Source organism: Gordionus sp. m RMFG-2023, chromosome 2 (assembly GCF_954871325.1).
Source record: "Gordionus sp. m RMFG-2023 chromosome 2, tfGorSpeb1-WG-v2, whole genome shotgun sequence".
Lineage (NCBI taxonomy): Eukaryota > Metazoa > Nematomorpha > Gordioida > Chordodea > Parachordodidae > Gordionus > Gordionus sp. m RMFG-2023.
The window spans coordinates 6,760,932-6,833,020 of record NC_088776.1 but is presented as its reverse complement, the minus strand read 5'-3'; the positions used below and the strand labels follow the sequence as shown (position 1 = coordinate 6,833,020).

Sequence of the window (72,089 nt, the reverse complement as noted above, 5' to 3'; positions counted from 1 at the left end):
TATATGAGAATATGCAAAATTATATTTTCAATTTTGACTACATATTTTTAAACAGACCCTATTTTTTTTCTCTTACAATTCCATGAGAATTATAACTAAAAATAATGCATTCGAAAGGTTGTAAAATTCATGAAAATATTTTCACGGAGTCTATCCATGGTATAAAGAGGAAAATATTTCTGCTTTAATTCCAGAAGCAAAATTGCAATTCATGAAAAGGACAAGCATTGCAATGCTTAAAATAAATCATCTCATCTTGCAATTTCAGGTTTTGTTGAAACGTAGGAAATTTTGAACTAAAAATATAGTTGAATCGTAAATAATTATAAGAAAATATATCACGATATAATTTATAAAATGTTCACTGTATGGACTAAAAGGTTAAAAGAAGGCTTGGCCACCCAATGAAATCAACTGCATTCTACTCGCTAATCGCAAAATAAAACAAATTTAAAGATAAAATTTCCGCTCTCGGGTAACACCAATAAGAGGACGTAAAGGAATTTTGCATAGAGAATATAAAAATACATATTCTATATTAAATTTGACTTAACTGCAGTTTTATCTCCCCCAAATTGATTAGACATATTAGGAAAGAACTGTTATTTATATAAATATCAGAGACCTACAGGCCCGGCCTTATTTTAAAACCAAATTTTGAAATCGCCATTAGCTATAAAAAATTAAAAATAAATATAGAATACTTTGAAAAAATCTGGGCGGGGCATGAATTTTTTTTTAGAATAAAGCCGTGCTGGGCCGTAAAAAATTTTTGAAAAAAAAATCTTAACCGGGTAGTGCAAATGGTACCTCTGCAGGTCTCTGATAAATATAATATATAAAAATTAGAGTTTAAAATACACTGCCATATACAAAAATTTGCAATTCCTTTCATCTATGACGGGCTAGCTAGCTAGTAGTTAAATAATCAACTAAATAAAATGTATTATTATCAATTTTGTAAATGCCCAAAATCAAAAAAAATAACCATCTATTATATCAATCTTATATTCGTCTTCGATGCTTTTCGATGATCGACTTTGAGTCTTATCTAGATGACACAATGAGCAATCACAACTAAAATGTAAATTGCCTTTGAAGAAAATTTGTCTATCAAAGGTTGAAGTTATCGGATACATGTAAGAAGTATGTACCTTATTAACATTTATATTTTTTTAAATATAAAATTTCGATTAAAAAGTAATAATCTAATTAACTTACTCTCCGTCCCACCTTATTTTTTTTAGCGTATTAGTGGTAGTGTTGTTAATTTAAAAACGGTTAACTCAATATTTCATCCAGAATAGTATTACGCAACCTGAAGATTTAGTTTGTAGAAAGAACAAAGGTTTGGACATCTATTAACGAAATCTCGAGACTTAGGCAATATTTTTCTTGTTAAAAGAGTTAGCCGTTTTTAAAAATCGGCTCAAAACGAGCCGTAACAACACTAATTAGTGGGTGGAGTTATCCAAGAATAAAAATTGGAAGGCATTTCCTTTGCCTATTGCTAGAAGCATAATTAATTGTGATGTAAAATGGAGCATTCCACTTGAGTTATATGCAATGTATTTGGTCATTTATTACATATTTTTTTTCTTTTACTCATAAAAAATATATAATTAGATAAACATAACTCATATGTTAAAAAGGAATCACAATATTATTTTATCGATGTTAAATGTTATTTTTATTCATATTTCTATTACATATTTTTCTATGTCATTTGCATCGGGCAAGTAAAGGTCTTCAATCAAAACTAAGTGTTGGGTCCGCCCGTTAGATATAAAAACTCCGTTTGGGACACAGGAATGATCAAATTTTGAATAACTAAATAAATATTTTTAGAAATATATGTTTTATGCAAGTTAAACAAATCTCATGAGGTAGCAAAGTTTTATGCGAAAGCTTAGATGAGTTAATGAATAATTGAATCGATTTATATTATAGATTACTTACATATAAATTAAAAATAATCAAATAGCTACTTCCTTGAAAGTCGCTATTATTAAAATTTAAATATTCAATATCAAATATTTTTTAATAAATTGCATATTTATGATAGAGTAGCCCGTAAGAATGAAATGTAGTTTCCCTTTTTATTTAATGACAGGTGAATCCGAAATTTGCATTTATTTTGAAATATTATCTATGATCAAGCTTATTCTGCAAGAAAACAGAGATTTAATATAGGGAAAAATTCTTAAATGTATCGGAAATCTCGTCGCTCTATTAATGTTATTTTCCTACTGAGTTATTATTTATTAATTAACGCTTCAGTAACATTTTATTTAAACTTAAAAATTCATTTAGGAACTAAAATGGCGTGTCACTAATTTATATGTATATAAACTTTTCAAAACGCATTTTAATGATTAAGCCTAGATAAATAATATGTCATTGCCTCGGTCGGAGCGTTTTAAATATTATTCGGTTCATAATTCAGTCATTCTTTTGAAGAATTAAAATTCTAAGTTCTAGTTCAAAGGGGAAATATTTCTTTCAGAACTCACATCATTTCATAATTACATTGTCAAATAAATATAATTATATACGAAATTGGAATATATACTTGATAAAAATTCCATGGCCTATTTCTATAAGGTGTTCGTTCTTTATACGTATCAAAATCTAAGTATTAAATAAATTCATTTATATAAGACAGCGGTATAAAAATGGTCTCAAAAAAATAATACTTGGATTAAAAATAAGAGGCTTAAAAATTAAAAATTTAGCTAGTCCAATTATTAAATTTATATTATTATTATTGACCGGTTGAAAGGCATCATTTTAATGGATGCACATTATTTAGTAAATAAACATTTTAAAATAGAGTCAAGCCATTTATAGTTTTTAAAAAAATTGACCGAGATGGGAAGTAATTTTTTTAAAACCCTATCAGGACCCATAAATGGGTAGTAGTATTTCAGTCAGGTTTTCTATAGCCCTAGCGAATATTTTAGCCTTTTAAATGGAGCTTCTCCCACAATACGATAATTTTGATAAATCGATAATGAAGGCCGGCAAATGAACAAAATATAATATATAGCTGGGTGCATGGGCCTGGCACTAATTTTTTTAAAAATGTCAAAGTAATTTTATAATGCAAAAAAAATTCCTAGGCCAGATTTTGAGAGCGCTGATCCATACTCTGATACCTATTTTCAATGATAATAACAATAATGCACAAAGAGGACATAAAAATTAAGCTACCAGATGGCAGAGTATATTAATTAGGCTCAAACGCATATCTGGAGCTAATAAAAATCTAATAAATAATGCTTTGAAAGGAATTAGAAAGGGTTATCTCACAGTTTAAAGCTATGAATAGGATATCGTAGAGGAACTAATAATTTTTCTTTTATTATTTGGCAAGGTTAGCAAATAAATAATTATTATCTTCCACTTTAAGTGACTTCAAACAAGAACGCCAAGTTCTTCTCAGAAAATGTCATTCATCGAATGTAAATATTTTAATTCTTGCATCGACAGAATCTTTCCACGCTAGCAAAAAAATTATGTGTTCCAACAAACAAATAGCACCCCTAATGAAAAGGTTATCTCTATGGCTAGTCATAGTCACATTATCCTTATGCCTAGGCAAAATAAAATTATTTGTGTACATGGACGACTATAAAATTAAATTAGGTTTGAATTAGTAATTAGTTTTTTTTTTATAATAGGGATCCAAAATATGCCAATATATTTATAGTGACTATTTTATTTTTATTTAAGTTAGATTTTTAAAATAAAGAAAATTTATTTATTTACAAAAATATATAGGGTATTCGGTAGCGGAGCCAACCGAAGGGTCTTAATTATTTGGCATGCGTTGATCTCCAGTTTTGTTGGCGATTGAAATAAAAATAATATTGTGTGGGTTCTACCAGGGATGCCAACCAGGCAAAATTTTTGCCTGGTTCGGTTTAAGGCTAAAAAAAATAGGTGAATTCGGTTCTGGGAAATATTTTTGAACCCGGGTTTGGTTTCGGGTTCAGCTCGGGTTTAAGAATTTTTGAATTAATAAAAAAAAATATTCTATATTTAAATCATAATTAAAAATCTTGAATAAATTTGGTATAAAAATTTTTTTTTAATTTTATTTATAGGCAAAATATAGTTAAAGCATAGTCATGTATAGATTTAATAAAAAAAATTTATTTAGATGCATTTCTTTAAATTAACAATATCCAATATTGTAATTTTTACTTTGTTGTTCACTTTCATTTTCCTCTAATTAATAATATTTGAGAATATGTTAAAAATTAAAAATAAATGGCGTAAATGAATTTAATTGTTTACAATTTATTAACATTCCAATAGGAATCTTTAAGAATAAATTTTAAAAAATTTAAAAATAGAGTAAATGAATTAAGTTGTTTAAAAAAAATTAACACTTCACTTAATTGGAAATTTGAAGATATTATAAAATGTCAAGTAAATTATTAATATTTGTATTTACAATTATACAAATATCTTATATTCGGGGTTTTGAAAATTTTATAAACGGGGTTCAGGTTCAGTTCGGGTTCAGATTATTTTCCTGAAAACCTGGGTTTTCATCTTCGGGTTCGGGTTTGAACCCCTGGATCCTACCTTCAAGATTATGATTATGCGGTATAAAATTGTGGTACTATTTTTCATGAAATTGGTTGACCATTTTATTATTTTAGATTCTTAGAAAATTTAAAGCTTATATTAAAAAAATTTACTAGTTTATTTAATCCTATTAATAACTACCTTAAATGTTTTCTTATAAAAAAATATTAATATTTAATTTAATCCTATTAATAACTACCTTAAATGTTTTCTTATAAAAAAATATTAATATTTAATTGAACCTACTTTTTTGCATATATGGGGTAATATTTGTTCATATTTATCCCATATTTTCTCAGGCAATAATTTTTTCAATCTATTAACTCTTTTCTCGCGAAGTAAATTTTTGATAAAATCAAAATGACATTTTAATCCAAACACATCTTCAAATGAATGTTCCTTAATATCCAAGAATTTGTATTTCGCCAATTTAATTTTTTCATTGCAATAAGATATCAAATTTTCGGGGTTATAATTCTTAGTTGATTGACGCTTTAAATTAATACATTTTTTTAAAAAAAATACATACTTTAATATATTTTTAAAAAGTATAAATATTATTGCCTATCTCTTAGTCTTTCCTCTATTTACTCATTGTATTTACACCAGTAACTAATTTACCTGAAAAAAATATAAAACTTAATTTGATGATCGAAAAAATGATAACAGTTATTTATAAAAATAAGCTTCCTCATTTAACAAATGGGGGACTCTGCTTTTCAGTGATAAAAGTATATTAATCAATTATTAAAATATATATCGTCTAAAAACATAAAATCTAATACAAATACATATTATACTTAAGTAATGTTTGCATAATGCTTGATTTAAGATTCTATTGGTAAAATTAAAATTTAGTAGTGAGGTAAAAAAAAAAATTTATTGAGCTGTTATCACGTCATATGCAAAATATTTAATTATATAATTAAATTATTATAAATAATTGAGGCACCTCCGTTTATCTGTAATTTTTAGACAAATAAACTCTTTCTTCAGGGGCACATGACGGTAAGAAAGGTTTATTTGTTATTATGAATAACGACTTTTTATTGCTATAGTCATTAAATCTTTTTTTTAGAGTAAAATTTTTAAACAACTTGGTATTGGTCAAGGTGATGGTTTTTGGGTGAAAGAACAGTATTGTAAAGCTAGTTTGTTAAACAACGGTCAAATTGTTATAAATGTAATAAAACCCTTTTCAAAATATTTAGATGCGGAATCACGTGGTCGCCTCCTATATATATTCCTCCTGGGATTAGAGGTCTGCATTGTGCCGGTTTTTAGCTTGTCCGCCCATACTTTGGATGGGCATGGTCGGGTTTTCTAAAATAAACATTGGGCAGGTGGCGGGTAGGTTAAAAAATATATGGGCGGGCATGAGCGGATAAATTTTTAATATTTTTTAGATAAAATGGACACAACAGACTTAAATTTATTACAAATAATAGCCCTATTACATAATATTGCATATTATATATGTTTAGTTAAAAATATATGAAAATAAATAAATAAAGGGCCAAGCCAGCCTTAAAATAATTGTTAAACATTAGGTAGGAGGGAGGGTTAAGTAAAATTTATAGATAAATAGGCGGACGGGAGGGTAAATATTTTAAAAAATTTCCAAACAGGGGACTTTTTGGATACCGGCCTGCCTTAGCAGACTTTTAGGTGGAGTTTTATATTATAAATAAAAATACTAGAATGCAAAATTTATATTATTTTATTTGAGCATATAATTTAAATATACATATAACATCTATATAATAAAAAATATTAAGACTACTATAATAAAAAATTAAAAATATTAAAACTATAAAAATATATATATATTCATTAAATATTATGTCAGAGTTTTTCAATAAACCAGACAAATTTTGATATTACAATGCAACTCAAGGAATCTGTCATTTTTATTTTCTATGGAATTAGTTAATTTAATTTTATTATACTAATTTTAAAAATTTATTTTAGATTAACATTAATAGTGATGAAGAGGAAGAGGAAGAAGTAATAATTATCAACAAGTTCAGACATTGTTTTCATGACCAATGAGCATATTTTAAAATAATATCTCAAAATAAAGAAAACAAATCTCTGATAGTAAAATGTTTGCCATATCTACAAAAAAATACGAAAATTTTAGTTGTAAAACATTTAAGGGTATTGATATGATAGGATACTAGATAAATGTTTACAATTGTAATTTTATATTTTAAGAGGAAAAATCACACTGTTAATGAAAAAAACATTTAATACAAAGATTAGTTGATGAATTATCAAGTCAACTAATTGCAAACAAATAACCTGCGAAAAAAAAACAATTAATTTAGTATCCTATTTTTTTCAGTACCCCACAGCAGCAGATATGATTGTTAATAATGATTTAAATTTTTATACTCAACAAATTTTAAATAATTTTTTCGAAAATGAATGTCTAGATTTTAGTATATTTATAGAATATCCTGATATAAAATTGTTATTAATAAAATATAACAACACAATCCCTTCAAGCCGGTAGAGAGGCTTTTGTAGCTAAAAATGTCTTTACGGATTAACGAAGATGCCGTAATGATCAAAATTTTGAAAATATTTTATTACTAAAATCGAATAATTAATTATAATCATTTAATCATATATTATATTGTTATATTGAAATCTAAAAATGATTATTTTGGTTATATTTTCAAATGTGATATCTAGTCAATAAGGTTTTAGCTCATTTCATATATTTTCACAATAGAATCCTAATTTCGGTTTATGCAAAGCTTATATAAGAGTATTAAAAAATTGTATCGGTATCTAGATACATTTATGTATCTGTCTCTGGATCTAGATCTAGATAACTTTTAAGACGATGTATCTGTATCTTAATCCATTTAAAAGTATCTCTTATAAACTCTGCTAGTATTGAAAAACCATTAGGAACATTTCAAATTAATAGTGATAATTTTTTTATTCACCTAGGAAAATGAATATTTTTTTTATTATGGATGGGATAGAAAGTTTTGGATAGTAAATGAGTAGTACAAACCTTTTGGGAGTCGTTTGAAAGGCTGAAAGACGCGCCCATGGGTCGTAAATAATTTTGAGCACAACAGAGTAACAAATAATATTTAAATGGTCCTAATTTGTACAAAAATATTTTACATTCCGGGCAACTTTGCAATGCTTTAACGGTCGGGCAAAAATATTTACGACTGGACTGTCTCCTAAAATTCTTTGCAACTCAGTTCGGGATTTGCTACAGTCGTGCTCTCCTGTACTGGCCACTACTTTTAAAACTCGGAAGAGTTATTTAATTGTAATAGAACTGAATAAAATCAATAATATACACGAACAACGAAATTATAAATAATCAAAGTTCGATCTCGTTAAGAGACAAAAATTGGAAGCCATTTTGAAATCGAAATCTTTTTTTAAAAAAAAATATGTGTTTTTATAGTAAAATTGAGCATATGAAAAATAACTGTCTCTTTTAAAAGTATCCAAAAATACGAATTTAGAAAAAACCATTACCAACATCAATCCTTGGCCCATATTAATTCCCAGTAACTACTTGGTCTAAATATAAATTTCTTTTGTTAAAGCCAAAAATATAGATCCCTCTGGTACGAATATTTGCTTACACCAGTTGTACGTTATTCCTGAGGCTGAATTCAATTCGATTCACGGTAAAAAAAAAAACTTTATCAAAAAAAAAAATTTACAAATCGAAAAAAATCTATCTTAATCTCCCTCTAATATTTTACCATCAATTTTAATATATCTTGCGTAATTACTAGTATTGTTAAAAAGCCCGCTAAAATAATATTCTGTTAGCATTGAGATTTGGCAGATAGAAGTCCAAGCATTTCTGCCAGCTATGAGCCAAAACTTTAGACCAACATATTGTTATTTTGGTTATAATCTTATCGGGCTTTTTAGCACTATTAGTTACAAAATAATCATTGGACTCAATTCAATACAATATATTGTTTACCCACAATTTTTACTTTTGATTTTTATTTATAGAAATGATTATAATACTTACTTCAAGTTTGAAAATTATACGTAATAAGAAATGGAGTTGGTCATCAATTAGGATCCGTTCTATCAAGGATAAACTTTTATAAATCTTACATTCTTCTTTATGATTTAACCAATCTTTGACCTATAAAACAGTAATAAAATTAGTAAATATAAATTTAAATTAAATATCGATATTGCTTTCATTTAGTAGGGGCTAGGTATAATAAATTGTAATAATTAATTTAACATGAATAAAAAAAATGTCTTGAATAAGTTAAGCCATCGAAGAAGGGGAATTAAGATATTTAACTCTCCAGAAAAAAATAATGCATAGTCGCTAATAAGATTTTTAAACTTTGTGCCATCTACATCTAAAATGAATTATTCATTATTCGAATTTTACGAATTCTAATAACAAAATTATTCGGAATACGAATGGGATCTATTATTTGTCGAATAATTTTTTGTTTATTCGATAGAATTATTTGTATGATTTAAAATAAACATTCTAAACTATTTAAATCTTATTCTTTAATACAAACTTATTTTTCATTTAACCTTTTGAAACTCAAATTAGTGTTGTTTTGAACCGATTTTTAAAAACGGAAAAATATTCCCCAAGCCTGAAGATTTTGCTCATAGAAGGAACAAAGGTCTATAAATATATTATAGAAGGCTTAGGCAATATTTTTCTGGCTAAAATATGGAGTTAGTCGTTTTTAAAAGTCAACTCAAATTCCAAATAGGTTGAGTAAAAAATCTTTAATTTAATTAAATCTTTTATAATTTACATACATTAAAAATTTTTCAAGATGAAATCATACATTACAAAAAAATAATATTTAAAGATATTTTCTAGATTTTTTCCTATTCCGAATAATGTTTTTATTATTCGATTCGTACTAATACTACAAATTTAATTCCAAAATACCAATCTAATACGAATAATGCAAATACTCGATTCGCATTGTATTTTTATAGGTATAGTGCCATCTTTAAGCAAAGGCTTACGTAATGTTTTCCCGGATAAAATATTAAGTTTGTTATTAGTAAAAACCGGCTTAGATAGAGGCATTTAGTAGCAATACTCAAAATAGGCTTTTACAGATTAAATAAGTTCTGTAACAGTGATGTTAAAGGTTCTATCTTGTCGAGCAAGCTTGCAGTTTCTTTCTTCTTGTACTACAAAGTTTCAGAAATATTCTCAGTAAAATAGGTATTTTTAGGTATCTTAACATTTCATTCTAGAAATTTTATTTAGTCAATCATTAGTGGAGATAAATTAACTAGAATTTTTTAGGGGATAAAATTTGTTATATCCATCAGTGTTTCTTTAAAAAAAATATATAGGAAAATACACTTTTCGAGGCTTAAGATAGTACACAAGGGAGAAAGATATAATATTTTGCAATTCACAGTAAAAATCTTTTATATTTTTTTTCAATAAATTTTGTTAGCACTCACCCCCCCCCTCCTCTCAGCTGGTTAAGCCTGGAGGACAGAAAATTTGACGAACAAATACTTCGGTTTTCTCTTATAATTAGAAGCCAAGGACAGGAAAAATTATAATTTTTAATGAACCCAAATTCTTTTTAAAGTTTAGGATTTAAGATTTGTTGTTATTTTCTATTTATTTTTCATTAAATCATTTTTAATTATATATTATGTAAAAATTCAAATTTAGTTTTTTTTTCACTATCATTTTGTAATATTTAATTTTTATATTCAAGCGCATAATCAAGGAATAGGAGGTAGGGTGAGAGGTAGTTTTCAAATTTGCCTGTTTTAGTAAATACCGTTTTAAGTTAATAGAATGTTTATAGCACTATAAAAGAAGAATTTGAAAGAAAAATTAGTAAGAGTTAATAACTTTTTAAAAATAACAAAAAATAAATTTAAAAAAAAATTGTAAGTTGAAAACCCAAAACTATTTTTATTAAAATATAATTTAACCATTAAGGCATAGAATATGCGGATCTATAGGAGATAAATCTATGATTTGTATTAACCTTTATTCGATTTTTACGAATCACGAAAAAACACAATTAACTATAAAAAAATAGGATATAAAATATTCGTGAATAATAGCCATTTATTATTTGAAATTATTCTTAATTCTTAAGCATTTGAAATTATCAATATTGAACATATTCATTGCTGAACTTTTAATTTTTTTTTTACTTAACCCTTTATTGCTACATTTCAATATTAAAAAAAAATCCTCTATTGCTCACCTATAAAAACTTAAATAAAATAATCATTGAGATGGTTTAAATTGTTATTTTTTGATATTTATTGAAATTTTATAATATAAAATACAAAAATTACAAAATAATTTATAACTGGGGGAGGGACATATATTTCCCACTGTGTACCATTTACATTATTTTTTGTTATGAAAAGAAACAATTTCCTTTAGCGTTAATACATAGCGAAACTTTACAAATAGAACATTCCCAGGATGTCCTAATATATTTCCCTAAGGGATTCCGAATCAGTAGCAAGAATTTTTATAGAAATATGATCCGATCTCTTTTTCCTTGTATCATCATTGAAGAAGTCGATATTGGATTGCTTTGCAAGGATGATGATACACCCAAGTCAAGAATCTATTGATAATTTTTAATCGAAATAGAGACCTCTTATATAATCTAATCACCAAAGCCGTAATCTGATATAAAACTTGGTGGGGGTATAGTAATTGCCCTCCAATTTAATTCAATTAGGTTGTCCTCGACTTCCTTTGAGTATATTTCAAAAGAAGAATCCGAATCAGTTGAACATGTATCAGACAAAAAAATATAATATTTTTAAAATATAAATGTAAAATAAGCATTATTGCACAGTGGGACATAAAATGACCCGATACATTTTTTGTAACTGCCAAAAAAATAAATGATCATTTTTAAAAATATTGATAATGTTTCTTATCATTTTTTATTTATCAAATATACCAGAATTTTGCTAAAGTAGATTTAAAAATTTTGTAAAAAATATTTTGCATATAATATAATAAAAAGGCGGGATTGATAAAATACGAAACTTTTTGCGCGCGATAATATTTAAACAAATATAAATAATATTATTTTTTAAATGGGATTTATACCATCTGTGTATTAAATTTAAAAAAAATCAAGCCGTTAAACATGTCCCTCCCACCATGTATTAAAGGTCCTTTTTTAGGTGGGACATTCAACCGGGTGTGTAATAAAGTGTTAAATAATCCACTTTTTTTTCATCAAAAAAATATTTTTTGAACAGAATATTAACAAATCGAATCGTTTAATAAGAATTATTCTAACGAATCAATCATTATTCGATTTTAAGTAATAATCAGATTATTCAAATTAAAATAACGAAAATCAACACAAGGAAAAAATAGTTTTATTAAACGCAAGTTGCATGCTATAGGTTTTTAATAACTATATAGGAACTTGTTTATCTATTATTTTTCTCCTATTTATTTAAATTATAATAATTATCAAAGAGACTATCTCCCCTTATTAAGGAATGGGCATCTGAAATCTATATTTTTATTTTAACATCTGGGGTTTATTTAGATTCAAAGATATGTACTAGTCGACAAAGCAGAGTTTTATTTAAAAAAGGAAAAAAAATTATCTTTCGAGCCGCGCATGACAATTTGTTCAAAAATATATTTTACGAGCCGTTACTCTTGGTTCGAACCAATAAAAAATTGGCATATTTAACTTCAGAAATCTGAACTTTATTAGGGGTTTTTTTTTTACTGAACCTAAAATCCATTATTTGGAACAGAGAATTAAACTTAGTTAAATTAAAATAATTTACTTGGCATTCCTTATTACAGTATCGTTGAAATTGACAGGCAGTGCATCTGGAAAGTTTGTTCTCAGCGCTAATTTTTTTTTGTAATTTTAATATTAATTAATTATTTCTAGAAGAAACCATAAATTTTAAATAATTTATATCTGAGACCTGCCCCAACCCTAAGCCCGGCCTGTATTTTAATTTTTTTAAAAAAAAAATACTAGGGTCGGGCCGAATATTTTAAATCCAAATATTTTAAATCGCTATTAAGCTATAAAATTTAAAAATATATATAATATATTTTCAAAAAATCCGGGCCGGGCCGTGGAAATGGTACCTTTGCAGGACTCTGATAGATATGCCTAGTGTTGTTGAACGGCTCATTGTGAGTCGATTTTTAAAAACGGCTAACTCAATATTTTAGCCAGAAAAATATTGCCTAAGCCTCGAGATTTCTCTATTAGATGTTTAGACCTTCGGGCCATATGAGCAAAATCTTTAGACTAGCGTAATATTCATCTGAATAAAATATTGAGTTAACCGTTTTAAAAAATCGGCTTAAATGGAGCCTTTCAACAACACTAGATATGCCTAAGATATTTTTAAAAATATGAGAATTACGGTAAATTATTATAAGCCCCTAGTCAGAGATTTCCACCCACCCCCCCCCATCTTGTTCCTCCAAAAATTTCTCCTATCTTCCCTTAAAAATTTACTGTTCTTATCTATTTTGAAATTAACGAAATTCGCTGCGTATAAAATTTTGATGTCCGAATCAGAGAAATAGCTAACCGAAAAGCTAGAACTACTAAAGAGTTTTTTTTGGAAATTCTTTTTAAAATCTGGAATCGATTTCTAGAAAAATTAAAATATTCATATTCTACTCATCTCTCACTTCCGGAAAAACTAGAAATATATTTCTTACTAAGTATAGAATCCATTCCCGAGAAATTTTGAAAAATATTAATATTTGACTCATCTGATATCCAAAAATCGAAAAAATAAAAGAGGTAGATTGCTAAAGAGTTGTCTGTGTACCCTCCACTTTTCCCTTGATAATAACACAAATTTATATAGGGTCGATTTTTCAAAACGGCCTTAAAATTTTAGCAGTTTGCTTATCATGTAAGCAACAAGATTTGGCAAATAGATGCCCAAGCATTTCTGCCAGTTATGAGCAAAATCTTTAGGCTCACACAATGTTATTTAGATTATAATCTTAATAGGGCCATTTATTAAAATCGATCCAAATCGTAGTTTTTAAAAATACTTTAGAAAAAATTGATTTCATATAAATGGATACTTACAAGCAATAAGAACAATGACTGCTTCTAAAAGCATTCTTAAGGGTTACCACGTAAGGTTCTTCGGAAAATAGTAATGTCCCTCTTTTTAATAAAATGCCTTCCTTCATCTTTGGGTCGTGGATTTAGTCTATTTTAAATTTATGAATTAAAAATACAAATTTTGCTTTTTTTAAATGCAAAAAGAAACGAAAATAAAAAATTTCACTTTTATAAAAAAAAAAATTCTAACAAAAAAAGAGAAAAGTAATAATTTAAAAAACGACAACTCACCATGTTTACTGTCGCCATCTCTTCAAGCAAATTTTTTTAAAATTGTTTAATGAATAGAAAAAATAATATTGCTCAGATGACCCCACGCATTACAATTTCAAGATTATCAAAAACCAAATAATAAAATAAATCGTAAAAATCTTTCTATTTCTAAAATTTCTTAAAATTTTCCACACCATGATAAAAACTTTTTTTACTTATTTTGAAACATTAGATTTCTTTTAAAAAAAGGTATTCGTATAATTATATTAAGCAGGGTTCTAATCTAACCTGGTTTAAAAGTTATATATTTTCTTGCTTATTTACACATTCACTTGAATCTAGCTATATAATTTGGCATTATCACATTATATTTAGAGGGAAACTATGCATAACCTGGTCACGAATGCTGTAAGGGATACCGTACCGGGGTAGAAAGATTGGTATTTTGCATTTTTTGCCATAAAAATTTGAAAGCAGAACAAATATTTTTATGTAGTCTAAATCCCTCATCTACAAAATAAAATAACTATTTAGATCTCTCTCTTATAAAAGAGAAATGATTAATTATGTGAATTGTATACTATTTTGGCCAATTCCAGTGTAAAAATAGTTAAAATAAAATTGAACAAAATATTGTAAATTTGGCATCTATTAATCCATCACTTAAATATAAACTAATCATTACAATAAGTAACTTTTTAAAATTTATCAAAAATAGCACATTGGCGTCGGTTTAGAAATAATAATTTTTTTTTTCAATTGGATAAACGAAAATAATTTATGAATTATTCTGCACATATTATATTTCATTTATTTTGTTGTCATTTCTAAATTTAATTTTTCGATAATTTAATTTTTGTGAATAAAAAAAAATAATCTTGGAAAAAATGAGAAAGTGGGAATATGGAACTGACGCAATCAGCTAATCTATAAGGATAGCTCCAGATAATTTTAATTGGCTCAAGATCGGAATCGTAAAAAACCCATCTCAATACTAATAGGGCAGCGAAATAAATATGTTTTGATATAATTTAATAATTTTTTTTACTATATATAGTAAACGACGGCGGTATATTCAGGCGCGTAACCAAAAATTTACTCTAGAGTGTGGGGGGAAGGAGGAATTTTTATTGTAAAATTCTATAATATTTAATTTTATTATTGAACACCTTTAAATTTTATAAGTGCCTAAAATTGACAATAATTAAATAGTATTCCATTTCTGCATAAAAATGGTTTTATGAATTATGAAATGTATATGACTGCCATGTAAATTTAACCCAGAGGCTGAAAATATTTTTTGATTTTGAATTAGGGTACAAATGAAGCTATTACCATTAATACAAAATAAATAGGTATTGAAAAAAATATGAAACATTTCATTAGATATGCTATTGCCGGAATATAAGGAGGTTTTTGGCTAGGGGAAAGATTTGAAAGTTAGATCTTCATTTCTAGCCAAAAATTTAGAACATATATATGCTGTGTCATGTGTTAGGTAACAAATGAATGATACTTTTACATCTAACCGCGATACAACATTTATTGCGCTCAACAAACATTCACCTGATCACTCATAAACACATTAGCTCCTTCAACGATAGTCCTGTAAAATTCCCAAGAATTTAAGTTTTAGCGGAGTTCTCAGGAAAATTGCAAAATAGGTAGGAAAATAAGGAAAAAGTTATAATTAAACACACAAAATAATGTATCAAAATAATTTATTATGAACTATTAATTTAATATTATATATATATATATGTTTTTCTATTTAATAAATTGTAAATAAATTGTATCTTTAAGCAAATATAAAAAATCAATTTATTTAAATACATTACAGTTCTCCCCACGATAAATTGAATTCATCATAATAACGTAATGGGGGTTTCGAAACTCTTTTTTCTAGAGTTATTTCCATTATGTTCTGCAATCTCCAAATCCTCAGTCATTGCTATGGGTGTTTCTTTAGCTTGTACATGAGCTTCCCTCAGTTGGTCTGCATGCTTGTTTTTTACAATACCCTCAGACTCAACATCATACAATATCGCACTTTTCCGTTGAACCACGTTCCTTCATGCCATCCCGCAGTCCTTTCGTTTTTTACCCAAACCTTTTGCTTCTCTTTAAATTCACGGGGATCAACGTTCCTATCAGTCATAACGCGTTTTCAGTCCTTTCTCTCGAAGATAATCTCCATTGATCTAACGTCGTCATGAGCGGCCTTCTAAACATCATTTCGGCAGGGGATTTACCGGTAGTTGCGTTTGTAGTATTTCGGTGTGATTAAAACAATCGCTAAATTTAACTGGTCCGGAGTTCCACTTCCTTCCAGTATAGAAACGCGTCTTTATCGTACGTATATAACGCTCAGCCAAACCATTCGATTTGGGGCTAGAAGGGTCCGATCTAAAATGTTTTATATTATTTTTAAAAAGAAACGTTTTGAATTCAGATCCAGTAAACTGAGTACCGTTATCTGAGACAATGTAACGAGGTAAACCAAATTTAGCGAAATAATTACGCAGATTATTTACACTCGTCGAATTAATATGTTAAAATTGCAACTTCAACCCATTTGGTGAAAGTGTCTACGCAAATTAATCAATACTTTCCAGACACGGGGCCTGTCAAATCAATGATTTTCAAACTTTTTTTAACTTCATTAATTTTTTCTCTCTCTACCCCCAAACGGGACAGAGCATCAGCGCATCTGTTTTGATTACCCGGCCTATGAATTATCTCATAGTCGTAATTTAAAAGCTTCGTGGCCCAACGTATCAAACGGTTATTTGTTATTTTATGTAGGTCTCTTTTATCCTAAGATATATTTTAAAGGTTTATGATCTGTAACCAAAATAAAATGTCTTCCATAAATATATTGATGAAACTTCTCAATAGCGAACATGATCGCCGAAGCTTCCCGATCAATAGTGGCGTAATTCTTTTCAGCCGCCGAAAGTGTCCTCGATGCGTAAGTAATCGGTTTCTCTTGACCAGTAAGAAATCGGTGTGCAATAACAGCTCCTAGATCATCTTCGGAAGCGTCACAAGAAATCACGACAGGAATATCGGCTAAATAAGGAATTATTGTATCTTCTTTTGATAATATTTTTTTAACTACATTAAATATTTCATCTTCTTTAGCTGACCAAAACCAACTCACATTTATACTCGTTAGTCGGTGTAAAGGCGCACAAATAGAATGTAAATTTTTAATAAACGATTCATGATAATTTACCATTCCCCAAAACGAACGTAATTCTTTCTGTGCAAAAACGGTCAGAAAGGCAAATTACAACGTCTACCTGGACGATATTCTTATCTATGGCGACAGCGAATTCGACGTCAAATGGTCGACCAGGTCCCTCCGATGCACCCTCGAAGGATGGGGTCTACAAATAGCCTTGGAAAAATCCGTCCTCGATCCAACGGACAAAATAACGTACCTCGGCATCCCCATCGATCTCACCTCCAAGACTATCCAGGCCGATACAAACACAAGGAGACGACTGGAAAAGTGCCTCCAAATATTCCGAAAGCACTCGTACTGGCACCTCGAGCTAGGACGTGACCTAGCAGCCAAGGTCTTAGGGGTAGTTAATCACTATGCATATACTATCACCGGGATGTCAAGATTATTTTCCCCTTACTATATCACCATGAATAATTCATCCCTAACTCCGGTTACTGATACCTATCTGGCATTCCGTAAGGCAAGAATTATTATAGAGGCCATGAAAGAGCCTTTAGCTCTACGATATTATGCTAATACACCTGTCTAAACCGACGCATCCAACTCACACATCGGTATCTGCCTCTGGGAATCAGAATATACCTCAATATCTTACAACGAAACTTGTCTATTGTTCAATATCCCGACCCATGCAATAGCCCACATTAACGCTAAAGAGGTACTCGCCGCCGGAATGGGTGCCATCCTCGCACTTAGTAGCGGACAAAGACCAATGATCTTTACTGATTCGACTGTAACATATTACACTTTTAGGAAAAGAGGATCTAGATCTCCATCAATCGAAATCGTTATCACACAGATCCTCCAAAAGCTTGGTCTCGCCAATTTCACAAGTATCTCTCAGAACATCCAATGGATTTCGTCCGAGGACAATCCCGCCGACGAGCCTTCTCGTGTTTGGATGGCACAACGAGAACACCTTGACCTATTTGGGGATCAAATTCATTTGTCATATAAAATTTTGATTTAATAAAGCCTTAGGGATGCCAAAGCCATAAAGGCCAAGGCATCCAGTTACATCCCACTTTCCCGCAAATAGGGGAAAGTTGAAAGGATGTAACGGCGAATTAGACGGTGTTTTAAGATTTTTTATAGCATTAATCTTATCTTCGGTCGGGTGAATTCCAATTCATCAATAACATGACCTAAATAAGTAACTGACTTTTCTCCAATTTTAATTTTATCGGTCGTCGTTGTCAGTCCAGCCTTATCAAATCTTCTTAATACTTCTTTTAGATTAACTATATGATCAAAATTATTCTCGCCTGCAATAATTACATCGTCTAAAAATACACTAGCCATAGGAATTCCCTTTAATAGATTTTGCATAAAACGTTGAAATATTATCGGAGCGCTAGTCAACCCAAAAGGAATTCTTTGATATCGGTAATAACCGACATGAGTCGAAATTACTAAAAGGTCTCTACATTCTGGACTAATTCCGAATTGTAAAAAATGCATCTCTTAAATCTATCGTTGAAAATATTTTACCACCTTCGATCCTATTTGTCAGTTCGACGAAAGTTGGTAGTAAATCGTTATCTATCGCTAAATATTTGTTGATTGTTAAACGAAAATCTCCGGATATCCGCACGGTACAGGATTTCTTTAAAATATTAACCGTTGGCGTAGCTCAAGTAATTGGAGTCTTTGTTGGATCTACCTTCTCGATAACGCCTTCATTTAAAAGTCTGTCCAACTCAGCTTCAACGGTTCGACGCAACGAAAATGGAATTCTTCTAGATGGCAACGCAATTGGCACTGTATTTGGTTGTATCTTGATGACGGCTTCCTGTAATTTTATTTGTCCTAATTTTTTTTAAAAACTTGTGGAAATTTTGAAACAATAGTTTTTAAACGGAACCTTTCATATTTATATTATTAATTCGAACTTCTTCAGTAAGTTTTATATCAAATTCTTTAAGAAAGGGCATTCCATGAGGGAATTCTCACCCTAACTACCCAAATAGGTAAAAATTTTGAAATATTTTTTACTTCGACTTCCACTAAACACCCAATACTTCGATTTTGATATGGTTATATCCTACTAGTTTATAAGCAGGTGATAATGTTGGTTTGCCTATTCGACTCCAGGTAACCTCACCTATCACACTACACGGCGCCCCAGTATCGAATTCCATAGTAAGCTGCAGCTATTTATCTTCGCAATGATTGTAGCTTTATTAGCAAAGTGAGGCGAGCTATCCGTGGTAAAATCATTTGTATAGCATGCGTTTTACACTCTTTCGCTATGTGGTTTGCTTTTCCGCACCTAAAGCATATTACTTTTTTTGACTGAAATTAGGTTTAAAACTTGGTTTGTAAAAATTATGGCTGAATTTGTTAGCATTATAATTATTATTATTATTGAATTTGTTTACGTTGTTGTAATTATTCCTAAAATAAGTATTTTTTGGAACCTTGCATAGGCTTATGTTTAATTATTTTATTAACTTCTGTCAGGGTTTTCTTTTCCAATAAAGACAGCGCGATAGCTAGACGCACAGTATCTTCAAAAGTAATATTTCTTTCGGCATATTTTGACCGAAGTTCTTTGTCCAGCTCAGGTAACCCTACTCCTAAGATGAAAATATCTCTTAAAAGTTCATCAACCGGCGATTTAAAATTACATAAAGCTCAAATGCTTTTTAATTTAATTGAAAAATCAATTATAGTTTCGTTATTTCTTTTTAAGGTATAAAAATTGTTTCTATGAAGAAAAATACTCGAGACATCCTTAAAAAATTCTAGAGTAAAGTTAAATAATTTATATTATTTAAATTTTATTATTTTTTTTTAAAATGAATAAATAAATTTTTAACTGTTAATTTAATTGTCCAACAAAATATATATCTACTAAATAAAAAAGAAAGGTTGTTACAATAAAAAATTTTAATTTAATTAAATTTTCAGTGCCTATAGGCCAATTTGTTTTTTATTTTGATCGAAAATATTTTTTCTTTGAAAATGAGTTCTAAATTATATAGGTAATCCTGAATATTAACTTTTTCTTTGACAAATTCTGGAATATGAAATTGAATATGTTCTTCAATCTTCTTCAGAGGCAAGGTATAATTTTAATCTTTTTCTTTTAAATAATTCGTCGTCGTCAAAATGACTTGAAAAATAAATCGTCGCCAAATGAATTGTATCAAAATAATTTATTGTAAACTATATATTTAATATTGTCAGAATATATATGTTTTTCTATTTTTATAAATTGTAATAAATTGTAGATCTTTAAGCAAATATAAAAAATCAATTTATTTAAATACATTACATATATAATACAATTAAAATAAACAATATAAGTCCAAATCATATCCAGAATCAGAAATACATTTACTGGAGGCTCCATTGGTTGTTTTCATTATATTAGATTCTGGGAGATTTTCATCATGTAGATATTGATTGAGTTTTCTAAACAAAATCATCTGAAATTCACAGAGAAGATGTTCTATACATGTTGGAATACATGTCCTGTCAAATAAAATTTACAAATTTAAATCTTCCTTCAGGAAATGATTTAAAATTGAGAAATTCCGAATCTCGATGGATTCCATATCCAAATACTACACATATATTTGCTAGTTCTTGTGGAAGTTGAAAACCATCTTAATAGATAAATCGTTATAAATTACAATTTATAATAAATTATTAATTCAACTTTTAATAATTTATGGTCATATAATAACATCTGATATTTTCTGTGGAATTCGCTTATGTTTTTGAATAAGATAAATTATTAGAATAGTAATTATTTAAATCTAGATAGAATAAATTATAAAATATTGGTGCAATAACTAAGATATTTAAGCCTTTTATAAAAAAATTTCCATATTCTTGGGCACCAACAAATAATAGCTAGATATGGTATACCCATTGCTTTGAATCTATGATAGGCGCATTTTTGGGTTTAAATTCATATGAAAAAAAATGTGGAAAATTTTAAAAGAAGAATAATAATTTATTTAACAATTACAAATGATACAAGTCCTTAATAAGCATTAGTGATCTGCATCAGGTCTATTTTTTCAAGCCCGGCCCGTAAATATATTTTTCTATTTGTCCCAAAAAGCCCCCCCCCCCCCCCCCATTTATTGAATTCATTTAAATATTTTTTAAAAAAAATTTTCTTTGATTGTAAATAAAATATTTTGCAAATAAAAAAAATATTAGACCCTTATTTCTTGCAAGAATTTTAAAATATATCAATTTATTTGACAAAATGTATTCATATTTGAAAATTTAAGTTCGTCCCGGCCCGGCAAAATTATATAAATAGTACCCCCGTCTCAACACGAAAGGAAAATATTTTTTAAATAGATGTAGGGCCGTGTTCGTGGCGGGTCAGGACGGGCCGGATCTCTAATAAGTATGTACTCCCTCTATTAAAAAGTTGTGAAAATCCGGAAGTGATTCAATGTGTATTTTAACTAAACCCGAACATTACTATAAAACTTTTTAAAAAAATGGATTAAAAATTATTTTAATTTTTATTATTCATGCTAAAATTATAAATATTATATATTCCTTAAAATTTGATAAACATATTCATTACGATGACGACGATAACATAGTCATTTACATTTAGCTCTGATCTAAATGATTTAGTTATATATTATTTTTAATGAATAATAAATATTCGATAGCATACTGTTCTTAATACTATTGTACACCATAGAATTATATCGAAATATTCTATAACTAGATTTATATGGATGCCCACCTCAACTACGATATGCTATAATTCTGCCCAGTTAAAGAGTGATTTCTTTTGACCAAGATATTAATCTTCCTCCAAAATGTGACAAAATTGAATCCTCTCAAATAAAGATTATTGCTAAATGTTTTACGACTTCTGCAAATTACCTTGTCACTATTTAAAGTATGCATATCAAAATTGTTACTATGATATGGATGGGAAATATTCTATCAGCCCAAATAATTTTTGTAAAAAAAGTAATAATATTTAAATTGCTTTAATTTCATTTCGTTTTTAGTATTTTTTTTCATAAATAATCACTTGCGTTTTTGCTAGGGACAATGGGGTTTATTTGTAGGGTTTAGGTATCAAGAACTGTTGTTTATTTAAACGTTCACTGATAATATTTTTGATGATAGCTAAAAAAATATTTTCCAAAATACAATAATATTATTTTTTTAAAATTGTATTCTATTATTCTATAATTGATAATAAATAAAAATATGCTTCTTATTATTATGAGTATGACTTAAATTTTATAAGGCTTTCCATATTCTACTGGACTTCGAACTCTGAACCTTTGTCTGGACCTGAACCTTTTTAGAACTAGGGTTCACAGCGTTAGTTAGAATTATTATATTATGATGTTCAATGAATTTAATAAATAGTTTTGAGGGGTAATTTTAATATATCATATCAAAATTGGTACATATTTCTAAACATTAACAAAAACATATAAAAATCTTCTCAATATTATTATAAAAATCGTCTTTATCATATCAATATTCATATATATTTCTAAACTTTAAAATTATAGTAACAAACAACTTAACAAAAACATACAAGAATCTTATCAATATTATTACAACAATCGTTTTAGTGATTTTTCTATATTTTGTTGATGTATTTAACATAATTTTGTTTTAGCAAAGATACTTCTGACGATATATTTTATTAGCTAAAGATAGTAAAACATATTTTAGGAATGTATGTCTAAATAGTTAGATGATATGATATAAAACTATCGAAATTTCTAACTAATTTAAATTATTAAGATGTATTTATTTTATTTTTTTAGGCCTCTATAAGCGGATACTAATTTGAATAAATTTTTATGGGGACGCCAACTTAAATGGCAAAGACTTGGTAATTGATAGCACTTAAGTGTAGAGAAGTGATTCAAGTTAAATTTGATTAATTATTTTATTTATTAGATATTCTTATTTCTAAGCATATATTTATGTTATTACTCTGAATCTAAAAAAGAAAGAAGAGAGAAGATAAGTAAGGATAAGAAAAGATCGTCTTCGATCCTCTCGATTCCGATTATTTCCCCTTCCCTTCTGATCCTTGCTTTTCCAATGCCTTCCCTTCAGATCCCTGATTATCCGACCCAACCCTTCCAATATTATCCCATCTAATCCCGGACTTTCATATCGTGTCCCTTACGATCCCGTTGCTTCCTATTGCTACATTCCGATATTGTCTTCCGATCCCGTTTTTCCCCATTTCTATCCTTCTGATCTACACACTCTTGATACCTTAATTATCCACCCCTCCCATTCTTTGCCCTTCCCGTTCCATCACGTCTATTCTCGTCTTATCTAGTCCAGTACCTTCCTTAACCCTTCTTACATGTGAATAAAATATAAGGTATAAAAATTTTTATAAAAAGAAGTAGAATAGATGAAAAGAAAAATAGGAAAAGAGATAAGAGAAAATAATTTAAAAAAAAAGAAACAAAAGTAAGAAAAAAAAAAGTAGAAAAGATATGATAATGTAAGATAAGTTATGATAAGATGAGATAAAGATATGATCATCTCTTTCGATCCTCTTCATTCCGTTACCTCCCCTTCCCTTCTGCTCCCAGCTTTTCCCATATATTTTCTTTCGATCCCTGCTTTTGATCCAACTATTTCCGATCTTACCCCATAGGATCCTGGACCTTCAGAACCCGTTCCTTGATCCTGTTGCTTCCTATCCCTCCTATCCTTACTTTCCTATATTGACCGTTCCGATCCTGTCCCTACGGATTTATTCCCATTTCTATCCTTTCACTTACTCTTAATACCTTAATTATCTACCCCTCCCATTCTTAGCCCTTCTTGTTCCATCACGTCTATTCCCGACTTATCTAGTCCAGTACTTTTCTTAACCTTTCTTACAGTGTTAATAAAGAGCAGAATATTTTAAAAAGAAGTAGAATAGATGAAGAGAAAATTAGGAAAAGAGAAAAAAAGGGAAAAAAAAGAAAGTAAGAAAAGATATAATATAGGCTAAGATAAGGTATGATAATATAGGATAAAATGAGATAACGATATGATCATCTCTTTCGATCCTCTCCATTCCGTTATCTCCCCTTCCCTTCTGCTTCCAGCTTTTCCCATACCTTCCTTTCCGATCCTAGCTTATTTGATCCAACTCTTTCCGATCCTACCCCATCTGATCTTAGACCTTCAGATGTCGTCCATTTAGATCCTATCCCTACTTTCCGATATTGACCCTTACTATATAAATTTTATCCTAACAGCTTTTATTATTATGAATCTAGGCAAAAAATTCTTGAAATAATTAAAATTATTACATGATAAAATTTTAATTTTAAAATTATATAGTCATTTATATATAAAGATTTATAACAAAGTTTTCCGCTTTTATAATTTATGAAAGATTTATGAGTATTTATTTTGTCTACATCAATAAGGATTTTATAAATACTAAGAAAAGAGCTATGCTTATATATTTAGGACAAAAACTGATCTCCAACAAAGAAAACAAATTTAAAAAAGTGTTTAAAAAAAACCAGATAAATTTTTTTAGACACAAAGCATTCAAATAGTGGCTTTAAAGAAAAATGTAAAATAAAATAGATAAGGGGAAAATACAAACGCCCTCCGACTCCCCTTCCATTCACCATTATTAGAAATTATAATCTTTATTAACTATACATAATTCTTTTAAAAATAAATAACATATAATACTTAAACTCAATTTACTCAATCGCGAGGCTATGATATTACTTTGGGTAAAGTCTTAATAGGCCTTTCTAAATCGACACAAATTGGATCGTTATATAACACTACATAAGCAACAACAAAAATTGAATAAAATTATTTATTATATAATAAAACTTATAAGAGAAATTTGATACAAATATTAACATCATCAAGACATTTTTACAAATAAAAATATAAAATATTATTTAATAATTATATATTAATAAAAAATGATTAAATTTTTTAATATTATTTATCATGGCATTGTCAGGTAGAGCAAAATTTCCTCATAAGACCAATTATAGATCTATTGATCTTAGGTTCATTTAACTGAGTCAAAGGATAAGCGGCATCCAAAATCTCTAAACACTTTGATAAAAATAAAGAAAAAAATGGTATATAAAATTTTCAAATGTACTAATAATTTTTAGACTTTTCTAAAAAACAAATTAAGGATTTGAATGAAAAAGGTTCTGGTTCAAGTAGAAATAAAAAACTTTGTAATTGTTAAGCTAAAAAATTTTGAAAATGTTAGCTAAAAAAAAATAATTTTGTAAATGTTAAGCTAAAAAAAACTAATTTTTGAAAATTTTAACTAAAAAAATTAAATTTTGAATGGATAAAAATAATTTTGAAAAATGTTAGCTAAAAATTATATTTTGAAAATGTTTAGATAAGAAAAAATTAATTTTGATGTTAGACAAAAAAAAATTATATTTTGAAAATTTTAACTAAAAAAAATTAAATTTTGAAAATGCTAGCTAAAAAAAATTAAATTTTGAAAATTTTAACTAAAAAAAATTATATTTTGAAAATGTTAGCTAATAAAATTTATTATTAAAAAAATTGTTTTGAGCCCCTTCAGATTGTAAAGACTAATGATGTCCATGAGTGCTGATAATATTATCCGCATCTGATTAAAAAAATAATTTAAAATATTAAATACTTACATTATATTTTTAAAAAATTGTGATTTTATGTTAATAAAGATTAAAAAAAATTTAGAGATGAACTTTATACTTTAATTTATTACAATTTTCTATCATCACTTTTAAAAAAGTATAGAAATAGATTTTCTAGTTAAATTATATTATTTAGATCTACGTTTATTTTTTATAATCTCTTTCCATAATGCAAATTTAATAGGTAAATTTTTTTAAAAAAAGTTTTTCTGTAATAGTTGAAAGATATAGAAACTCTATAATCCTCGGCCGCGATGATTCATAAATTAATTTATCTTTTTTTGTTCAAGACACTTATAAAAGATTTCGCATAATAAAAATATCCAGCCTACTCATTTAAAAAATCCTATTTTTTGATCTTTTGCGAGAAAAATTAATGTAGAGCTGATTTCCGGTTGCAAAATTAAAAGGGTTTTGGTTCCTTAAATTTGACCCGGAAGATTCAATGGTTAGATCCAAACTGTTAATTAATGAATTCTACAATAAACAGCATTGTATATAAATAAGGTTACGATTCATGGAAATTTTAGGAGAGGTTGCAGGTTCTGTCCTAGATTTTCTTTTGGGTGGTTTTGTAGGGTCTGATCAAACTATCTAACCCTTAAAACTCTACTGAAGCCGAACCATATTTTTTTAAAATTATGTTTAGTGTTCAAGAAGTTTTTTTAAAATATTTATAATTCTTTAAACACCACACGAAATGTTTCCATATCTCCCCACAAATTAGGTTTATAGGTACTTGGCTGACTTTCCTGGGATATAAAGTGGCACTTCAACATATGTAATATTTTTGACATCTGGTCTTGGTACAAATTTGGCGCAATCAACTTTTAACCGAAAATGATAGTGTCCTTTTTTCTCACCTTCAATGCAAAGAGGTTTTTGTAAGGATGTGAGAGGTAGAAATAGTCTATTTAAATGCCTTATGACTTATGGAGGAAAAATTTATCTTTTATCTTTTCCGGAGTCCATAGCTTAAAGAGATGTTATTAACCTTGCTAATTTTTAGAATTTAATGGGAATAAATCCCTTATTGTTTACCCTCATATCTTCAAATACTGCAAACAAAACTTGGGCCATAAATGGCTTGTTTTTCCCGTGTCAATCTTGGTCTTCTGCTATAAGATGAGGTGAGGTTAATCATAGGGTAAAGATTAGGCTGAGGCCTATGTCTACCTCATAAATGTAAAGGGTGCGAGAAAGAGTCCAAACCTAATAGCATATGGTCTTTTTTATATTTTAAAGAGAGGTTAAGTCAACAGAGCTAGCTAACTACCCAAAACTCCTGTAACCCATTTAATTGTTATGTCTAATGAGAAAAAATCTCAATGGCTTTACAAATATTGCTTGGTTTAGAGGAAACCATTATATTTGGGAATTCACCTGTCTCCCAATTCTCCTCTAATCCAAACATTAACCCGATTATTAGAGCCTAAAGGAAGGTAAAATTAGTAAGTACCACGGCCTTTCGGATTTATTATTTTAGTAACTTCACTCCGTAGGCTATCATTTTTTAAGATTTTAGGCAAAAAATTTTATAATCGCTTTAAATTTCTTAGGAACTATCTTTGTTACTTCTGATCTCATGAAGAGCTTTCTTTTGCTTTTTGTTTAAAAAAAAATCCCGCCTTATATGCTTTTTTTTAATTTATGTTTTTTATATTTAAATATAATTTTCAAATATTTTAACTGCTAAAAAAAGAGAATTAGAGTTAAATCACTATATTTTTTAGGTCCATAATTATAGTTTTAGAAATAAATTGATCTATAAGAATTTTATTTTTAATATATTTTTTAAAATAAATATTTTAACTGCTAAAATAAAAAATAATTTGATTGGTAAAAATTTCTTATGAAGAGGCTTAAATATGTATTTTTTTTAGAAAATATATAAATTTCAATAGAATCAGTTTAATCCCACCTGATATACATAAACTCCAAAATTTAATTTAAAATAGTTTTTTTAATTAGATAAATATACAGTAATTAGACCATAATAAAGGGAAAATTCGTATTTTTAGAATAAAATATATCTGTAGATTTTAATGTTGTCCTATCAAAGAGTGTTTAGTCATTGCTATTGGTTAGATATTTTCATTAATCTTGGAGTGAATGCCATATAATCACATAAAATTAGAATGTCACGTGACGAAATTCATTATTGTTAAAGAAAATCATTTAATTTAAAAAAATATTGAACATGAAAAGAATAAGCTTAAGATGTAAACTTTATGAGGTTAGAAAACCTGCAGTATTTGTATAGGAGAATTTTTATAATTATACTTTATTTTTGTAAGTTATGTAGTCCGACTTGTAATTCAACACTTTCGATAATAAGGCCATATTATACCAATGTATAGCTACAAAGACCTCGTATTTACCATAATTTTTCCTAAATTTAATGTATATATAAAAAATTGTAAAATATATTTAATTAAAAATAGAAATAAATATAGTGTACTAAAGTATTTTTAAAAAAAAATGTTATAAAACTGTAAACTAGTTATAAGGGAATTATTTTACAAACTACTCTTCGCACTTTCTCTTAACAAGAATATCTTTCAAATCATTTAAATAATATAAAAGCTACATGGTATAGTGCATAACTTACAGATTATTGTAAAATATTACGCAGACACAAAATAATTTTAATTAGCCTTACTTTTCAGGAATAGGAAAGTATATTAAAATTCATCAGCTATAACATTTGTGCTGATTTCTTTTTTATAAAATATTTATTAGTGATCAGCATCGGGCCTAATATTTTAAGCCCGGCCGGAAATTTTTTAAAAAAATTTTGCCGGCCCGAGCCCGCTTGATTTTATTTAAATATAGAAATTAATTTTTATAATTACTCAAAATAAAAGACATACGTAATATGGCGTTTAGTTTCAATAAATAAAATCAAAATTTTTATTTTACATAAAAAATTCAATATAAAATTGATAAATTTAGATATATTTTAAAAAATTTCCAAGATCCGACCCGGCCCGATTTATTTAAAAAAATATTAGGCCCGGCCCGGTCCCGATTATTTTAAATATAACCCGGCCCGGGCACGGGCTGGGCCTAACTTTGCAGATCTCTAATATTTATATCTCTTTTAAAATGTTTATGTACATCAAATATGACATGACATTCTAAACACAAACTTTAAGATATATCCAGTTTCGAATGCTCTGCACAGTTCATACGTTTTTTTGAAGTTGATCATTGCTATGCGGTCACGTCTTTTGATAAACATATGGGCACAAGTCATATTAATCAATATGAGAACCGACAACATTTTATTGTAAACTATATTTGCAGAAGCTGGAAATGATATAGTATTTAATGTCTGACCCTGTATAAAATCCTCCATTTCATTTAGTGATTGGTAAAAATATTTCTCTTGGAATATCTCTACTAGTTCGAGATCCAAACTAGATTCTTTGAAGTCATAATTTGATAGATATCCTAATTTTTATAAAAATTATTTTGAGGTAATTAAAACTTGGTTCAGTTATAAAAAGAATCTTGAATAATGTTAAATTTTAGGAAAATTTGCTAACGTTAAGAAAACCTTCGAAATGTCCATATTTTAATGATTATATTAAAGGTTGTTATGATACTGATAAATTTAACCAAAATAATATTAATATATCTCTAAGTAATATAATAATTATATCTCAGTGATATTTTGAAATCCAATAATTATAAATTTTTTTAATTGCGCTTAAATATATTTTTGCCTAGCCATTTTTTAGTAGAACTAGCGGGAGGGGTTGACACAATATCTGTATTGAAAACATTTCATCATTATAATAAAAGGGTTAGAGCAGGAGCGTACGCAGCGGGGGGGGGCAGGGGGACAAATCTCCCCCCAAAGTCAAAAAATGCAGATGCCGGATATATTTTTCAAAAATATTATTGTTTATATTAATTTATATTTGTTAATATTTATTCATATTTGTTAATATTTATTCGTATCTCATATTAAATATTTCATTAATTACATTTATTATTACATTTATCTACTAAGTTATTTTATCAATTAATTTCGATTTCAAATTTTCCGGCGTAATATTTACTTATTATTTTCAAATTTTTAGTGGCGTAATATTTATCTACCATTTTCAAATTTCTAGTAAAATAATTATAATTTCTGAAACTTCTTGTGCAACAGGGAAAAAGAAATTGCAACCTTGTCCAACAAGATAGAGTCTCTGCCATCAAGTAGTAACAGCTTTTAAGGAGTTAGAAGAGCCAATTATTTGCTATTACTAAAATATCACAATGGCTTGAAAGAAATATTTCTTCAGAAGCAAGAAAATTATTGGATTCAATGCTTATTCCAAATTTTATTTCTCATTAGAATATATTATTTAATTATACACTTTTTTAAGTATTACTTTTCAAAAGCATGACATTGACTTGATTAAGAAGATGAGAATAGCGGAGAGCATTGTATCAGAATTCAAGGAAATTAGGGCTAATGTTAATGAAGAATTTCATATTTTATTTTTGAGTCAAAAGCAGAGCTATACGTGTTTAATATTTGTCTCCCGACTTGTAGCAAGGCAAGCTCATCGTTAAAACATTAATATAGGATAAGTGTATATTTTTAATACAGATACATTTATAACCCAAATAAATGAATTTTTAATTCATCATGCAGCACTTACTAATCTGCAAATATTACTTCCACAGAAGCCTTCCCAACCTTTTTCAGATGGTGATAGAAAAAAAAAATTTGTTAGATTTTTATTATGAAGATGTTAAAGTATCTTATGTATGATGTCTTACTGAATAACTATGTTTATAAGATTAACAATGGTTGATATAGTCCCAAAAATGCTATGGATGCTCTGCATTATTTCAAACACATTTTAGATTGAATTCCCAATGTATTAAAAGGGTTTATAAACTCTTCCCATTAGTAAACTAATGATTGAACATTCTCTTTTTTAAGAAGAATAACAGAGGCCTGCAGAAGTACCATTTGCAGGACACGGCCCGGATTTTTTTAAAGATTTTTTACAGCCCGGCCTGCATTTTTTTTGAAAAATTTTCAGGCCCGGCCGCAGCTTTTTTTAAAAATTTTTTAGGCCCGACTCGGCTTTTTTTAAAAAAATTTCAGACCCGGCCCGGCTTTTTTAAAATAAAATTTTCAGGCCCGGTTCCGGTGTTTTTTTAAAAAATTTCGGGCCCGGCCCGGGTATATTTAAAAATATTAAAATACTGTCCAGCCCAGGGGCCGGGCCTGCAGGTCTCTGAAAAACATACCAAGAAGTACAACATCTGAAAGTAAATTGAAAGGTTTGGATCTTTTGAATATTCATAGGCATTTGACGACAAGCAAGGATGAGATAATTGAAAAATTAGCTCAATCACAACGAAGATTGGATTTACATTGTAAATATATAACATATAAAATGCAATTATTCCTAAGAAACATTTTGTGTAAAGGTTAAAAAATTCAAATTTCTATTTTGGGTCATTTAAGTGATTCTTTACATATAATTTTTTTATAATTCACATAAATTTAAAATTGTGTATTAGAAATTGTATATTTTTCCTAATAAATTTATGCTTGATATTTTTAAAAAACAATAATATTTCTTAAAAATTTTATTATCCCTCCCCAGACCAAATTCCTGCATACGCGCCTGACTTTTATAACATTCTCTTTCTTTTTACTTTTTAAGTATATATTTACTTACATTTATTTAACACTTCTTTTACTAAGTTATTTTATCAATTAATTTCGATTTAAGTTTTCCTTGGTTAATATTTATCTAATATTTTTAAATTTCTAGTCAAATAATAATTATGGACATAAAAAATGTTTTTAAACATATTGATGATGTTGAAAATCCTAGTCATCTTACAAAAAGCAAAATATACAAATAATTTTATAACATTTTTTAATTAGCTTAGAAGTATGACAAATACTTCTTAAGAGGTATTAAAGATACCTATGATAAATATTTTATTTAATAATAATTTTATATTCCACCCATCAAATTTCAATATCCACAGACTTTATGTTCTAATTGAAAGTTAAAATTTTAAAACAGCTATTTTACTAGATGGTTATGACTAGAATTCTCTATTGGAGACAATGGAATTTATTGCAGGATATGAGTCCTGTTAGTTAACAACAAGTACAAAGATGCTGGAGAAATCTTTGACTCAAAAAATAAATTATCACAAACGCTGTGAACTGATTATTTCTTTAAATTAATTCAAAGTGGGGATGTGATCCCCATTTCATCACATATTGGCAAAAATAGGATTAAAATATCAAAAGAAAATAGATGTAAGATCAAACTAACTATTGAGGCAATTCTATATTGTAATTACAGGGTCTAGAATTACGTGACCATTTGGATTCAGGAAGCTTGACTTTCAATAATAATGATAATGAAGGTAATTTTCGTGGTCTTGTAAATTAAAGCATTAGGGGTAAACAGAATTATTTCTAAAACTCCTTGTTTAACTAGGAGAAAGAAATTGTAAAAAGCTTGTCCAACGAGATGGAGTTTTCGCCATCAAGCAATAACAGCTTTTATAGAGTTAGAAGAGTCTATTATTAATGCTCTTACTGAAATATCACAATTGCCTGTAGGAGATATTTCCTCAGAAGCAAACAAATCATTGGATTCAATGCTTATACTTTTTATTCTCATTAGAATGTATATTATACAACTAATTTATCTATTTCCAAAAACAATACATTGACTTGTTTGAAACGATGAGAATAGCGAAGAGCATTTTATTAGAACTCAGGGAAATTAGGGCTAATGTTGTTGAAAAGTTTTATATTTTCTGTATTTTTGAGTCAAAAGAGCTATACGAGTTTAACATTTGTCTTGGGGGCAGGCTCATCTTCCTAACATTAATATAATGTCAGTAGAAGAGTATTATAAAATAAATGTCTTTATCCCTCTCTTAGATACATTTATCACCCAAATAAATGAACGGTTTTTAGTTCATCAGGCAGCAATTAGCAATCTGCAGATATTACTTACACAAAAGCCTTTCCAACTTTTTTCAAATGGTGATAGAAAAAAAATATTTGTTAGATTTTTATCATAATGATGTTAAAGTATCTTATGTTTTATTAGCTGAATAACTATGTTTAAAAGATTAACTATGATACTTAAAAAATACTATGGATGCTTTGCATTATTTTAACATCTTCACATTAGTACTGCAACTAATGAAAGAACATTCTTTAAAGAATAAAAACATACTTAAGAAGTACAACATCTGACAGTATATTGAATAGTTTGGCCCTTTTGAATATTCATAGGCATTTGACGCCAATCATGGAGAAGATAATTGAAAAATTAACCCAATCTCAACGAAGATTAGATTTTACTTTATAAATTTATAATATGCTTCTTAATAATATTTCTAAGAGATTTATTTTTTTTAATGTGTTATATATTTTTTCATGAATACCTTTTAAGTTATTACATACAAAATACAATTATTCCTAAGAAACTTGTGTAATAATTTATATTTTCAACATTTAAATTTTTTATACTAATTTGGCTCAAATAATTTAAATTTCTATTTTGGGTCATTTATTTTATAGTGATTTATATGCTGTATATCAACTTAATATTTTTTTAATATACTTTTATTTTATAGTTTTTTATATGTTGGTTTATATATTTAATTTTTTATAATTCAGATTAATTTAAAATTTTGTATTAGAAATAGTTGTTAGTCCTAAAAAATTTACGCTTGATATTTTTAAATAATAATTTTTTTTAAAAAATTTTAATTATCCCCCCTCCCCACACATTAAATTCCTGCTTACGTGCCTGGGTTAGAGGGTAAAAAGATTTTTTGAAGTAACTTTGAAATATAAGGAAAAATAAAATTATATTATACATATCTTAAATTTTCTCGAGATATTTTTATATCAGCGAATATTATCTGACCTTCTTGACAAGATTATAAGAGAATATGCAAAATTATATTTTCAATTTTGACTACATATTATTTTTAAACAGAGAGTATATTGTTTTGTTCAAAAACTGTCAAACTAAACATATATATTAAAAAGAATAATCGTTTTAAAAATTGAGATTAATTATTTCATTTTTTTTCTAGCATCGCAATGTTTAAAAATAAATCATCTCTTTATCTTGCAATATCAAATTATGTCGAAACAGAGGAAATTTAGAATTAAAATTTGAATCGTAAATAATTATTGTCATTATTATTTAAAATTTATTAATTTTAGTTTTAGAGTTGGGTTGGTAAATTGTGTGAGTTATTAAATAGCGTTGAACTGGTAGAGTTTTTTATAATAATTTTCACAATTATAAGCAAATACATCTCGATATAATTAAATGTTGACTATATGGACTAAGATGTTAAAAGAAATCTAGTCAACCCTATGAAATCTTGCATTCTACTCGTCGCAATTAAAACAAATTTATAGATAAAATTTTCGCTTCTCGGGTAACATAAGAGGACGTAAAGGAATAGAGAATAAAAAATACATATTCTATATTAAATTTGACTTAACTGCAGTTTTATCTCCCCTAAATTGATTAGACATAAGGAAAGAACTGTTATTTATATAAATATAATATAGAAAAATGGGTTTAAGATACATTCCCACTTGTGATTTACACATAAACAATTACAATTTCTGTAACTATGACGGGGTAACCAACTAGTAGTTAAATAATCAACTAAATGAAATATATTCTTATCAATTTTTTAAATGCCCAAAATAAAAAAAAATAACCATCCATTATATCTATCTTATATTCGTCTTCCATGCTTTTCGATGATCGACCTTGAGTCTTATCTAGATAACACAATGAGCAATCACAACTAAAATGCGAATTAATTCTGAAGAACTCCTGCCTATCAAAAGTTGAAGATACCGGGTTCATGTAGGAAATATGTACCTTATTAACATTTATATTTTTTAAAATATACAATTTATATTAAAATAGTAATAATCTATTTAACTTAGTCTCCCGATACACCTTATTTATTTTTTAAAGTGTATTAATGGGTGAAAAATTGCAAGTCATTTACCTTGTTTATTTAGGGTTAAAATAGAAGCATATTTAATAGTGATGTATAATGGAATATTATGTTTTGTCAAATAGAATCATTTGCTATGAAAAAAATAAATGTAGGTAGCATTATATCCAAAATATTTCTTAAAAAAAAATTTGCAAAATCATCAATTCTCGATTTTATAAGTCATGCTAAATTTTTTTTCGTCAAACTGCAAACCTTTTAATCATAACTTGGAATAAATTTTTCGTTAAGTGACACTGGATATTCCCTTAAAATAAAGACTCTATTTAAATTAGATTCTTAGGTTAGAAAGGGTAAATTGTTTTTAATAAGGGGACTCGAAATAAAGCTATGTTATCTAACGTTAGTCTTTTATACTTGGGTAATTACTATATTTTTAGATCTTTCAAGCCAATTTTTAGCCTTTTTTTGAAAGGATAGCACCTCAAGTTTGGAAGAAACTAATAAAAATTAAAACTTCTTAATTTTAACGGTCCAGCAAGTAGCTGAAGATTGAGCCGAATTAGCCAAAACCCAGCTATAGCCCTTTCTTATTATATTTAATATCATGACTAACTCTAAGGATATAAACCCCCTGATGCGTGCCAAGGTTAGTCTATATCATAAATGCAATGATATCAATTCTTGGATGAAATTGGTCGACACTTTTAATTTTAACAGATAACCCAAAATGAAATAGAATAACACTCATACCATTCCACTAACCGTTAAAAGAAACAAGTGTGATTCCCTGGAGTAATATGTAATGGATTTATTCATTTATTACATTTTTTGTTTTTACCCCATAAAAAAATATATAATAAGAAAAATATTCTTTTTTTATTAAAAAGGAATCGCAATATTATTTAATTTTATCAATGTTAAATGTTATATTTATTCATATTTCTATTACATATTTTTCTAAGTCATTTGCATTGAGTAAGTAAAGGTCTTCTATCAAAACTAAGTGTTGGGTCCTACCGTTAGATATACAAATTCCGTTTGGGATACAGGAATGATCAATTTTTGAATAACTAAATATTTTTAGAAATATATAATTTTTAAAGAAAGTGAAACATATCTTAAGAAGTAGTATTTTAGGTGAGAACTTAAATTAATAATTAAGTCGAACCGATTTATATTAAAGATTACTTACATATAAATTAAAAATATTAAATAGCTGCTTTCTATAAAGACTGTCATTTTCCTGCTAGTCCCTTTAATCTCAAATAACTTTTAGCATTCGGTTCAGCATTGAATAGCCCTATAATAGTAAGGTGTATTTTCACCTCAGAAGATTTTTTGCGAAATTCAGCTGAGATTTAAGCAATGTTATATAAATTATCTCGACTGACATTTGATTTACTCGAATGCAAATAAGCTGATGTCACGTTATTTTGCCAATATAAATACATTATATTGATATTTTATTAAAACTTTAAAAAAAATTCAATGAAGAACTAAAATGTCGAGTCGCTAACTGATATGTATTCAAACTTTTCTGGTCTAGAAAAGCAATATTTGATTACCTCAAAGTGCTTCGATCGGAGCGTTTTGACTATCATTCTTATGAAAAATTAAAATTCTAAGTTCTAAATCTAAGGGGAATTATTTCTTTCAGATTTCTCATCATTTAATAATCATAATGTCAAATAAATATAATTACTATATTTGAAATTTGAATATATACTTGATAAAAATTCCATGGCCTATATCTTTATGGTGTTCGTCCTTTATATCAAATGAATTAATCAAGATCTAAGAATTAAATAAATGCACATAAATAAGACTGCTGTTATGAATACATTTTTTTGGAAGAATAATTATACCGTTCAAATAGACTCGCAGTTCCATACACAATACCCGCACATAAAATAGTCTCATTCATAAAAAATCGTTGGTACAAATTAAATTTAAAATTGGGTTAGTTCTTTTTAAATTTAATCTTTATTATTGAAAAGGCACATTTTGTAAAATGGATGCATATTTTTAGAAAATAGACATTTTAAAATAGTGTCAAGCCATGAAATAATCATAAGTCAAAAAAAATATTGGCCGAGATGGGAAGGAATTTTTTTTAAACTACTGGTATTTCCTCGGGTGTTCTATGCGAATATTTTAGCCTTTTGAATGAAGCTTCACCCATTAATACGATATTTTTAATAAAATTAAAAAATTTACCCAAATAATCTTTTTGATTAGATTAATGAGGGCCGATAAATGAACATAAAATATAATAATACAGCTGAGTGCATGGCCATAGCCTAATTTTTTCAAAAAATGTAATTGTATAGTGCACAAAATAAGCCTACATGGCAGAGAAGTAAAATAGAAACTCATTTAAAGGTAAATGATGATGATAGCTGGGAAATTAATTTTCACCTAAGGAAAATATGTTTTAAATAAACTTAATTTATTGTTTGAAATCTGCAAGTAATATTACATAAATTGTAGTTTAATTTATTTATTTAAAAAAAATATCTAGGTGTTTGTTGGTTTCTCTTTTAGACTAAAGATTTCAAAAATTAGAAATGGTGTAAAAATATAGAATAGAGCAAAAATGCATGGTCAAAAATTTATTAAAATATCTTAAACTTTTAAATAGTAAATATAGAGATTGAAGATTATGAGGAAGTATCAAATACAAATTATTTGACAAGGTTAGCAAATAAATATTCTACAAATAAAAACAAATTATCTTTCAGTATACGGAACTTTTAACAAGAACGCCAAGTTCTTCCCGGAATATGCCATATATAGAATGTATACTTTAATTTTTGAATCGAATTTCTGAATTTTTTCGCCCTAGCAAAAAATAAATTAGGTGTTCTGCCAACTAGCATATCTAATGAAGTTATCCTTATGCCTAGGCTAATTTAAATAAAATTATTTTTATACATGATTACTTTAAAATTAGCTGAGTTTGAATTAGTAATATTAGTTTTTTTTTTACAATATGGATCCAAAAATATGGTGATATATTTAGTATACATATTTTATTTTATTTAGCTTAGATTTTTAAAATAAAAAAAAATTAATTAGCTATTTAAAAATATCTATGAGTGTTTGGAGGCCGCCGACTAGATTTATAAACCTCGCGCAGCCCACCGAAGGCCCTTGATTATTTGGCATGCTTTGATTTCCAAAGTTTTGTTGGCGATTGAAAATAGGGTCCTACCTTAATTAGAAGATTAGGATTATCCTGTATAAAATCATGCCACTATTTTTCATATTAAATGTGGTGAACCATTTTATTATTTTATGTTTTAGATCAGTAGATTTTTTAAAATATTTATTCCTATTAATAACTACAGTAAATGTTTTTTTTAAAATAAAAATTAATACTTAATTGAACCTACTTTGTTGTATATATGGGGTAAGATTTGTTCATATTTATTCCATATTATCTCAGGCAATAATTTTTTCATTCTATTAAGTATTTTCTCGAGAAATAAAGCTTTGGTAAAAACAAGATGTCTAAACATTTTCTCAAATGAATGTTCCTTTAAATCCATAAATTTGTGTTTCGCCAATTTAATTTTTCCATTGCAATGAGATATCAAATTTTCGGGGTTATAATTCTTAGTTGATTGGCGCTTTAAATAAAACGTTTTTTTAAAAAAAAATACATAATTCATTAATTTTTGAAGAGTATACAGGAATCAAAATCTTTTCATGAAAAAAATATGTTTTTATAGTAAAATTTAGCAAATGAAAAAAAATTGTCTCTTTAAACAAATTCAAATGTGCGAATTTAGAAGAAACAAAGCCCATGCCAAATAGTGTTGTTAAAAAGTCCGATTTGGGTCGATTTCAAAACGGCCCGATTATGATTTTAGCTAAAATAATAATATGTAAGCATCGAGGTTTGGCAAATAGATGTCCAAGCATTTTTACCAGCTATTAGTAAAATCTTTAGATTTACATAATATTATCTTGGTTATAATCTTAATAAAGCCTCTTTTAAAATCGACCCGAATCGCGTTTTTTAACAATACTAATGCCAGCATCAAGCCATGGTAATAAATTTATCAATATTTTAAAACTTGGGGAGGGGCAAGTTTATACAGGGCCATTAACTCGAATCCTCAATTAGAGCGCTTGGAATCCTGATATTTAACTAAATCGGATTAAGGGTTCTATAATTTTTTTTAAAAATTTTTTATTTAGTTATTTTTTTTTTATTGAATCTTCTAAATACTTTTTTCTCAAAATTATTAAAATAAATATAAATAATATTTAAAAAAATAACATGTAAAATATGATATATAATAAAAAAAAAAAGATAAATATTTTAAAATATATTGAAATTAAAAAATCAATTATGTTTCTGTTATTTTAACTACATTTTACAAGTTATAATTTTTATGGACACCAAACCCTGCTAAAACCGAACCTAATTCAGAGATTTATTATTGAACCCAAAACCTAACCCATTTTTTTAGAAGGAGGGATCTCACGCTCCTGGTTTTTTTTATTTAAAGAAATTATCGTAATGTTTACTTCAAGTTTGAAAATTATGCGAATAATGAGATGGATTTGGTAATCAAATTGGAGACGATCTTCCAAAGGTATTTTTCTAAATATTTTACATTCATCTTTATGATCTACCCAATCTTTTGCCTGTAAAATAGAGATAAAATTAGTAAATATAATCAGATTTAGTTATCGTAATTGCTTTCATTTAGTGTGCTGTATAATAAATTTATAATAATTAATTTAAGTAATATAAAAATGTCTAGAATAAATTTAATTAGCAAAGAAGGGGGTTATAAAGATATTTAACTCCAGAAAAATAATACATAGTCGCTAATTAGATTACGGAACTTTATGCTATCTATAACCTAAAACGAATTATTCAATATTCGATTTAATTAGTATTTTACGAATTCAAATAACAAAATTATTCGATTCAAAAATTGAATAAAAAAAATATATCATTTGTCGAATTTTGAAATTATTCCTATAATTCAAAATTTATCGTAAATATTCTAAATTATTTAAAACAACAAATATTTAGAATTATTTATAAGTATTTATATTTCCATATTCTACAAAATCACTTTTTAAATTTTAAGAATTAAGAAATAGTTTTGATCACTTTTTAAATTTTAAGAATTAAGAAATAGTTTTGATCAAATTTTAGACATGTTAATTGATTGGTATTATTATTAATGTATTTGGATCAATAATATATCTTAAATATTTTCCTCATTATTTACAATTTCAATCAGTTTTTTCTTGAAAAAATTTGTCTTTATGATCCTTAATCCCTTTAGAGTCCTCATTAGCAGCAATGTGTTTTTTCCGGTAATGTGCTATTTTTTCAACTTCTAATCATATTTTGAGCGCATTTTTAAAATTAAAATCTGATTTTACCGGAAATGTATGCCAGAATGTTTAGAATACCTATCTTATGAATTGTAGATAATCTTACCTTTAACTTTTGAGTCATTTATAATTTATATAAAAAATCTATGGAAAACCTAATATAGAGTCCCCATTAGCAGCAATGTGTTTTTTCCGGTAATGTGCTATTTTTTCAACTTCTAATCATATTTTGAGCGCATTTTTAAAATTAAAATCTGATTTTACCGGAAATGTATGCCAGAATGTTTAGAATACCTATCTTATGAATTGTAGATAATCTTACCTTTAACTTTTGAGTCATTTATAATTTATATAAAAAATCTATGGAAAACCTAATATAAATTATATTAAGTTCAAATGTTTATAATTATCTGAAATTCTTAGGGTAGGTAGTTAAAGCTACTTTTAAAAAATAATAGCTAATAGCGCGCTAGTCTTTTTGACAAATAGCGATAGCGGAAGCTCGCTACTTTTAAAAGTATCGTTTAACAATTTTGATATCCTGGATAAATTTATGAGATTTAATCTAAGACGTTATTCGATTTTTATGAATAGCGGAAAAACATAATTAACTACAAATAATAGCAAATAAAATTTGCCCAATAATATATTATTCGATTGAATTGAATTTTTGAAAATATTTTTAATTTGTAAACGTTAGAAATTATCAATTAATTGAACATATTCCTTGTAGAACTTTTAATTTTTTTTTTACTTAATTGCCAAAACATTATTTAAACATTCTACTTTTACACTTTATCAAATGATATTTAATTTTAGATATTATATCTAACGAGTCGAGGTTCGATAAAAATTATACGATTCGAACGAATCAATGATTAGAATAATATAATTATTCGATTCTATACAATCAGATTATTCAAAAAAAGTACAATTAAAAAAACGAAATCATCACAAGGTAAAAATAGTTTTATTAAACGAAAAGTTGCAATGTCTTGCTAAGGAATGGGCATCTAAAATCAATATTCTTATTTTAACACCTGGGTTATTCTTTTAGATGCTAAGATATGTCCTGGTCGACAAAACAGAGTTTTATTTAAAAGAGTGCTGGGTTGGAAACCCCGATAAAAATTCGCTTTTAAGTAGTCCTTATTTAACTATCCATAATTCTGAACTTGTTCGGATATTTTTTTTTATATTGAACCCAAAATTATCTCTGTTTTAAATATGATGTTTTAAGTATTAAACTTAGCTAAATTAAAACAATTTACTTGGCATTCCTTATTACAGTATCGTTGAAATTTACAGGCAGTGCATCTGGAAAGCTTGTTTTTAGCGCTATTTTTTTATTTTAAATATAATAATTGAATTATTTCTAGAAGAAACCATAAACGTTAAATAATTAATATTAGACCTGCAGGCCCACAGGCCCGTATTTTAATTTTTTCTATAATATATACGGGCCGGGTCTGCAAAATTTTTTTAAAAAAATACCAGGGTTTTAAAACAAAATATTTTAAATCGCCAGTAATAGCTAACTGTTTAGTTGGGAGGCTGATGCTATATCCTGTTCGCATATGCCCACAGGATGGTTAAGAGACTAACCCTCTCCCCCCGAAAAATATAATTAATATTTATTTTATAATTCTAATTCTAAGAATCTTATAAATATAAAAAATATTAACATTTCATTTCAAAATTAATTTGAATTATTCTCAAATTTTTTATTAAATCCTTATTTGCACCCATTTTTACCGTTTATATATGAATAAGAAAACTATTTTAAATATAAAATATTTATTCCAAGCCTATTATTAAATTCGTAACCAATTTGATAAGGGTTAAGTATAAGCTCAATAAATATTTCATAATTAATAAAGGGTCTGTTAAAATGTATTAAATGTCGGGATTTAATAGCTCGAATTTCCAAGCTGGATTTCGAAATCCAACGAAACGATTTATAGGAAATAGCTAACTGAAAAGCTAGAAAAGGTTAAACTGCCAAAGGATTATTTTTTTTTAGAAATCCTTTTTAAAGTCTAGAGATTTCTAGAAAAAATTTAATTCATATTCTACCCATCTCACACTTCCGGAAAGACTAAAAATATATTCTAGAGTTAATATTAAGTATGGAATCGAATTCTAGAGAAATTTAAGAAATATATTAATATTTGAGTCAACTGTTAACCAAAAAAATAAAAAAGGTAGATTGCTAAAAAGTTGTCTATACCCTCCATCTTTTCCACGATAATAACACAAATTTATATAGTTTGGAGATTTTTCACCATAATTGTTGATAAAAAGCCCAATTAGGGTTGATTTTTTTAAAACCCGATTAAGATTTTAGCATGCTTATCATGTAAGCAACAAGATTTCTCAAATAGATGTCCAAGCATTTCTGCCAGATATGAATAAAATCTTTAGGCTTACATAATGTTATTTTGGTTATAATCTCAATCGGGTCTTTTTAAAAACAGAACCCATAATAATCCGCATTTACTTACTTTAGAAGAAATTGATTATATAAATGGATACTTACAAGCAATAAGAGCAGTGAATGCTTCTAAAAGCATTCGAAAGGGTTGCCACGTAAGGTTCTTCGGAAAATAGTAATGTCCCTCTTTTTAATAAAATGCCTTCCTTCATCGTTGGGTCGTGGATTTAGTCTATTTTAAATTTATGAATTAATATACAAATTTTATTTTTTTTAAATGCGAAAAGAAACGAAAATGAAAAATTTTATAAAAAAAATTCAAAAAAAAGAGAAAAGTAATAATTTAAAAAACGACAATTCACCATGTTCACTGTCGCCATCTCTTCAAGCAAATTTTTTTTAAATTTTAAAATAAAATTCAAAAAAATAATATTGCCAAGATGACCCCACGAATTACAATTTCAAAATTATCAAAATCAAAATATTAAAAGAAATCGTAAAAATCTTTCTAATTCTACACACCATGATAAATACCTTTTCTCCTTATTTTGAAACATTAGCTTTTTTTAAAAAAGAGGTATTCGTACAATTATATTATCCAGGGTTCTTAGCTAACCTAGTTTAAAAGTTATTTATTTTCTTGTATCTACACATTCACTTGAATCTAGCTATATAATTTGGTATTATCACATTATATTACAGGGAAACCTATGCGTGAACATGGCCACGAATGCTGTAAGCGATACGTACGGGGGTAGAAAGATTGGTATTTTGCATTTTTAGCCATAAAAATTTGAATATTTTTATGTAGTCTAAATCCCTCATCTACAAAATAAAAAAACTATTTAGCTCTTTACTCATAGTCATAATACTTTAAGAGCTATGATTAATTATGTGAAATGTATGCCATTTTGGCCGCCAATTTATCACATATACCCAGTGTAAGATAGTTAAAATAAAATTGGGCATAATATTGTAAATTTGGCATCTATTAATCCATCACTTAAATATAAAAAATTCATTACAATAAAGGAATTTTTTTAAAATTTATCAAAAATAACACATTGGCGTCGGTCTAGAAATAATAATTTTTTTTTCAATTGGATAAACGAAAATAGTTTATGAATTATTCTGCACATATTATATTTATTTTATTTTTGTCATTTCAAAATTTAATTTTTCGCTAATTTAATTTTTGTAAATAAAAAAAAATGCTATAATCTCTGAAAAAAAAATGAGAAAGTGGGAAGTGGGAACAACGAACTTACGCAATCACCTAATCCATAAGGAGCGCTTGAGATAATTTTGCTCAAGATCGGAATCGTAAAAAACCCAGTTCAATACTATTAGGGGCGATTTAAGCTATATAAATATGTTTTTTATGATAATTTAACATTTTTACTATATATAGTATACGACGGTGGTGCGCGCAAGCCCGTAACCAAAAATTTCCTATAGGGGGAGGGGGGGGGGTGAGGAATTTTTGTAAAATTCTATAATATTTAAAAATTGACAATAATTAAATAGTATTCCATGTATAATGGTTTTATGAATTATGAAATGTATATGACTGCCATGTAAAGTAAATTTAACCCCGAGGCTGAAAATTTTGATTTTGAATTAGGGTACAAATGAAGCCATTACCATCACTACAAAATAAATAGGTATTGAAAAAAATATGTATGAGAAACATTTCATAAGATGTGCTATTGCCGGAATACAAGTTTTTTGGCTAGTGTGGAAAGATTAGAAAGTTAGATCTTCTTTTCTAGCCATAAATTTAGAACATCCAAATTCTGTGTCATATGCTAAGTTATCAAATAAATGATATTTATACACCTAACCGCGATGCAACATTTATTGCGCTCTTGAACAAACATTCACCTGATCACACAAACACATGCGCTCCTCCAAGATAGTCCCACTAGTAATGCAAAATTCCTAAGAATTTAAGTCTAAATTAATAATTAAACACTCAAAATATTATATAAATATAATACAATTATAAAATAAACAATTAAAGTTCAAATAGAAATGAATTCATATTATTTAAAAAAATAGAGGATAAAATGGTTTAAAAATCATACCCAGAATCAGAAATACATTCACTTGAAGATATATATTTCTTCATTGGTTGTTTTTATTATATTGGATTCTGGGAGATTTTCGTCATGAAGATATTGATTGAGTTTTCTAAACAAAATCATCTAAAATTCACAGAATAGATTTTCTATACATGTTGGAATACATATCCGGTCAAATAAATTTTACAAATTTAAATCTTCCCTCAGGAAATGATTTAAAATCGAGAAATTCTGAATCTCAATGGTTTCCATATCCAAATACTAAACATGTGTTTGCTAGTTCTTATGGAAGTTGAAAACCAGCTTAATAGATAAATCGTTAATTACAATTTATAATAAATCATTAGTTCAAACTTTTAATAATTTTTGTTCATAAAATAATATCTGATATTTGCTGTGGAATTCATGTTTTTGAATAAAATAAATTATTATAATAGTAATTAATGGCATGGATTTGGCTTCAATTAATGTTATTTTCGTAACAAAATTATAGAAATTTATATTTAAATATAGAGAGAATAAATTATAAAATATTGGCGCAATAACTAAGAAATTTAAGCCATCTAAAAAAAAATTCCCTTGGGCACCAATAAATAATAAAGCTAGATATGCTTTGAATGTATGATAGGCGCATTTTTGGGTTCAGATTCATAACAAAGAAATGTTGAAAATTTAAATGAAGAATAATGATTCATTTGCAGGGTTTCCCATTCAAAAAAGGAAAAGTTTCAATCATAAAAGGAAAAGATCCGATCAAAAAAGGAAAAGTAAAAGGTTCAATCAAAAAAGGAAAATGTCCAAACAAAAAAGGAAAAGTGTCAATCAAAAAAGGAAAATTCCCAAAAAGAAAGGAAAAAGTCCGATCAAAAAAGGAAAAGTGTCAAATCAAAAAAGGAAAAGGTATTAATCAAAAAAGGAAAAGTATCAAACAAAAAAGGAACCGATAATAGGAAAAGTGTCAATCGAAAAAGGAAAATTCCCAAAAGAAAAGGAAGTGTCAATCAAAAAACGAAAATTCCCATTCAAAAAAGGAAAATCGAAATTTTTTTAAATTTTTATTTATTTTTGTCATTCCTTCTTATTTTTTTTTTTTATTTTTTTTTTTTTATTTTTTTTTATTCAATATATAGTTTTCTCACATCAAAAATAAAATAAAATAAAAATATTATATTATATAAAAACCGTGGTGGGACTACAAGTTCCCAAAAAACATGCTTAATTATATTTTAAAATTATGATTTGTAGGTTTTGTTTTAAGAAATAAAATTCTTTAGGTTCTGATGTAAGGGCTCTTATCTTATCCCCTATATTTTTTAAAAACTTTAAAGTTCCACTTGGCATATGTCCAAGGGAAGAGATAACAATCGGTGTAAAAATATAATTTGTGAATTTGGAATATTTCATTGTTTTTTTTTCTCGGCTATATCAACCGGATTAGAATTTAAATTTTTTGGGAAAGAAGATACGCATGTGAAGTCCCAAATTAAGGATTTCCCTAAAGACCAAGGCACGGAAGTTAAGCCATCAGGTCTTAAGCCATCATCTAACGATAAATTTGTAGGCTCCAGGATGTTTGGTATTCGGGCCCTGGTAAGAGAACGGCTAATAGCTAAATTAATTGCATATATGATGAAAAAATAACGTAAAGAATTGTTAAAAAATGGACCTAAATTTATAAATTATTTTTAAAAACACAATCAAAAATGAGAAGAAAAAATATAGTAAAAAAAATAAATTGAGAAAAGATACAAATAAAGTAAAGAAATCGCAAAAAGTTAGAAATAAAATAAGAAGGAATGACAAAAATAAATAAAAATTCAAGAAAAATTGAAAAATTTATAATTTTCCTTTTTTGATTGACACTTTTCCTTTTTTGTTTGACACTTTTCCTTTTCTTTTGGGAATTTTCCTTTTTCGATTGACACTTTTCCTTTTTTGTTTGACACTTTTCCTTTTTGATTGAACCTTTTCCTTTTTTGTTTGACACTTTTTCTTTTTTGATCGGACTTATTCCTTTCTTTTTGGGAATTTTCCTTTTTTAATTGACACTTTTCCTTTTTTGTTTGGACTTTTTCCTTTTTTGATTGAACCTTTTCCTTTGTTTGGACCTTTTCCTTTTTTGATCGTACCTTTTCCTTTTATGATTGGAACTTTTCCTTTTTTGATTGGGACTTTTCCTTTTTCGAATGGGAAACCCTGTAACAATTACAAATGATACATAAGCATTAGTTATCTGCATGGGGTCTAATTTTTCAAGCCCGGCCCGTAAAAATATTTTTCTATTTGTCCCGAAAAGCAACCCTAAATAAAAATTATTTGCCCGCCCCTTCCCCGGCCCAAATTTATTTAAATATTTTAAAAAAATTTAATTTTTTTTCTTTGATTGTAAATAAAATATTCTGCAAATAAAAAAAATATTAGACCCTTATTTCTTGCAAGAATTTTAAAATATATCAATTTATTTGACAAAATGTATTCATACTTGAAAATTAATCGACCCGGCCCGGCAAAATTATTAAATATATAGTAGACCCTTCCTAACCCGAAACGAACATTATTTTTTTAAATATATTTAGGGCCGTGTTCGGGGCGGGTCGGACCGGATCTCTAATAAGCATATACTCCCTCTACTAAAAAGTTAGGAAAATCCGGAACTGGTTAAATGGGTATTTTAACTAAACCCGAATATTACCATAAAACTTAAAAAAAATATTGATTAAAATTTACTTTAATTTTTATCATTTATGCCTAAATCATAAATATTATATATTCCTTAAAATTTGATAAACATATTCATTACGATGATGACGATAACACATTTAGCTCTGATGTAAATGATTTAGTTTTATATTATTTTTAATGAATAATAAATATTTGTCTTAATACTATTGTACACCATAGAAAATATAGAAATATTCTATAACTAGATTTATATGGATGCCCCCTCAATTACGATATGCTATTCTGCCCAGTTAAAAAGTGGTTTCTTCTGACGAAGATATTAATCTTCCTCAAAAATGTGACAAAATTGAATCCTCTAAAATAAAGATTATTGCTAAATGTTTTACGAATTCAGCAAATTACTTTGTCACTATTTAAAGTATGCATATCAAAATTGTTACTATATGGATGGAAAATCTTCTATCAGCCCAAATAATTTTTGTAAAAAAAGTAATAATATTTAAATGTTTTGCTTTAATTTCATTTCATTTTTAGTATTTTTTTTCATAAATAATCACTTGCGTTTTTGCTAAGGACAATGGGGTTTATTTATAGGGTTTAGGTATCAAGAACTGTTATTTATTTAAATGTTCATTGATAATATTTTTGATGATAATTCGCTAAAAAAAATATTTTTTAAAATACAAATATAATATTATTTTTTTAAAATTGTATTTTATGCTTCTTATTATTATGACATAAATTTTATAAGGCTTTCCATATTCTACTGTACTTCGAACTCTGAACCTTTATCCGGACCTGAACTTTTTTTAGAACTAGGGTTCACAGCCTTAGTTAGAATTATTATATTTTGATGGTCAATGAATTTAATAAATAAATAGTTTTGAGGGGTGATTTTAATATATCATATCAAATTTGGTACATATTTCTAAAAATTAACAAAAACATAAAAATCTTCTCAATATTATTATAAAAATCGTTTTTATCATATCAATATTCATATATATTTCTAAACTTTGGTAACAAACAACTTTAACAAAAACATACAAGAATCTTGTCAATATTATTACAACAATCGTTTAATTGATTTTTCTATATTTTGTTGATGTATTTAACATAATTTTGATTTAGTAAAGATACTTCTGACGATATATTTTATTAGCTAAAGAAAGTAAAATATATTTTAGGAAAGTATGCCTAAATAGTTAGATGATCTATGATATAAAACTGTTGAAATTTCTAAGTAATTTAAATTATTAAGATATATTTATTTTATACTTTTTAGGTCTCTATAAGCGGATACTAGCTTGAATAAATTTTAACGGGGATGTCAACTTAAATGGCAAAGACTTAATAATTGATAGCACTTAAGTGTAGAGAAGTGTTTCAAGTTAAATTTGAATAATTATTTTATTTATTAGATATTCTTATTTGTAAGCATATATTTACGTTATTACTCTGAATCTAAAAAAGTAAGAAGAGAAAAGATAAGTAAAGATAAGATAAGATAAAGAAAAGATCGTCTCCAATCCTCTCGATTCCGATTATTTTGCCTTCCCTTCCGTGCATTTCCTTCTGATCCTTGCTTTTCCCATGCCTCCCCTTCCGATCCCTGATTATCCGATCCAAACCTTTCTGATCTTACCCCATCAGATCCCGGACTTTCAGATTCCGTCCCTTCCGATCCCGTTGCTTCCTATCATTCTGTCCATACCGATCTTTCCTGATTTCTATCCTTCCGATCTACTCACTCTTGATACCTATATTATCCACCCCTTCCATTCTTTGCCCTTCATGTTCCATCAGGTATATTCCAGTCTTATCTACTCCAGTACTTTCCTTAACCCTTCTTTCAGTGAATAAAATATAGAGTATAAAAAGATAAAAAAAAAGAAAATAAAAAAGATAAAATAAAAAGATAAAAAAGAAAAAGAAGAAAAGAAATGGAAATGAAATGAAATAAAAAGAAATGAAATGAAATGAAAAAAAGAAAAGAAATGAAAAAAGAAAAGAAAAGAAATAAAAAGAAAAGAAAGAAAGATATTATAAGATAAAGATAAGATGAGATTAGATAAAGATATGATCATCTCTTTCGATCCTCTCCATTCTGTTATCTCCACATCCCTTCTGCTCCCTGCTTTTCCCATACCTTCCCTTACGATCCTAGCTTATTTGATCCAACCCTTTCCTATACTACCCCAATCTGATCCTTGACCTTCACATCCCGTCCCTTTCGATCCTGTTGCTTCCTATCCCTACTTTCCGATATGGTTCCTTCCGATCTCTTCCCATTTCTATCATTTCTATCTAACTCTTGATACCTTAATTATCCACCCTACCCATTCTTGTTTCCCGTTCCATCACGTCTATTCCCGTCTTATCAAGTCTAGTACCTCCCTTATAGAAAAATAGGAAAAGAGAAAAAAAAGAAAAAAGATGTAAGAAAAGATATGATAATATAGGATATGATAAACAAAGATAAGATCAGATGAGATAAAGATATGTTCATCTTTTTCTACCCTCTCCATTCCGTTATCATTTTATATTAACCGATTATGTAAATCGTTAAATTGAATTTTGTAAAGTATATATAGATATAAAATTTATTAGATTTAGTTAGAGATATTTTTAAATTAATAAACATCGAAAATAAATATCATTTTGCTTTCCCATTTTTATACAACTCTCTACTCTACCTCCTCAGCATTAGCATTACAAGTCATATAAATTAGGGTTTGATAAAAATCTTGATATATTTTTTTTTGTAATAAACTATTTATAAGTATATAATTGGTAATTTTCATGATAACAGAATATTTCATGATGAAATCTTTAATTTTAAGCAAAAATCAAAGATTTATTTCAAACTCTTATATAAATTCTAATTAGGGATATATAATTTTATTATAATAAATTAGAATAAGATTGTAATTAGCTTAAAAAAACGCTAATTTTGGATAATGTTAGTTAAAGACAAGAAGGTAATTTTAAAAATTTTTTGAGCTCCCTCAGATTGTAAAGGGTGATGAGGCCCCTGCTGTATTTATTTTGCTATGGGAGGGGTCCAAACCCTAAAATCGCATAAATCGGCAAACCAATGAGAGGAGGCAACAACAAAAATAAACAATTTATCTTTATTTTATTTTATATATAATAAAAAAAATTTTTATACAAATGTTATATCATCATCAAATATTTAATATCACAATTAAAAATCATTAAAAAATTTATGATATAATTGTATATATAGTAATATTCTTTATGTTATAGTTTCAGGCAGAACAAAATTTCCTCATAGTACCAATAATAGATCTATTGATCTTAGTTTCACTTAATTGAGTCAAAGGATAAGCGGCGTTCAAAATCTCTAAACACTTTGATAGAAGAAGAAAAAAAATGGCATATATAAATTTTTTTATGTGCAAGAAAGAAATTCTAAATGGAGAACATCCAAGAGTTTGGAAACTTGGATTAAAAAAACGATTCGATAAAAATGGAAATATTTGATTTAAATCAAGTGAATTATTTTCAAATTTTAATTCAAACATAAAAATTCGTCACTTAAAAATCACGTGACATATTATTATAAATTTCATTTTTTTTTTAATTAATGGAAGTTATTTTCCTAAAAAATTAAATTTCGCTCCTGTACTAATAAAATCAAATAAATTAATTTTATATTATATTTTTCAAAAATTAAAAGGAAAAAGAGTAAACTAATCTTTCCGGCCTTTTATTTCAAGTTGGTTTGAATAGATTATAAATACCATAACTGAAGAAGTGGCTGCATCAAAAATAAAAATATTGAGGTTTTTATGAAGGGCCCAAGGTTATAACTTTAAATCTGTTAATCCTGCAGAGGTACCAATTGCACGGCCCGGCCCAGATTTTTTTTTTTCAAAATTTTTTTTGGCTCGGTCCGGGTTTTTTATTTGCAGAATATTCAATCTTCTATTAATTTTCTTCTAAAATGGGTATAACCTTGACACAGGCTATTCGTTTTTATAAACATGGGCTCTGGTTAAAACCATGTATAAATTATGGTAAACCCCATTCAAATGAAATTTTATGCAACAAAATTGAAATAACCCCCCATTGTAACTCAAAATTTTTATGATAATTTTTTTAAAATGGGAAAAGCCACCAACCTTAGTCCACCTAACCTCCTTTTTAAATAATTTCGAATTTTTTAACAACACTATTATGGAAGTTAATTAAAATTAAAATTCCCTTAAAGCATAGGAAAATCTTTTAGCCTTTCCTTTTAAAATCTTAATTAAACCTTTAGATAAAAATTATAAAAAATGCTTTACATTATTTTATTAAAAATAGAATTGACAATTTTTATATGTAGGTGATGTAAGTAATACTTATTGTTAAAAACACTTTGTAATTTATGATAAACTTCTTCGCTTATTAATGAATTAATTAAATTTATAGTTCTATAAATACTATTATTAAATATAAATTTATTCCTTTAATCTAATTATATATGTTTTAAATCCTTTAATCTATATCTTCAACATTTTTGTTTTTAAAAAATCTTGCTAATAAAATACGCCTTTTCACAAATGAACCAAGAGAATTCCTTTTTATTCGACAAAAAATTCAAATAGAAATTTTTAGACACAATTATGGTTCTTTTTTGGGGACTCAATTATAGAATTTTATTTTTAATTAAGTTTTATGTAAATTAAATAAGATAATAGGATTTACAATAATATCAAAAAAAAAAATATTTACATAAATAATCATGAGAATAAGAAATTATATTTAATAATATTTAATCCATAGGTTGGCGTTTATTGTTATTTAATTTTTTAGTGTAAAATGTAAGCTAAAATATTATGAAAAATTACCCATTCTATAAGTAATTATGACAATATTTAAATTTAGATAGAAAAATAATAGCAAAATTAATCTATTTTATTTAAATATTGTAGTTATTTTATGGGTAATAATATATTTAAAATAAAGTGGAAAAATCGCATTTCCTGACAAATCCATTTTACCGTAAATTATGAATAGAAGCCTAAAATCTGACTGCTATTATTTTTTATACTGGTAGAATTAATGAAAATTTGTTATTATACTGAAAAAAATATATTTAAAAATACTGGAAATTTCGAAAAAAATACTGAGGAAATCAATTAAAGCCGACTATACTGAATATAATTAAGTATAAGTAAATTTACAAATTTATACTCGAAAATATTAAAAAATAATCAGAAGTTTCAAAAGACAGAATTTGCTAAAAAAAAAAATGTATCGGGTGGCACAAAAAACCCTCTAAACGGAAGATACACTTAACCAATTTAAAATAAATCTACTGAAAGCTTGTTATTACTTTTTACTCAGATCTGTTAAATCATTAGAGATAAAAACTCATTTTTATAAATGATATTCAAAAATCAATACTATTTAAATTACTTACCTATCGGAATAACTAGGCCTTCCATTTTGTTGAATAACAATTTGGAACCAATTTCATTTGATAATATGTAATATCTTATGATACAAAATGTCACCTAGGGCACTCTGGTTTATTGTAACTGTTTGCTTTATTTGTTTCATACACAGTTATCTAATGGATCTAAGTTCAGGAGAATTTGGATTTCGGATAGATAGCAAGTAGATAGAAAATCTAGTATTTATCTTAGGTATTATCATGTATCCAATCATCAAGTTAGAATAACCTTAATTTATATTTTGAAATATTAGTTCAAACAAAATCCACATAGATTAGGGCCGTTCATACATTTGTTTTTTTGTAATTAAATGAAAAATATATGTTTCGCAATTAAAGGAGACACCGCATAGCATCATTTGAGGCGACCGAGTCTATTTGTCGTAATTCTTTAAACATATTCCCAAAAATGCCCTCCAGGTTTCGATATAATTCGTGTAGACATATGGGAACCCTAGTTGACTTTCCTGAATATACTCTTCAACATAGATAGTATTTATTTTCCTTAAATATGATTTTTAGAATATATTTTATTTTGCGCCACCCGATATAGAAATTTTTTACAAAATTCCGATGAAATATGACCACAAAAATGTTACAAATGTATTTCACTATTAATTTTTAAATTGCCCTCATAAAAAAAGGTGTTTAGTAAATTCAAATTTTTTTGGTTAAGAGTAAAACTCGTTACAAAAAGAACAATTTGCTCAGAGTTAAAATATTTTAGGTGAACTTGAAATCACTTTCAACTCTTCCTATCGACATTATCGCGTATAAGAATTACCAAAAATTATAGATAAAAACCACGCGATAAAAACTAATTATTTTTCAAGGATATTTCAATTTACACATTTAAATTTTTTCTACTTTATTTTTGTAAATAATTTGGTGACGACTTGTAGTTCAACGCTTTCGACAATGTAGCCATCCTATACCAATGTATCGCTAAATACACTTCGTATTTACCATAATTTTTTCTAAAGAATATATAAATAAAAAACCTGATAATATAGTGTATAAAATGAATATTTAAATAAAATATCGAAATATTGTAAATAAATATAAGTTAAGAAATTTTTGAAACAAATTTCTATTAGACTCTTTTCTAATAAAAAGAATATCATTCATAATATTTTTTTAAAAACTATAGCAACTAACTTAGAAAGTGTTGTCAAACATTACTAGTAATTTTAACAAGCGATTGGTTTACGGAATAGAAAAGCATAGTGATTAGGCAATGACAATCACTTAGTTATGACATTTGTGCGATTTTATAAAATAAATATTTATATCTCTTTTGAAGAGGTTTGAGTAAATGAATTACGAACATAATGAGCATCCAAAACAAAAACTTCAAGATATGTCCACTTTCCAAAGCTCTGCACATTTCGTACATTATTTTGAAGATGATCTTTGCTTCGGGGTCACGTCTCGTAAGATTTCGCCCGGTATCTATCACATTAGCGTCTATGTTTGCCTGTAGCATGGTGTTGTAAACTATGTTCGTAGAAACTGGGAATGATACAGCCTTCGACTTCTGACTAAACAGAACTTGATTCTTTTTTGTTAGGTATTGGCTAAAATATTGCTCCTGGTATATCTGTAATTCTTCTATATCCAAATCAGATTCTTGAAAGTCATATTTTGGTAAATATTCTAAATTTTTATAATAAAACTTGAATTAAAACTAGTTTCTTTTTTTTTAAAAAAAATCTTAGGAAGTAAACTTGAACTTTTGAAATGTTAATATTTTGATGATTATATGGAATGTTCAAAATACTGATAATATTGAAAACTTTTTTGAAATCCGATAATTAGTCAATTCTTGTTGATATATTTTTTATATAAATTGAGCATATCACAAAATATGTGATAACATAGTGAATCATCAGTTACAAAATAACGTTAGTCAATTATTTTTGTCAGGAAGGGGGAGGGGAGTGGAGAGCTAATTTTTTATTAAAGAGAAGCGAAAGCATAAAAAAATGCACTGAAAAATATTGATAAAAAGCGAACATAAAATTATGTAAAGGAATATTGTTATCTTTTAATATATTTATATTTCTCGTTTTAGCTCGAGGTTCCGATATCGGAACACATTATTTTTTTTATAAATAAAAAAATTTTAACCAAGAGTCTGAGCCGTTATTCATAATCGTTTCGGCCTATCACCTGCTTAAAAATAAAATTTTCTAGTAAAAAAAAAAGATTATAAAAGATACTTTCGCGGTTTTCGTGTTTTAAATTTTTTAAGAAAAATAATATCTATATCAAATTTTTCTTAAAATAAAAATATTGAAATCGCCCTACTATGCTAAAATATCTTATATTTGTCCAATTATAATAAATATTATATCTACCTTGGCCATAACTGCAGCTATTTCACGTATGCAAAGATTAAAAAAATAAATATTTTGGAAATATAACTCAAATTTGAATATTTATTATACATGGATTTTTAAATTTGTATATTTGATTATTATTGTATGGGAATTTTTAGATTAAATATTTAGTTTTTATATTTTTGTATATTTTATTTATGAATATATTTGAATATTTAGTTAATGTTTAATATAATATTAAAATAAAATTGTTATGAATATGAAGTCATTTCGAATTTTTTAATTTTTGAATATTAATTCTTATTGTAAAAAAAAGAAAATATATAAAAACCCAAACATTTATAAAAAAAAGAAGATTACTACAAAATTTGGTAATTACGTGCGTTTTGGAAATTATTTATAAAGTTATCAAATTTTGCGTTTCAAGAATTTAATAAAATTGTTTTAAATTACGTTAATTATCTATAAAGTTGTCAATTTTTACGTTTTTAAAGAATAAAATTATTTTTAAATAGCTAATATTAATTATTTAATTTTTCTTCTATTTCTAGATCACTTCTACAGTAAATTATCACCTTTACACTTCCATTAATCTACAAATTTTCCTGGAATCCCTACCATTTCCATTTAGACAACACTATATATTATCAATAAACCCAATCTTAACAATCATTAGGGGATGAAACTTGATGCCTTTGGACATTATCATTTAATAATATAAACTTGCTCGCATTCAATCGGATACAATCAAAATGAATCGATTTTTTTAAATATTTTATTTTCTAATATAAAATTAAAATGCCAAAAAATAAACAGAAATAAAAATTTAAATATAATTAAGTTATATTTCATAATCTAATGTTTAAAAAAAAATAGCGCGCTACCTTTTAATGCTGCCCAATATAGTCATTATATTAGCGCGCTACTTTTTTGAAACTTTAAAAAAATATAAGAAATATAACTGACTATAAACACGAAAAATAATTAAATTTAAATTATAATTTTTATATTTTATTAATTATATTTTCGAAATTTCTTATTTTAAATCCAAACCAACTGATGTAATATATTTAAAATGTCTACGCAAATGGATATAGATTCTAATATTCTTATTTTATATTCCATTACTCTTAGTATAAGGCAAGACTTATAAAGCTTAGACTTGGGAATGATGATATAGAATTGTTATTAAAATGTAATAAAATAATAAACATACATAATCATTTCTATTACACTCGAAATATTTTTTTAAAATTATTATAAATGTTGATTTTTATTTATGCAATTACATCAAAAAAATTTATTTGTAATTATTTTTTATACATAAAGATCCACTTTTTAAAAATGTTAGATAATCGGCGTTATTTTTTCCATAAGTAGTGGTAGCATAGCGCGCTACGTTTTTTGGCAAATAGCGATAGCACTTTGCTTTTAAAAACAGGGCTAAATACCATTGCAAAAAGCTCCCCAGAAAAAGTATTATACTTATCATTTTAAATATTATATTGATATGGTTCTATTCTTTTAACGATTTTATAAAGGTTGAGGTATGATCGAATTTCAAAGAAATTCCGGTAAACGGTTCCGTCCACTCTATGATATATATCTCCATCATTTAGATTTTATCATTTTTATATGTTCTAAAATAGTATGAGATTGCCGTTTTCTCTACCCTAAATTGATTAGACGTATTAGGATGAGAACTTTTATAAATACAATAAAATAGGTTGTATTAGGATTACAGTCATCTGTGATTTACCATCAATTGTGACACATTATCATATGTAATTTTACAACTATTTATGATTCACAACTATTTTTGACGGTATATAATAGTAAATGAAAATAAGTATCTTATCAATTTTATAAATGCCTAAAATAAATAACCATCTATTATATCTATCTTATATTCGTTCTCTAGACTATTCGATGATTGCTCTTGAGTCTTATCTGAGCAACACAATGCGCAATCACAGGTAAAATGTAAATTGTTTTTGAAGAAATGTTGTCTAGCACAGGTTGAGCTTATCGGATTCATATATGTAATATGCACCTAATGATAATTAAATTATTTTAAAATCATAAGTTTAATTAAACAGTATAGATGATCTAATTTACTCTTATCCCCACTTTTTTTTGGTGTAATGCGAGTGAAATTAGATAAAAATAAGATAATTTGGCAGTATGTTCATATGGGATTAAGCTAGGGTTCGATGATGTATAAAATGGTTATCTAATATAATAACACTTGCTATTAAAAATCTAGATACTAATTATCAAAAAAATTATCAAGAAAATATTTTTTAAAAAAAACAAAATATGCATTTGCCAATCATTTTTGATCGGAATACGTCAAGTTAATTCTTTCGTTAAATTTAAAACTTTTAAATTTTAATCGGACATAGATGTTCGAATAACCGGATGAAAATATTACCGGAAAAAAAAGACTCTTAAAAAAAATTTTTTTAATTCTTAGTTAGAAAAAGGGGATGGGGAATTATTTTAAAAACTAATTTGAAATATAACAATGTTTTGATCTAGCGTTAGTCTCTATGAAATATTTAGGGTTAGATTAGTAAATTTACTATTAAACTAGACATAAAACATGGCCTTCTGGGGTCTAATATCAGTATAAATCGGATATGCGTAGAAATCAATTCTTGTTTCGTATCGATGTCGGTCATTATTGCTTCAATTTTAATTGATACCAAAGATGGTTAACAAGAAAAGAAAAGACTAGGTTTTATTTTTTTTAAAAAATTGCGCAAAACGCTAACACTCAATTTAGAAGCATTATAATTACCAATCCATAATATAACTAAAAAGAACACTTGTGATTTCCTTGGATTAATATAGGATGTGCCTAGACATTTAACCATTAAAAAAAATAATTGCCAAATCATCTATTTTAAATAAAATCACAATATTATTTTATTTTATCAATGTTGAATAGCAAATTTATTCATATTGGTAGTTCGATTACATATTTTTCCAAGTCATTCGCATTGGGCAAGTAAACATCTTCTATCAAAACCAAGTGTTGGGTCCTACCGTTAGATATACAAACTCCATTTGGGATACAGTTGTGATTAACTTTTGAATGGCTAAAAAAACATTTCGAATTATATATGCTTTACGAAAGTTTAACATTTCTTAAGGCCGGTAGCAAAAATCTTAGGTGAGAACTTAGGATGACTTAAATGAATAGTTCAGTCGAACTGATTTATATTCAAGATTACTTAAATATAAATTAATAATAATCAATAGTTGCTCCCAGAAGATCATTACCAAATATTCTATGCTAGATCTAAATATACATTATATAATATCTAAAACTTATTTTAAAATTGGCTAATGAATTACATATTTATATGATACAGCAGAGCAGACCATCAAAAAATGATGAATAAATTTGTAATTATTCCCTCAATTTAATTACGGGCGAATCAGAAACTTGTATTTATTATGAAAATTTTTAAGGTCGAGCTTATTCATAAATTCTACAAGAAAACAGATGTTGAATGAAGCGGAAAGTTCCAAAACTTAAACGATAATTTTTTCGCGCATTATTAATTGCTATTTTTCTACTGTATTATTATATTTATCGTTTTAAGTTTCAGCCAGTTTCTAAGCACTTTCACTTCGAATAACCTCTAGGTGCATTCGGTTAGCATGGAATTGCTTTTAAAAAAGTCCCTAAGCTAAATGCCATTTTTTTATTTTACCTAGCCAGTATTTTTGTCATCTTCAGCTGAGCTTTAAGCAATGACATGTAATATTATATAGACTGACGATCATTCATTTTAATGTAAATCAGCAGGGGACATGCCATTTTGGTTTCGCATCTAAATAATATATATTCATATTTTATGTATCTTAGAGACCTGCAGGCCCTACCATAAGCATTGCCCGGTACACAGGCCGGGCCGTATTTAAACTTTTTAAATATACCCTAGCCGATAAACCCGAGCCGGGCTTAAAAATTTATTTAAAAAAAAAATTAAAATCAAATATTTTATATCGCCATTATTGGCTATAAAAATTAAAAATAAATAAAATATATTTTCCGGGCCGGGCTGAAAAAAATATCCGGGCCAAGCCGGATCGTGTGAATGGTACCTCAGCAGGTCTCTGATGTATATATTTCAGAGACCTGCAGACCCGGCCCTATACCCGGCCCGTATTTTAAATTTTTTAAATATACCCGGGTCGGGCCGGGCCTAAAAAATTTTTTTTAAAATATATCCGGGCCGGGCCTAAAAATTTTTTTTTAAATATATCCGGGCCGGGCCTAAGATTGTTAAACCCGGTCCGGGCCGGGCCTTAATATTTTTTATAAAAATTTTTACATTATGAGTTAATGGTTATAAGATTATATTATATTATAGTTATGATTAATATAATATTGGGTGATGGTTAACACACCTAACACCCACAGATCGATCTAATTATTAATTTCCTGCAAATTTATACAAAGTATTAATATATTTTTTTATAATTCATATCTAAATTTTTACAACATATTTTACCAAAACAATCAAATAAAGGAATATCTTAAATAAGCCACAATATTCAAGTATTAATAATATATATTTTTTATAATTCATATCTAAATTTTTAGAATATTTACCAAAACAATCAAATAAAGGATTATCATGGCACAAAATACTAATGATATAATTAATAAAATTAAAAATAATATTTATTCTTTTAGAAATACAAATAATAATTTAAAATCTGAAATATGGGCTAAATTTAACATCATCATAGATGAAAATAAAAAAACATTGGCTACGTACAATATAAGAATTGTTCAAGTATATTATCTTATAATTATAAACATGGAACATCACATCTAAAAAGACATAAATGTGATGGCAAATCCATGAAGGTTAATAAAAATTTTTTACACCTGAAAAACCAACCTATAAATGTAATATAAAATATTTATTTTTATTTTATAAATTAAATAGTAAATTAAATACAATATATTATATTCTCAAAATATTTTCCATTTTTATAAATTAAATATTAGTTTTATTTTTATAAATGCAAAAAATATAGTATATGCTCAAAATATCCATTTTTATAAATAACAGTTTTATAATTTTTATAAATTCAATATAATATTCTCAAAATATCAGCTTTTTTCATGTATTTTTTAAATAATAAGCGATAATACTTGCTGAAAAATATGGTAAAATACCTCATGGGTGAATTTTTGTATATACCAGGTCGAATATAATTTTAAAAAATTCCGAGTCGGGCCTGAAATTTTTAAATCCGGGCCGGGACGTAAAATTTTTTTTTAAAATTTATCCGGGCCGGGCCTTAAATCTTTAAATCCGGGCCGGGCCGGGCCGTAAAAAAATTTTTAAAAAAATATCCGGGCCGGGCCTAAAAAATTTAAAACCGGGCCGGGCCGTGCAAATGGTGCCTCTGCAGGTCTCTGATATATTTTAAAAAAAAACTCTACGGAAACCAAAATGGCGTGTCACACAGCAGATTTGTTTTTAACGACTCTTATATGCATTCTAATGAATGAATCGTCAGTCTGGATATGCAGTATTATATGTAATTGACCTCAGGGGGGGGGGGCGATAACTAGTTTGTTTTATTTCGGTTTGTTTTACATTTAAATTTTTAAAAATAGTATTCCAAAGAATCAAACTAAGTTCTGGTTCAAGGAAAGTAGCCGTTTCACAGCCCTCATCATTTCATGTAATATATAAAAGAATATTATTTAAAATTAGAATATATACTTGATAAAAATTCCCGAGCCTATTCCCTGCCGGTGTTCGTCCATTATAGTAAATGAATTAATCAATATCTAAGAATTTAAAAAAATATATAAAAGGCCCCCATACGAACATCTTAAAATATAATATACTATATAAAATATGTATTTGGTATGGAGGGAGATTTTTAGGTGGCCTTTTCGACTATAAATATTTAGGTCGCTGCAGGTCTTTGGCGGTTGCACATTTCTTCTTATAAATAATTTTTATTTTTATTCACATATTATTTTTTTCTGAAATAATTTGAATCACAGTTTTATATTACTTAGCAGACGCCTAATAGTGCTTTCAAATTGAAAGCATTTGCTCTGTTTAATTTCAAATTATGTACTTACATATTGTATCATGAAAATGTAAACTTTTTTTGCGTTATATATGCTTAATACAAACTCTTCAATTTGAAACCACTATTATAGTTATTATTTCAAATTTTTTTTAATCTTATATTAATTTTCTGAAGAATTGTATCAATTTTTATCAGAAAATGATATAATCAAAACTTTAAAAAATTTTCAGTGGAGAGAATTGTTTTTACTTTCCTCTTCAGCCTTCTCACTATAGTTAGCAGTTATGTATTTTATGGACAATGAATAAAAAAAATTGGAAGGAGTGGGGAGGGTTAAGTAAATAAGAGGATCAGTTCCACCCAGATAGAGTAAATACTTAAGAATTTTATTTGGCAGGGGTAAAAATCTTTATTTGGATCTCTGGTACTTGAGGTTATTCAATTTTATTCAAGGTCCTTTATTAGATGGCATGTTTTATTCCTGGTCCCAAAATTTGGTGGCGATTGGAATAAAAATAGTGTTGTTAGGGTCCACACTTAATTAGAAGATTAGGATCATGCCTGTTTGGCATTATTTTCTGTATTAATTGACCATTTTATTATTTTACATTTTCGATACTCAAAATATTTAAAGCTTATAAATATTTTTTTTAAAAAATAATTTAAACAGTTTGTTGTTAAACGGCTCGATTTTAAAAAAAAACGACTAACCCAATCTTTTAGCCAAAAATATTAGGCTAGTCTGGAGGATTTTGCTTATAGATGGCAGACAAAAAGGGTGTTGGGCATCATTTAACGAAATCTCGAGGCTGTGTAAAAATCGCCGCTTAACAACACTATCCCGATTAAAATATACTGTAAATATTATTTTTAAAAAAATTAAAACTATATTGAACCTACTTTGCAGTATATATGGGGCAATATTTGTTCATATTTATCCCATATTTTTTGGGGCAATAAAATTTTGAGTAAATCGAGATGGACTTTTATTTCAGATTTGGACATCTCCATATCCTTCAAGAAGTGTTCCTTTAAATCCATAAAGTTGTATTTAGTCAATTTAATTTTTTCATTGCAATAAGATATTAAATTTTCAGGGTCATCTTTAGTTGATTTGCGCTTTAAATTAATATATATTTTTTAAAAAAATATATACTTCTTTATAAAAATATTTCGAAATATTTATTTTTTAGTCTTTCTCCTACTTTTTATCCATTATATTTATTACCTTTCACTAATACACCAATTTGATAGTTAGAAAATTATGAAAAATATTTTTGAATATTAACCTAATCCTAAATTAAGCCCTGATTTAACAAATCGAACTCTAAACCTAGTATCATTATCATATAAATTCCTAATTAATAATTAATCTAACCCTAACCTATAATATAGACTTTAGCCCAATGAAAGATAATAAGAAAGAAAAGAAAGAAATAAAGAACTTTCTTTGTTATAATTATATTTTTTATAAGTTAAATCTTTCATAAAGATTTTTTCAAAGATCCTTTTTTTTTAAAAAAATCCTCTTAGCTAATCTTCAAAGATTTTTGTCCATGAATGATCCTTCGTCTATTTGATTTAGCACCTCACCTCACGAATTTAACATAAAAATTATTGCTAATTTATTATAGAAAGTATATTTTATTTAAAAAAAAATAATATTATTAAATTATTATTTTAAAAATAAAATTAGAAATATTAATAAATTTATATCATCTTTATCTGAAAATCATTTGGTATAAATTTGATTAACATCTTTTAGTTTATGACCAAATAAAATATGAAAAATGAGATTTTCATTTATTTTCTTAATTATAATGTATTAAAATGTATATATTAATAACTGTTTTGTTAACGAAATCTTTTTGAAAAATATGTTTTGAGTTAAAATTAAATAGAAGAAAAAAATAATCATCTCTTTAAAAATATTCAAAAGATTGTGAAAATTTATTTCCTCTAACCACCTTGATCCAAATATAATTTCCTTTTAAGCGTCTATTGCTACATTGTCATGCCTAGGGCTGCATTTAAATCAATTGGCCACGAGAGAGAACTTTATCAAAAAGAAATTTTACAAATCGGGAAAAGAACATATAAAAGTTTATCTGTCATCCCCGTCTAAAATTTCCATATATCTCTTGCAGTTATAGTATGTATAACTAGATTAGACCAAAATATTTATTATTATGATCATTGATCTTTCTTAGCTCCTTTTGATAATATTTTCATAATTTATAAACGTAACTCAGTATAATGTCATTGTCTCATTACAATACAATATTGATTACCTCAACACAATGTATGATTCACCTGGAAGTTACAGTAGAATAAATTCATTTATATTTTAAATTTATGGGAGTTTTTTTTTTACATTTAGGAAATGTACTAAAATAAAATGATCATTGTAATAAAAATATATACCTCAAGTTTAAAAATTATACGAAATAGGAGGTGGAATTGGTAATCAACTCGGACCCGATCCTCTAAAGCTAAACCTTTGATTATTTTACATTCGTATTTATGATCTACCCAATCTTTTGCCTATTAATAATATAAAATATAAATTCATTTATGGATAATTCTTTTATTTATTAAGCCAGGTATCATTAGTGTTGCTGAACGGCCGATTTGAGCCGATTTCTAAAAACGGCGAACTCTATATTTTAGCCAGAAATATATTGTCTGAATTTCACATTTTAGCCAGAAAAATATTGTCTAAGTTTTGAGATTTCGCTAATAGATGTTCAAACCTTTGTGCCACCTATGTACAAAATCTTAAGGCTTGCATAATAATTTTCTTAATAAAATATTTAGTTAACCGTGTCTAAAAATTGGCTAAAAATGAGTCCTTTAACAATACTAGGTATCATGAATAAATTTTATAACGATCAATTTAAATCAATCAATTTATATAATATATAATATAAGTAAACTGGGATAAAAAAAAAATCAGCAAAGAATAAGAAAGGAAAGGGAATAATATCTAACTAAATATTTTTTTTATACAATAGATAGATGACGCCTGCAACCTCTCATATCATTGTTCTGTAAGTATCACCATTTATAGTCTTATAATTTACTAGAGCTCAAGATTTAACTTTTTCCAATGGTCATTTACCGAGGGTGGAATAAAAACAACATTCAAGCTTTTATTATCTGAGCCAATGGCAAGCGTTTATTAGGGCTTGAAGTGAAATATGATGACAAGAAGATAAATTTGCACCCAAAATCTGTATCATTTTAGATTTATAGATATGTCCTGGTGGACAAGGTTACTCTAAAAGAGCGAGAAAAACGCGTTGGGTCTGGCCGGACAATTTCTACAAAATATATCTTACACACCAGGCTAGGTTAAAGTAATTATCAGCTGGACTGAAAAATATGATGGGAAATTTTTAAGGGCAGTTTGGGCCGACCTTTATTTTTTTTTTTTACTTTTTCTGGACTCCCTGAACCTGAACCTTGTTCAGACATTTTTTTACCGAACCCATAACCCTTTTTCTTAGAAAGGAATGTTCCCAGCTTTGTTATTAATTAATTTAAGTTGAATCTTAATTATATTAAAATAATTACTTGGCATGCCTTATTACAATATCGATGCAACTCACAGCTAATGCACTTGGAAAGCTTGTTTTTTGCGCTATATATTTTAAAAATTGAATAATAGTAGAAATCATAAATTCTTATATAAATCAGAATTAAATAACAACACCAAATTAATTTATTAAAATTTTACGATAGTTTAATACATATGTCCCTTATCAGCAGCTTCAATTCCTAAGTCATTGCCTATTCTGCTAAAATTATCCCCTATCCCGCTAAAATATTATCTCTACTCCTGAAATTTAGATTCAAAAAAATTAACAAAATGATAGGGGCTTAAAATTTTGCCTGACTCCTTTAAGAGATAAGTTCAATAATATAAAAAAACCCCTAGGGGTCTAACTGACTATTCCGCGACTTACTTGCCTCCAACTTGTGATAGAATTCTTTGTCCCTTCCGGAAAAGTTAATTTTACTTTCTATATTTAATTTTAAAATCTATTTTAATTTTCAAATAAAACAGATCCATTTATTCCCTTTTACAAGGGTTAGGCTGGAGTATATATTTTTTTTGGTAACAAGGTAGTTAGTGTTAGACAGGAATAGTCATAAATAATTTGCTCTCAAAAAAATCGCATGTCTTACAAAGCAAAAAAAAACAATAAGAATAAGAATAACTTTGATTCCATAAAAATTTAGCCGACTTTTTAATGCTTCTTAATTCCGTTAATAACCCTTTGTTCTTTAGCATCAGATTAATGTCCCTTCAGAGGGTTACGAAGAAAGAAAGAAAAATAAAGCATAGCCCCAAAATTACATTGTTTGTTATTCTAAGGACTATATCAATATTGTATGGTAGATGTACGCCAGGACGGGAAGAGATGGTAACCCCCCCCTTCCCCAAAATATTTAAATGCTGCCCCGTCTCCTATAATAAAGATATTTACATTTAAAATTATTAGTAAAAATTTTAATATTTCGTGTATATAATTTTTAAGAAAGCTATTTTAAGATTAGTATTATCAAAGGAGGTGTAAAATTAGGTAATTAAATATTGCCTTGCATATTCAATATTAATATTATGTTTCAGGATTCAAAATATTACTTTGGTCATTCGATCTTATCTCAGAAAAAAGTAAATTGGCTAAAATCTTCCATAATTTTTATTTTTTTTACTAAATAAATTTTTTTATTTATCAACTCAATCTATCAAGTAATCATCAATTTCTATTAGTGTATCTAATCATAGGCGTAGCCGGTGGGAGAAGAGTCCACCGGAAGTAGAAAAATAATTGATTTTGCAGGGCTCCAACAGCAATTTTAAAATCAGGTTGTTAAATCAATAGAATTCTAAAATAGAAATATATCACACAGTTTCATTTGATATTTTAAACTATATTTTTGATAAAACACTGAAAATTTTTAAAAAAGTTTGAAATTTTTTTAGCTAAAAAAAACCTACATTTTTAATAGATTATTTTAGGTTTAGTAACCAATAAAATAAGTATTTTCTCATCTGATATAAACACTAACCCTTGCATAGACCTACCGAGCTCGGTATCAGGCAGTAAAAGAAACTTATGGATTACTGTTACCGAAAGTAGTGGGTTTAGTGTCTAAAAACTTAAGTATTACTTATAATTTACTTTAATACCTAGATTAACTCTAGCCGATATCAGCCATAAACTGCTTAGCCAACATCTAAACGTTTCCCCTACTTAATTTTATTCTCATTCTTTTTTTTTAAAAAATATAGATTTATATATCACACTATTTTTTAATATAAATAAATACTCTACCTATGCGATGGTTTCTTTTATAAAATTTATCAGTATATAGTTAGATATTTTTAATTGAAGAATGAAACATATGTGAGGAATATTTTCTCCCCTTTTACTTAACATTTAAAAAAAATTAATAAAATTTGGATATTTTTGTCCGTTGTCTTAATATCCGAAGGTCGATGTATTTTTATCCGGGTTAATTTATGTCCAGTGTCTTTTTGTTTAGAGTAATTTTTTTACCCAGGCTTTTTGTCCATGACCCTTTTTACCGACTACCAAAAATTTTTTAAAACAGTATATTTATTTATATTAATATAAAAATTAAAATTTAAAAAAACAGAAAAATACTTTTAAAAAAACATATGATTTATACTATAACTTAGTTTTGATTTTTAATACCGGTTAACTCAATGTTTTATTCAGAAAAATATTACGCAGGCCTAAATATTTGGCTCATAGGTGGTACAGAAGTTTTGGACATCTATTAGCAAAATCTCGAGAATTAAGTAATATTTTTTGGCTAAAATATTGAGTTAGCCGTTTTTAAACGAATCAAATCGAGCTGTTTAACAGCATTACTATTATGGATATCAATAAATTTAAAAAAATATTTGATGTTGGGGAAAATTTTAAAAAAAATTTTCATTATAAAAATGTTTTAATTAAAACGAATAGGTTATAAACCGTTTCAAAAAATTTATAAAGGCTCGGTTTGCTCCTTCTAGCTATATGGCATAAAGGTTCACTTACGGTTCCGACAATTATAAAGGTTTATTTCGGTATAACAGTTCGATTAGATCCGAACCGGTCTTACTAACTTTTCTTAAAATAAGTATTTCTTCACATTTTTATAACTACTTTTCTTTGAATCTTCATTTGTATAAATAAATTTTACTTACAAACAATAAGAACAATGAGTGCTTCTACAATCATCCGAAAGAGTTACCGCGTAAGGTTCTTCTGAAAATAGTAATGTTCCTCTTCTTAATAAAATATTTTCTTTCATTTTGTCGCGCGTGGATAACTGAACCGATATTTAGAAATTACTAAATTATGAAATTAAAATTTTTCTAATTTATTTTAAAATTGTCGAGTGAAGGATAGAATAGAATAGAATATTTATTTATTTTTTATTTATAAATAATATAAATAAAAATTTGATGTTTTCTTTTTTTTTAAAAAAAAAAATTCTAAAAACTAATAATAAAAAACAACAACTCATTGTCCTGTCGCCGCCGGCGTTGTCGTCATTCAAGAAAGTTAAATTTTTTTTAGAAAAAAATTGGAAAAATACGAAATAAAGTATTGGCCAGATCCAAGATTACCTAAAACAAAGTCATGTAAAGTTTTAAAGTTAAAACTTTTTGAAATTCCAAGCCATTAAAGGATGAATTATTTGGGTTCATCTTAATTTATTTTAAAACATTTGATAAGGTATTTGTAACCTAGCCTGATTTAATAATTTATACTATCAAGTAGACATTAACGCGAATGCATTTTTTTTCACATTCTAAACTAGGTATACTATTAGTAGCAATAGCATAGCCAAATGAAGGATGGGATACATTGATAACCCCCCCCCCCTCCTACATACCCTTCCCACTTTCACCAACAAATATATCACAATGAACAATAAATAAACTTATTCAAATAAGAAATCCCCATCGTATCTATTTCTTTTAATTTATAGTGATAGAATAATTTGATATCGTCCGATCCGAATAATAAAATTTATTAATCGTATCGAATAATTCGTTATACGATAATATATCGAGAAATTTTTTTGAAATTTTTATTGCGCTATTTATGGTATTTAATTTTAAATTCTATATTGCTAATGCTCTTTCATCAAGGAAAGTTGAAGTGGTTGTTGAAATTCTTCGAAATCTATTTTACCAATTTGGTTCATCCAAAATTTAGAAAAATGACAATGGCAGAGCATTCAAGAGTAATTTAACTTTTAAAAATATATAATTTTTATTATTCTTAGATAAATTATTCACGATATGATCGAGGAAAAAAAATTCCTTCCGTTAGCATTACTCATTCCAGGCATAGGCTCCCAAAAATGAGCGGGCTCATCGGAAGTGTAAATTTCACATTGAAAACTCTCATATTTGTATATATTTTTGACACGCAGGGTGAGAAAATTTAAAAAAAAATAAATACATTTCAAAAAAAGTATTTGAATATTAATGATCTGCATCGGGCCTAATTTCAAAAAGGCCCTGCCATAATGATGCTTTATTTATATAATATTCTATAATTATAACAAATAAAATAACAAACTTTTTTGTCAGAATATATCCTACATTGAAACCAATCTTCAAAATTATGAAAATTTTTATGATCCTGTTTACATATAATACACACATCTTTTATTAATTTAATAATGTTTTTTTTTAATTTTTCATTAATAATAAATTTACTGAAAAATTATCTAATTCTATATTTAGATATATAACATCCTTTGATTTTATTATCGGGCCAATATTAGAATCTGATAACTAAAATGCTCATATCCAATAAAATGTATTAATTTGAATCATATTATATTGTCAATTAAAATAGATATAAAAATATTTATTTGTCAGATATAATTCATTTAAATAATTGATATTATTATCAGGCTAAAATTTATAGGCTATAATGTTTATACTTCATACTATAAACTATATTAATTTGAATCATAATATATTGTCAATTAAAATGGAATATACAAAAAATATTTGTTTGTTAGATATAATTCATTTTAAATTATTGAACTTATTATCAAAATTTATATATGCAATATATATAATATCTCAATATATATTATATTATCACAATATATATTATATTATCACAATATATATTATATTATCACAATATATATTATATTATCACAATATATATTATATTATCACAATATATATTATATTATCACAATATATATTATATTATCACAATATATATTATATTATCACAATATATATTTTATTATCACAATATATATTATCACAATATATATTATATTAGCACAATATATTAATATATTCCAATATAGATATGAAGATTTTAGTTTGCAAGATATTTATTTAGGTCTGATATTATATTAAAATTGAAATGTATTATGAAAAATCACATTAATAAATTTATATAATAATTATTATTTTAAATATTAAATTTATAAAATATTATCTTTTAACCTGTAATAGATAGTAATTTTCCTGATGAGATATCCTTTTCATACAGTTTTATAGCTTCTTCATAATCCTTTTTAGTAAAAATTTTCCTATTTTGAATTTTGCGTATATATTTGCATACCATAATAATATCTATTTTAGAAAAAATCTTCAATTTTAAATCATACTGGTTTTAAAATAAAATCCTTTGAACCGACAAGCCCCTTGCGCCGAGTAGCCCTGGTCTCCCCTAGTTGTAAAGAAGAAATGAAGATTAGAATACAAAAAGCGAGATATGCTTTTTATACGTATATGAAAGTATGAAAAACAAAGGAGATTTGGGTATTTATTAGACTGCGGATCATCAACTCGACAATAATTCTTATATTTATGGAGGGGACATATGAGAAATAAATAAAACAAAGTATAGAATATTTATCTCAAACTCAAATCTTTGGAAAAGGTCAGATCATATGCCATCCAGCCCACATAATAAGAAACTGACCACATCTAGGACACGATGCCATAACATGGCTTTATACATACAAAGGGAAACAGTACACGAAATACAAATCACTATGGTACTACAAAACTATAAAGGATGTGATGGAATTAAATATCAATATGAAACAATTTATAAAACTAAACAACTGTAAGAAATCTATCAAAAAACTATTTCGCAGCAAAGAGAGTATTTCAAATGAAAGTTCACAATCCAAAATTTTGGCTCAATCAAAGAACAAAAAAAATATTATTATCAAATACATCTCTAGTTGATTTTACTTACTATGACAAATTACTATAAAGATTTAGAATTTAAAATATGCGATATATTTAATTTATTGATTTTCATGGTATTAATTTCTTAATTTTTCATGGTAACAATAAATCCTTCAATATATAAACAATCAAATACAGGAATATTCTCAAAACCGATTTGTAATCAACTAGTGCTTACACAGAGATATCTTAAACTTACAATTATCTACTCCCAACCCTAAAAGTCAAACAAACATGTAGAGGGCTCCTCATATTTTTTACTTTTACACACAAGTTAAAAAAGTTCTTAGTTGAACTTTCAACGCAGGAACAAAAGCGCTATATACCAAGCATCACTTAAATTATATTTTTATTATTAACCATTTTATAAAAATTCTCCAAATGTTCCGATCATATTTTATCTGTAATGTTTATATAATAATAAAAATATAGTTATTGTCGCAGTAGCTATCACATAAATTATGTAATTACAAATATAATTAAGATCCCCGTCTTTTACAAAGCTTGTTGACGTTGTTACAAATCGCTTGAGCCCGATCCCACGTATATATATATACGGCGATCGGGAATATAAATTATTTCTGCTAATTTATTATTACACGATCAATACGCCGTTCCATCCCAAAAATTTTGTGGAAACCTGCGAACCTAAGACTAAAATTGAAGGTGATAATAATACCAGACGTCTCAGAAACAATTCTGCACCCTCGGATAATACGAGAGCCATGTCTGACGCAGCAAGAAATCAACTTAAAGCCGAATTGGACGCAGTGAAAATAAGATTAGACGCCATTGCTATGGAATCCACCGGTAAGATGGACCTCATGGAAAATAAAATGGAAATGATCTTAAGTGCCCTCCAAAAACTGTCGGGAAACAAAGAGGAGAAAGCAAGCTCATCGTTGATGAACCCAATGGACTCGAACCCTCAGCCTAAACATACACCGTTGTTTTTTCCCACATTGGTGCTACCTCCGATTCCGCTAGTAGATCTCACCAAAGAGTCGATGGAATGTCTGCTAACTGAAGATGAAATTAAAAATCTCAGTATTCAAACGGAGACGGACAAGCGGAAACTCATCCGTGTAGCCAAGCATTACGTCAATGCCATGCATGTGGCTGAAGTTACAGCGGGCTATCAAGCTAAGGGCAGAGACGCGCACGAATTCCCATCGTTAAAAATAGCGGTTGAGGAACTCAAAGAGGACATGTCGTACAAGTTCTTACGGGATATAGCGGCCAAGGCTCAGATATACGCGAAAGCCGTCGCATGGGGATGGGAGCAAACCAAATGGGAATCCCAATCCCAAGTCTTCAAATTCCTGGGACCCCCGCCGACGATAACCGAACAGCCCTTTTCCAGAAACCCAGTCGGAACCGGGCGCAAGACTGGGTTCAATCAAACCCGCGCCGCCCAACAACTACAACCCCAACAATCAGAACCATCTACGACTGCCTATAACAACTACCAGATTGAA

The 72,089-nt window shown here is 27.2% G+C and overlaps 2 protein-coding genes across 6 annotated transcripts; both read right to left on the bottom strand.

The window, feature by feature from the left end:
• Nucleotides 1-25,066: 25,066 nt before the first annotated feature.
• On the bottom strand, nt 25,067-33,780 carry LOC135924551 (uncharacterized). The gene is made up of 4 exons (XM_065459612.1): nt 33,110-33,780; nt 29,024-29,327; nt 28,155-28,263; nt 25,067-25,278 (listed from the first exon to the last, which is right to left on the bottom strand). The coding sequence occupies exons 1-4, from the start codon at nt 33,123-33,125 to the stop codon at nt 25,177-25,179; spliced, it is 531 nt and encodes a 176-aa protein (XP_065315684.1). The 5' UTR covers nt 33,126-33,780; the 3' UTR covers nt 25,067-25,176.
• Nucleotides 33,781-39,496: 5,716 nt separating this feature from the next.
• Nucleotides 39,497-67,739, bottom strand: LOC135924749 (histone-lysine N-methyltransferase SMYD3-like). 5 transcript variants are annotated; one of them, XR_010571389.1, is made up of 12 exons: nt 67,567-67,739; nt 64,914-64,980; nt 63,762-63,881; nt 62,238-62,456; nt 61,016-61,083; nt 58,237-58,357; nt 57,141-57,306; nt 54,240-54,567; nt 53,779-53,888; nt 42,784-42,910; nt 41,516-41,582; nt 39,497-39,536 (listed from the first exon to the last, which is right to left on the bottom strand). XR_010571389.1 is itself a non-coding variant. In XM_065459854.1 (10 exons), the coding sequence occupies exons 1-9, from the start codon at nt 67,671-67,673 to the stop codon at nt 53,780-53,782; spliced, it is 1,305 nt and encodes a 434-aa protein (XP_065315926.1). In that variant the 5' UTR covers nt 67,674-67,739; the 3' UTR covers nt 50,721-50,818; nt 53,779. The 5 variants fall into 5 exon arrangements, 2 of the variants coding, with proteins under 2 accessions (XP_065315926.1, XP_065315927.1); XR_010571390.1 differs by having other exon boundaries at nt 54,306-54,567; XR_010571391.1 differs by having other exon boundaries at nt 67,563-67,728.
• Nucleotides 67,740-72,089: the final 4,350 nt, after the last annotated feature.

Bases quoted from the DNA above. Each gene is read 5' to 3' on its own strand.
- LOC135924551 (XM_065459612.1), bottom strand. The intron at 28,264-29,023 runs GTTTGTGTTTAG...CATTAAATTTAG, and splicing joins GAAACTGGATATATCTTAAA to GAAAAATTATGGTAAATACG. The intron at 25,279-28,154 runs GTATAATTATAA...TTTTTATCAAAG, and splicing joins ACATAACTTACAAAAATAAA to TGTTTAGAGATTTTGGATGC.
- LOC135924749 (XM_065459854.1), bottom strand. From the start codon at position 67,673: ATGAAAGAAAATATTTTATTAAGAAGAGGAACATTACTATTTTCAGAA. The intron at 64,981-67,566 runs GTAAGTAAAATT...TAAAATATATAG, and splicing joins ACTCATTGTTCTTATTGTTT to CGCAAAAAACAAGCTTTCCA. The intron at 62,457-63,761 runs GTATATATTTTT...ATTAATTTAAAG, and splicing joins GTATAATTTTTAAACTTGAG to CGCAAATCAACTAAAGATGA.